This window comes from Camellia sinensis, chromosome 8 (assembly GCF_055761805.1).
Source record: "Camellia sinensis isolate YWXY chromosome 8, ASM5576180v1, whole genome shotgun sequence".
In the NCBI taxonomy this organism is placed as follows: domain Eukaryota; kingdom Viridiplantae; phylum Streptophyta; class Magnoliopsida; order Ericales; family Theaceae; genus Camellia; species Camellia sinensis.
In genome coordinates, this window is record NC_138968.1 from 86,548,707 (window position 1) to 86,620,795 (window position 72,089).

The 72,089-nt window shown below is 35.0% G+C and overlaps 1 protein-coding gene across 16 annotated transcripts; it reads right to left on the reverse strand.

Annotated features, from left to right (window-relative positions):
* Positions 1-10,373: 10,373 nt before the first annotated feature.
* Positions 10,374-36,521, reverse strand: LOC114258381 (protein neprosin-like). 16 transcript variants are annotated; one of them, XM_082882977.1, is made up of 10 exons: positions 36,341-36,487; positions 36,186-36,249; positions 31,149-31,228; positions 15,341-15,507; positions 14,210-14,302; positions 13,194-13,391; positions 11,470-11,622; positions 11,292-11,345; positions 11,060-11,197; positions 10,374-10,843 (listed from the first exon to the last, which is right to left on the reverse strand). In XM_082882977.1, the coding sequence occupies exons 4-10, from the start codon at positions 15,497-15,499 to the stop codon at positions 10,484-10,486; spliced, it is 1,155 nt and encodes a 384-aa protein (XP_082739103.1). In that variant the 5' UTR covers positions 15,500-15,507; positions 31,149-31,228; positions 36,186-36,249; positions 36,341-36,487; the 3' UTR covers positions 10,374-10,483. The 16 variants fall into 16 exon arrangements, 4 of the variants coding, with proteins under 4 accessions (XP_082739103.1, XP_082739104.1, XP_082739105.1 ...); XM_082882978.1 differs by having other exon boundaries at positions 36,186-36,241; positions 36,341-36,480; XM_082882979.1 differs by having other exon boundaries at positions 31,149-31,258; positions 36,186-36,241; positions 36,341-36,480.
* Positions 36,522-72,089: the final 35,568 nt, after the last annotated feature.

Genomic DNA, 72,089 nt, shown 5'->3' on the forward strand with positions numbered 1-72,089 from the left:
ATTTGAGTCTAGAGATGAGATTATTGGTGTTGTTGATAACATTTGGTCCTTTGGGTCAATATTGAGCTTAAAGGGAAAAATGCTATGTTCGGGTCATTAGTGTAATTAATGACATTTGTTATGGAATTATGAAATTGAGATGGGAATAATGAAATTGGATCATTATGAGATAAAATGGTGGAGTTGGATTTATTAATCGCTCATTTTTGAAAATGTCAATTATACATATGTTGAGGCATTTATTATCTATTTAGAAATAACTACTTTGGGCTATCGGTGGAGGATAGTTTTGATTGTTGTAGACACTGCATGATGATTAGGTGAATTAAAACTAATCAAGTTGTGTATTTGAATACATAGGTGCTGGATCCCGCAAATGAAATTTCCGTAAAATGGCCATTTGAAAATAATTACACATGGGTGCCGAATCCCGCGGATGCAATATCCGTAAAATGGCAATTCGAATATAATTATACATGGGTGCCGAATCCCACGAATACAATTTCCGTAAAATGGCAATCTAAAAATATCTATACATGGGTGCCGAGTTCCGCGGGTGAAATATCCGTAAAATGGCCATAAGGGAATAAAAACGCATGGGTGCCGAATCCCGCGGACGCAATTTCCGTAAAATGGCAGTTTGAAGTATTGTTGGCATGAGATGTAGTCTCACTTAAGTTGTTTGGCCAGGTTCTGAGCCATGTTTATCAATTGAGTTTTGTTAAGTGAAGGATTATGAAACTGGTTGTACTGTATGTTGGTTTATATGAGTTAAACATTTATCAAGTGCTAATGTTTTAGTTATTGCTCATATTATGTTTAGCATATCTCTACTGGGCCTATATGGGACATCATTTTCAGGTACAGGCAGCATGCCACCTCCAAGGACGTAGCTTGAGAGGCTTAGTGGCTGGGACATCTTTTGTGGTTGCATTTTTGTATTACATATGTATCAAGCCAAGGGCTTATTATCTGTTTGAGTTAGTACTCACTCTTTTTCTAACCAAGTGTTGGCTTGGAAAGTTGTAAGTCCATAGGGCATTTACTTTAGTTGTCAACATGTAATACATTTTGTAATGAGAACTCTGATGAAATGTAATTATACTTTATTCTCTTATGTCAAGAATATATGATTGATGGGTTTATTTTGAGGGCGTTACAAAAGCTGGTAGTTGTTGCCGGAAATCAAGGGTTACACAGTGACGTTACACAAATGGCGAGAGCAGCAGAGACGAATAGAAGAAAAGCGAGAAAAGAAAATGAAAGTTGAGGGGAAAGAGAGAGAGTCGAAAGGGTTAACTAGTTGCCCAGGTTTCCATTTTCCACAATTAAACAATTGAATAGTCCTGATCATTTCTTTATAATCCAAGGGTTAATACTCAAGGTGCATATGGTGTGCAGCCTTAAGGGGGTTGCACACTTAAACAGAACCCTTGAAAAAAAAATACATTTACCCTCACCCTTTTTATATAACTTCATCAAAAAGAAACAAGGACTAACTTATAAAGATGAAATGCTTACATGTCTAAGAAAGGGTTGTAGAGCACATAGTAGAAGAAGAAAACTCAAATCAAAATAGGCAACATTAACATTTACAACCCTATCTATAAATATACACCTTTTTGCTGTAACAACTGAGCCTTATAGAAGTAATAAAACACTTGGCCCATGATATTCGACTGGTATATTGACAAAGCCCCCGATTTACTGTCTATATATAGGGTTTGGATTAAGAGTGTTTACGTTTGGTGGACTTTGAGACTCGTTTTGGTGATTAAAACTGTTCACTTTTTAGGATTTATTAAGTAAAATATTCATATAAAAATCAAGATAATCAAATATCGATAGATATATGTTTGAATCAGGGGTAGGTCCACTCTTTGACTCACTCAAACTCTGTTCACTGCTATCATATATTGCTATTTTATATATATATGTGTGTGTGTGTGTGTGTGTGTGTGTGTGTGTGTGTGTGTGTGTGTTTGTGTGTGTGCGCGTGTGTGTGTTCATCAAATCCTCCCATTATAATTTTGTACACCCTGTTACTCTAACTCAACCAAACAAGAAGTTTTTTGAATTTAAGAAACAAAAATCACCATAGTAGAGTTTTAAATGGTTTATTTTCATCAAGATTGAAAAAAAAAAATTAGTGTCAAATTGAATTTTCCGGTTTGGTTGGTCGAGAAATTGAAACTGACTTCATGCTATTGTTTAGTTTGGTCAATTTAATATAAACGAGAGATTTATATGAGACTTTATAGAATTTTATAGAAATTTGTAAGTATAGCGACCCCGGTCTTTTCCCATTTGATTACTGTATCCGGACTTAGGTTCCGTAGATTCTGTCATTATATAATTGTTGTTGTTGTCCCATATTTTCTTAGTTGGAGTTATAGGATGTGTTGGGCAGGTTTGTTTCAGGTTGGTTGGGTTTAGAAACCAAGTGTTCCTGTCCAGAATTTTGGATCTTCGCTCGAGCGAGGAGTTTGTCGCTCGAGCGAGCTGTTATTTTTGGTTCTTCGCTCGAGCCGGGGTTTGGTAGCTCGAGCGAGAGTTTGCGTCTGATTTGGACCTGTAGCTTTGCATTCTTGGCTCGAGCGAGCTTTTCTTCGCTCGAGCGAGTTAGTTCGTTCTTCGCTCGAGCGATAGTTCCTTCGCTCGAGCGTGTGTCTGGTTACAAACCTGAGGGTTTGAGTTCTTCGCTCGATCGAGTTTTCTTTCGCTCGAGCGAGCTTTTGGGTTGTTGGCTCGAGCAAGGCTTCCTTGGCTCGAGCGTAGCTTCTCTGTGTCTGGTCTCTCGAGCGACCAAGTCTTCGCTCGAGCGAGCCTGTCAGGTTTAAATAGGCAGCAGCGTGTTTTAGATCTGTTTTTCATACACTTTCATATTCCAAAACCCTAGTTACGAGTTTTCTCTCCCTATACACACCTTCTCTCTTAGGATTGATCTACTTAGGGTGTGTTTCTACCCTAGATCCTTCATTAAAAAGAGTGTGTGAGTCGAGGGCTTCGTTTTAATCTGAATTGTTGGTTGTTTGGAGCACATTGGTATTTGGGCACTCATCTCTGTCTTCACCATTTGGGTTGTTTTCTTCGAGGTAGGGATTTCCTACTCCATTTTATAGGTTTTGTTCTAAGTTTTGGTATTTTGATATGTTGGGGATACTTTGAAAAATTTTGGGGAAAACCCTAGTTGTATTATTAAATTAATTTGTATAATTAATTCATGGAATTGGGAAAAGATGGTTAAATTCATGGAATTGGGGAATTCATTGATTAAATGGCGTAGTTGGATAATTTGAATCATTTGTCTATTGAATTGTTGACATAGTTATTTTCAGTTTAGAAATAACTGTTTTGGGCTATCGGTGGAGGATAGTCGTGATTGTTGTAGACATTGCATGTGGATTAGGAATAACTGAAACTAATCACATTGGTTAAGTCATTAATTTTGACTATTGCATTGATACAGAAAATACGTGTATTGATTGAGCATTGCATTTGCATACATTGTTTTGTGTGGGAGGAGATAGGGGATGTACTCCACGGTTTAGGGGAAGATAGGGGATGGACCTCTAAACCGGATTTTGTTTGGGAGGAGATAGGGGATGGACTCCATTAGCATCACTTTTATGTGTGCTTATTTATATAGAAGTGTTTTTATTGATACAGCACTAAAATGTGTATCAATCTGGAAGTATGAAGTGTTTTGATTTGAGCTTGAGTCTCATTTGTTTGTTGATATTGGAAGGATGTGAATATGATATATATATATATATATATAATTCACTGTTGTAAGTTTGGCCAGGTTCTGAGCCATGTTGATAAGGTTGGAAAGTAAAACGTATCTTAGACAATAATGTCATGAGACTGTAAAATGAAGTAATTGATCATCTTGGTTAACCATCTGTTGAATGCTATTGCTTTATTCATTGCTTATATGTGGTTTAGTATATTTCTACTGGGCTGTGGCTCACCCTTTATGGGAACATCATTTTCAGGTCCAGGTGATAAGCTACCTCCCAGGACTTAGCATGGAAGGATTTGAAATTTGAAGACTATCTTTAGTTGTTTGTTTTTATTTGATAAATAATCAAGCCTAGGGCTTTAATTGTATTTGAGTTAGAACTCATTATTTGTGTCCAAGTGTTGGCTTGGAAAGATGTAAGCCCATAGGGCATTTAATTTGATGTTACATGTAATGTTTTTATTTAGTAATACTCTGATGAATGAGTTAATAGATTGTTATCTTTAAATAATGCATGTTGATGATATACATATATTGGGTTTATTTTGAGGGCGTTACAGTAAGATCTCAATTGGAAATAAATGAAGAAAATTTGTGAAATATATGATATAATTTATAAAATTTAAGTTTTGAAATGTCTAATAAATAATTTTAGAGTCACCACTGGTTTGAATCATATTTGTTTTAAAAAATGAGCAATAAATATAATTTTAAAAATAGAAATTCATTTTTTATAATATAAATGTGATTCAAACGTGTGATTATCAATGTCTAATTATCTTGATTTTTTTTCATAAGTATTTTGGTCAATGAATCTTAAAAAATGAACGGTTCGGTTCATTGAGATCGGCCCCAAAATGGGCCACCAAATCCAAACACTCTCTCAAATTAAGATGACCAACTTGAAAGAATCTAAACTCATATATATATATATATATATATATATATATATATATATATTATCAATATCTATCAAGCTACTTCTGATATTATTTTAAAACTTTTCACAAAATATTAAGGGAAAATTGACTTTCAGTGAAATAGTGGATAAATAATTTCATTTTTTGGTGGTACAAGTTTTTTGTGTGTCTAGTGTAACTCCATTCTTGTGTTTGGTACAAATATTATCTGTGTCTTAAGTTGCACCCAAAAAAGAATTTAAAAAAAAAATGAAGGGGGACTTATGTGTACGTCTTAATAAGTGGAGTTATTGTCCAATAGGTCATATGATAATTAATGGTGTTTTTCATCAATCATTATTAAAAAATTGTCACTAATTGTTAATTTTCAGCGACAATTTGAAAATTGTCACAAAAAATGCCACTAATTATAAGTTTTACCGACAGTTTAAAAAAATATCACAAAAAAAGTCACTAATTTTCAACTTTCAACGATAGTTTAAAAAACTCATCACAGAAAAAGTCACTAATTTTAAGTTTTAGCGACAATTTATAAAAACAGTGATAAAAAAAAATCACTAATTTTTAATTTTTAGCGACATGCAAAAAATCGTCACAAAATTTTTTTTTAGCGACGATTTTACTAGGTCTTATTTTCAATAGGAGTTGATAGAAATTAAGTCCTACTATTAGGACCTATTGGTAGTTTACCCAAAAAGAAATATATATTGCAATTATTTTATAAGTATCCCATTGAATTATAATTTTTCCAAACATTAACTGCTCTGATTTTTAATGGAGGATTTGGTCAAAGTCCTCTTATAATAAAACTTTAATGCATTAATGACAAGCTCAAAAAGTTTTTCTTGAAAGATCCAGTATATACAACTATTATTAAAATATTAAACTTTAAAATAATATAACTTTTGATCAAAATGTTGACTTTTAATAAAATTAGAATTTTTATAATACTCTCATCAATATCTATCAAATACGATCCATGTTAACTATGAAATTCTTAAAACAAAATAATATATTATTACCATTAAAATTGATGTAAACAGTAACCTGTAACATGTTATTTTGTTTCATAAGAACATGTTATTTTGATTCATAACAATATGTTATTTTGATTCGCATCCAAGGAAAAAAATGATATTTTTATTTTTCCCTTTCATCAATTATATACCTTCTTCTAAGGAGATTTATGAAGTAAGATAAATTGGACTGTTATTTTTATCAAATAAGGATCCAATAGAAGGGTTTGGACTAAATTTCACATTTTTTGGGGAATGCCCACGTCTGCCATAATTTTTCTTCATGTTGTCTAATGTTAGTTTACAGCCTCACTCAAATGGAAAGCCCAAGCGAAAGTCGAAGCCCCCCTCCCCCCCCCCCCCCCCCCCAAAACCAAAAAAATAAATAAAAATAATAATAATTCAACTAGTTACCAAACAATAGAAAAAGAGATTAATGTTTAATTACTAATTGGGTAAATCTATTTTGTAGTTAACTAAATTATTCATTGAAAATGATATCAAAGACAAAATTGATTATATAAGCTTAACAAATAATTTTGTAGTTAAAAATGTAAGAAAAGTAATATTGAAGTGATATTTTGTTACATTTAGATTAATCTGTACTGATTTATGGCTTTATTTTTTATTTGGTATCCCCCCCCCCCCTTTTGTTTTATACTGAGTCTTGCTAAGCCATGAAATAACAAAATCAAATTATTTAATTTTTATCTTTTTAAGTTCTTGTAATGATTTGTTAAGATCTTAATCAATGTAAGCAAATTTTGAGTTCTTAGTGAGACAGTTTCAAACACTCATTTTGAATTGTAAATAAGAAGGAAACCGAACTTAAAACACCTACATATTTGAAGTTGTCTAACAAATATTACAATTATTGATCCACATTGGGGGGGGGGGGGAAATGAATTTTACAATAATCAATGATTATTTTATTGATTACCTGAAAAATTCAAAACTTTTCTTATGTGATCTCCTCCCCTTTCCCTTTTATTTTAATTTTTTAATTTTTTAATTTTATTTTAAAGAAGGATAAACAAAGAAATTGAGCTACAATTGCAAATTAGCATCACTAAGGACCACAGAGGCTAAAAGAGGCAGCACCTCTTCCATCCAAACTTTCAACCCAGACCAAGCCTTTGACAAACGAGCAAGAGAGTGTGCTGCCTACCAGCCCTTGGAGTATGAGAAACGCACAAGTTTCTGCAGCCCAGGCTTGCCTCCACAATCTCTTGCACAATATGGAAAAAATCTGATAGTAGATACTCGCTCCCTTGAATAGCCTTGACAATGGACAACGCATAAGTTTCTTTTGTTTCTAATACTGTTTCTTTGATAGTTCTCCAAAGAATGTATTTTCTGGTAGATTAATATACAAATAGAATTTTTTTTACATAATTATTATATATAACGATATAAATTTATGTGATCATTTTATTTTTACGCAAAACATCCATTATTATAATTATAGTTTTGAAAATGTTATGAATACATTATTCAAAGCTATTTCTATTTAAATTTTCTAATTGCAAATCATTTATCATGGTATCACTAGCCAATTAAATCTTGTAAATATATTTAGGATTAAGTAAACAATTATTGTCTCTCTCGCTTACTGAACTATATAATCTTTGGAACTGCGATGTAAGAACTCTCACATTATTTAGTGGTACCATCACATGATTTCACTGTTATATTTATACGCAATCATTAAAAAAGTTTTAAATAAAGTTTATCCACTTTTAATTGACAGCATGAAAAGCCTAACATAACTTGCACAATTATGGCCAAATCTGATACCAATGTGTTTTGCAGGTGATGATGCTGACTGATGGGACACATACAATATTTGGACTTCAGTTTGCTTTGGCAAGGGCAGAGAAATATCTTTCCCACCAGATGAAGCATACTCTCAGTTTGAATATGTGTGAGTGACAATCTATTTCTAAGTGACCGAAAATCTCTCAAGACAACTCTTCTTGCTTAAATAGAAATAAGCCTCAAATATAGAGCTTCCTCCTTTTCAAGTGAGACAAAGTTGCTAGATAAATTGGGGGAGAGGAGGGTGTTGAATTTTGATAGTGAGATCAATTGAATAATTTTTTTCACATTATATTTCATTCAATGGAAAGCCTATTGTTAATTGTAGATTTTATGATTGATGATAATGAGAAAGGAAGGAAGTTGAGTATGATAACAATTGGTGACCAAATGATAGCCTATAGTTTGAAGACAAAACAGCCTCGTTACATTCTTTTTCTTTTCTTTCTTTCTTTTTTTTTTTATTTTTTTTTAGTTCATTATTTCAATTTTTTTTCCTCTCTAGGCCATTTCTTCTTAAGTATGGCCTTGATAAATAGGTTAGATTAGATCAACTATTTAACACTTAAGTATTGGCTTTATTGCAATGGAAGGACTGGGTTTATTTTAGTCATGGGAATGACACCGTTTTTTAAATCATATTTGTAGATAGCAGAATTTTGATTGCACTCCTTAATTTGTCATATTTGGATGGAAAGTCCTGTTATATGTATGCAGAACAAGTTGTTGGACCAACGAAGGTTGGCCTGAGTTGAAGGAGCTCTGGTTCGAGTCCTTGTCGATGAAGAAAACCTTCTTGGGAGAGGTCCCTGCCTTGGCGCCGAACCGTACCTCAAAGGATTAGTCCTACGTGAAGCCTGGGGATACCTTGGGAAACCAAAACAAATAAGTCGTTGGAATCCTCATTGTCAATCGTGGTCTATTTTTGTTCTGCTTTGTACATTTATATTCATTTGTTTGTATGGACTTTTCTATGCTTGATATTTTGTTATTCAATCATATAGCCTGATTACCCTGTCTGGAGCCAAAACAACAGAAGCATCCAATATCATGAGCTGAGATTTTATCCTGCATGCAAGCCAACCAAGAAAGGTACTCCATAGGAGTGAAAGAACCTTCTTTGTTTTCATCTGTCCTATACATTCTTCAATTTTCAAATTTTCATTTGCAACTTATTTTCATTTTTGTTCTAATTTTTTTCCCCTATTAGTTCTAACAAAGACTGAGCAAAGGAATGAATTAAGGAGCTACGGAGCTAATTACTACGGTTGCCTAAATCCTTGATTTCTATTTCCAGGTATGCCCTTCAATCTAACAATTACATACTTATTCCCAAATTTTCTTTCTTCATTCACCCAAATTTTCATTATAGGGCCTCATGTCATTTCCTTCTCTCTTCCTTATATATCTCGTGACATTTGTTCATATATATATATATATATATTATTCATGGTTATTTTCAAGTGTATGGATTTTGTTCATTTTTGTTTTTTAATCATTCTATTGGGTATATTTTTTTGGAAGTTAAAATAAATTATTGGTAGACTATTTGGCATTGAAAAGATTCAGACTCCTAAAAAAGTTGTTCTAATTTAATCATAGTGACATGATAGATTATCTCACAATTTTTCTTTTTGTTACAATTCAACCATTCCCACCTTTGTGTTGATCCTCTCCTTTTTGAGACTCCTTTTTGTGCTATTTCCCAATTTACAGAATGTATAAAATGAATACTAGAAGATGGTAAATATTGGCCCTGGGGTAGGAAATTTGCATATGGCATGTAGAGGATTATGGTTGAAAAATTCATATCTATTCATGAAGAACTATATTTTCCCCTGTATTCTTTTCTTATTTTTTAATGTTATTTTTGATATGTCAATAAAAGGAATAATATAATTTTGTCCAAAATTTTGTTGTTGTAATGAAAAATTTTGTTATTTTTATTTGTGTGTTGTTGCACAAATATATATATATATATATATATATATATATATATATATATATATATATATATATATATATATATATTGTAATTATTTTATAATTATCCCACTGAATTATAATTTTCACAATTATTAATTGCTCTAATTTTAAATTCCCACGTGATGGAAAGCTCAAACCACAGTCAAAGCCCCGCAAAAAATAATTCAACTAGTTACCAAACAATAGAAAAAAGATGTTGATGTTTAATTATTAATTGGACAAATCTATATTGGAGTTAATAAATTATTTATTGAAAATGATATGATAGATAAATTTGATTATAAAAAGCCTACTTAGTAATTTTTTTGTTAAAAATCTTAGAAAAGTAATTTTTAAGTGATATTTTGTTGTACTTAGATTAATTTGGATTGATTTATGGCTTTATTTTTTGTTTGGTATTTTTTTTCCTCCTTGTTGTACATTGAGTCTTGCTAAGCCATGAAACAACAAAATGAAATTATTTTATTTTATTTTTATCTTTTTGAGTTCTTATAATGATTTGCCAAGATCTTAATCTATGCAAGCAAATTTTTGTAATCATATTCAAACAATCTCTGTGTGGGTACTAATAAATAAATAATTGTGGGTAATTCCTATTATATTGACAAACTCACCCTCTCTCTCTCTCTATATATATATATATATATATATTATAGTATAAATATGTATAAAGCCCCAACTTGAGAGTTGGCTTAGCACCCCTAAATGTTCAAAACAGGTCCTGTATGAATAACCCAATTTTTATTATTATTATTATTATTATTATTATTATTATTATTATTATTATTGATGACATTGCAATCAAGAAGATTAAAATTTGCAAAGCTAAAAGGATTGGATTGTGCATCACCCCAACCATAAACAATAGCACTTGAGCCTTAATAAAAGTTTTGCAAAACACATACAATTATATATATATAGAAGGACAAGGGGTGGTCAGCTTTACATTATTAATCCATGCCAAAATGAAGTTTTAAAAGTACCAAATTTGTGTTCTTCTAGGAACCTGCAGGGCCCCCATATACTACCAGATGCCCAAAGTAAGCCCCCTTGTTTTCTTCATCTTTCACATCATATAGTTTTCTACTGTTTGTAAACTCGTATGTATGAGGATTTATATCCCCTCCACTTGGACTCTTAAGTGCAATACTCCTGAAGTATGCATCATATCGGGTGCTCCCAATTAGAAATTGACCTCCCCCCATTGCGGGTTTAGGGATGCCCGGTGGGCTAAATACCTCTCCTCCCCATTCAGCATGTGAAGCTAAGTTTGCTAATCCGCTGCCAAGTATGCTCTTCGGCCAAAATCCAACATTGGTATTCGCAACTCCAAGCCACCAGTTTCCATTAACTAGGTCCTATATATTTTTACATGGATATCAAAATTAAATAATTGAACAGAAGAATGCAAACTCTATTTCTTTACCACTAATTACTTAATTATGATTTTTGTTTCATAATTATTGGTGTAATAATTATTTGACACAATAGTAGCATGACTTGGGAACTTGTGATCTGCCAATACAGTGGTCTAGGTGTGGACTTCATGTATATTAAGAGTTTTCAAATTTTACCTGCAAGATGTGGATTTCCAACTCAATTGGTGTCTCTCCAGGTATAGAGACCTCTTCAATTACTGAACCAAGAGGTATATCTGTGTCCACAATCACAAATCCAGGACAATTTGTATTGAAACAATGAGATTGACCTGCCTGTTTGGTAGACAAACATATAAGAATATATTGTAAGAGCTACTAAGAAATATGGTCAATTAAGTAATATGCACTCAAAAGCAATGATACTTACATTCGTATATATGAATAGTCGACTACTTGAGTCACCAAACAGAGTTGGATCCACCTGAGACAAACCAAAAACATAATAAAAACAAATGCTTTTGTCTATGTGAAGCTAGTTTTTACTTCTGAAAATTGTTTGTAAAAGAAGTAAGAAGTTAAATTTACAAGCAAGAAGATCAACTTACCCTCCACCCAACTTGTAAGCTATCAGGCCCATTTTGAATCATCATTCGCCCTGCACTATATTGTTTACCCCTGGCACCTGGTTGGTGTACACTAAGCACTGCTGACGCTCCACTGTATTTGTTTGGACCATCTATTGTCTCAACTATGGCATACTGGGTAATAAAAGTCCAAAACATGTGTTACTTTTATATTTTCCCTTTAACCTTTTCCACTCTCAAAATCTGTACATATCCATATTGTTGGGAGAAAACCAAAGGCCAATTCGAAATACCCAAATCTAGCACAAAATAGTAGAAGTAATTTTTTTCCCTCTTTGTGTGAATCTATTAGGAAACAATTTGAATAAAGCACAATATATATATAATCTGAAAATAAAAAATCTTAAAATCACACAACAAGGCAAGAGCAATTTGCTGATCAAAAAAAAAAAAAAAAGCAAGAGCAATTTTTACGTGGAAAACCTTCCCACTGTGAGAAAGAAAAAACTGCGGAACTGTAGTCCACCAAATATCTCCACTATCAAAGAATAATGGGTGTACAAGAGTTCTCTCTAGTTAGAACTAGTGGCAAACAATGAAGAACTACAAATAAGTTTTCCTGGCAACCAAAGAACTAGTTACAAAGTTTAGGAAAGATCTCCAAAAACAGGGTACTGTTCACAAGCTAGAAAACCAAATTCAGAGTGCTCCAAATCTGATCTCCACTGTTCAGATCTACCAAATTTCAGCTCAATCAGACCATGAATGCTTGCCGATCGAACTATTTGATCAAAGCTGGATAGAGTTTATCAAAAAACTGCTTGGCTCCCTTTTTCCTCTTTGTTTGGTGGTTGCACTCTACTCTCTCTCTCTCTAGGGTAGTAGAGAGGGTTTTTGTCTCATCACACGCATGGACCAAAAACCAAACAAAAAACATTATCTGTTGGTTTAATTTTAGGATTATAATTTGAGTATAGAGTTTTGAGTTTTTGAATCGTGATTTGAAAAGAGAAAATTTGTTTTAGTTATGAGTTTTGAAAATAGTTTCGAAATGATTTGTAATTTTTTTTTCTTTTAGATTGATTGATGTATAGAATGTGCAAGGAGAGATGAGAGAGAAAAAATGATTGATTGATTAATAATAAAAATAAAAATAAAAAGGAGTTTTGAAAGTAATTTTGAGTTTTATTTTAAAAATATGTTTGGTTAACAAGTTGTATTCAAATCATGGTTGAGTTTTGAAAAATAAACCAAACGCTACCATAATCTCTCCATGTAGGCTTGAGACTCACATGGGCTTTACTGACTATTTAGGCCATCATCCACATACGAGGGAAACCCAACCCAACACAAGTATATATATGCATGCGCTTACTTTTTTTTGTTGATTTTTTCCCCCTCTTTTCATTCAAATAACGCATTGTGCCCTAACTGTAAGATTTAATGTTTAGTGTTTTTGGTTGTGCAGATTCAAGCCATGTAAACAATCACATCTACAAGTAAAATTATTATCAAAAGTTTGCCTAAAACTTTCAACAAGATGAGGCTAAACATTGCTTCAAAAAATGAGGACTAAAATCAATTTATAGGATCAAAAAATGTGGCTAGAGTGTTCTATGTGTGTGTTGACAGCTCATTCAAGAAGGTGATTCATAGAAACAAATAAAACCAAATATAGAAAACAAGCAATAGTGCAAAACTAGTATTGTGAAGCTATATAATCTTGATTGACTAGGATAACTTACATCAGCACCACCAATGCCATCTGCAAGAGTCATTATTTTTGAAGCAAGTTTCTCTCTAATGAGATTTTCTTTAGTAGTTCTTCTAATTGGAACTGTTCCAACCGGGCAACCTCCACCCTTTAGTCCTACATGTAGAGGTTTGCTATCTTTTGAGGAAACTTGATGTCTTGATCCATTGGGTGATGAAATGGGCTTCATCTGCAATTCAACTCGATTCGAAAAAGGTAAAGGAGACTTGCACATAAATTGATCACATAATGGATTACAAAAAATTCAAAAGAGTTGGCTTCTATTGTTGGGTTCGTGCATGTCTTGTTTTCTATGAGCCTCATAAAGTTATTAGTGTCGGCTGTGTGTATCAAATTTGGTAAGATCCATACTGTATTTTGGGTTAGGTTGTGAAATCAAGAGTTCACTAGTAATTCAATGTGTAGGGTTTTATTAATTGTATGGGACTAACATTTCTATGGTTTGCCTATAAATATGAATCTTCTCTACAATCTCCTCTCTTTTATTGATGCTTGTCCCAAAATTATATTTTATCTATTGGATTTGATCAATACAATTATTCCCTTTGCCAATAAAAAGAAGTATTGTAGAGGTGTGAGATTGAGAGGTTTTGTAAAGATGTAGGGGACATGAAAAAATTCTGGAGACAACAATAATGAGTAAGTAAGCATGTGTAACTTCTAGAATCAGTTAATATTAAGTAGGGAAATGGGCAGAGTTTCAGGACTTCGGTATTGGTGTCAGATTTTAAAGGTTTTTGGTTTCATTGTTGTACTCGCTATGATTCATAGTATATTTCTCTTTTGTATGCAAATCTTTGTGATTTTTCCTCTTTAGTGTGTGCATATGGATGTGCTTCCATTTGAATTTAGGATGTGCAATAATCCCATCACCTATTGTGCGAACTATAGTGTTCTGTGATTTATTTTGTGCTCATAGAGTGTTGAATAAATAATTAAATAGCCTTCAATTATGTGTTGGAGATAAGATGATGTATGGAGACAAACCTGAAAATGAAAAGTGTGGTTCTTCAGTAAAGGATGATCAAATGCAGGCTGTTTGTAGAAATCCACGCAATCATATATATCTCCATAATTATTCTGTAAATGTTACAATCTTTCTGTTAATTTTTATATACAATTGTTCAATTCATGAAAGGTTGTTCAAAATTTTGTGCAAAAATAATAATACCATATTCTGTATTCTCAAGTTCAGAACATCAAATTAGATGTTGCAATTCAAGACATCCATGATATTAGGCCTAAGATGCTTATTAATCTCTGCCATTTGATTTTCATAGAAAATTTAACTAGACAGTATTGGAATTGAATGTCCTCGAAACTAGTCCCAGGACATCCTAGGAAACCGGCTCAACTTAAATTTTTATTTATTATATTTGAGACAATAGTTTGTTGATGTCAACAACTTTATGTTCCGATTTAAAATTGAAGAGATAGATTTTTTTAACCCAATAAATAACTTTTGATTTAAAAAATTAGTTTAATATTTTATTGTTAATTTGATATAAATTTAATTCATTCCACATTGGAGAGAAAAGGATCCCATGCCGTACATCGAGATTGTGTTTGTTTCGGATTGTCCCTATATATCCTCTATATGGTGATTATTAAGTTCCATAAGAGGTAGATACAAAATAAGATATTAGGTATGGGATATGACTGATTATTGATCTCTATAAGGTGATGAGATACAGATGAGAGATTAAGAAGGGTCTGCATTAGTAAAAACACCAAAATATTCTCCCATTATGGTGATTACACTATGTATGTATGTCTAGTGTGATTCCAGACAAACATGGGCTATGATAAGATTTTACCAATTTCCCAATCCAGGAACATTTCAAACTGGGATACAATATGCAATTGATAATATCAACATCAATTATGGCAAGTCTATTAATCAAATATAATTTATTCCCATGAAACAAACATAACAAAATTGAATTAAGACTGTGTTTGGATTTTAAATTTATATATGAGCTTGAAAAGGGAAATAGAAAACATGAGTGAAAAGTGAATCAAATGTAATTATACTTTACCTAACTATTCCATTTCTCTATCTAAATTAGTGATCCAAACGCAGTCTAAATGTTTCTAATAATAGTTGAGAATAAATACTTGTATAGTCTTGACTGCTGGCTTGTTGAGATGCTTAAGTTGCTCCTCCAACTCCAAATCTTCCTCTTTAGTTAAACTCCTCCAGTCTCCTTCAATTCCATTGTGTCCCACAAGGTGAGAGCATACACACAGAAATAACACAATAGCATGTAAGTCCATGGGATGATCTGGAAAATAATAAAAAAACAAGGTAGTTAGTGATAAAATATCACAACAATCATGCTATAATTATTTAAGGCAATTAATGAAATTACAGTCGTACTATATCTATACACATAAGGTTCACATATTTTATTTTTGAACAAAATATATTCATAGTCCTTAAAGTGTGCATTTATTGTCATTTTGGTTCTTCAAGTTTTAATTTTGTCAATTGCATCATTCAAATTTCAATTTGAGTCAATTTGTTCCAATTCTAAGTGTACTGTCTAAATAGCTAACAGAATGGTAATAAAATACACACATGTTCTTTAAAATTTGTGTTTCTTGTTACTCGTATCACTTTGGTCCTGGAAGTTTTTAATTTTGTCAATTTGGTCATGAAACATTAATGAAGAAAATAAAACATAACCATACAATATTAAAGGACGAAATCAATAAAATTGATACTTGAGAGACCAATATGACACAAAATATACATTTTTAGGACCATAGTAAAATTTATGATTATTTTTTCTTAACGATTTAAACATCCGTTTTGAAATTATATTAATCTGACTCAAATTGACAATTTTGAAGCAAAATGACAAAATTATTTATTTTTTGATCTACTAAAATCAGTTATTAGTTTTTAGATTAGCACATTTAGAAGTTAGCCTTCCCACCCTTTGTAAATTCAACTCTCCCTAAGAAGAGTTGAATAACCTCCCCCAGGTAAGAAAGTTATGGTGGTTAATTAGGTAAGGCCTAATTGATTGACAAAATTAAAAATTAAGGGACCAAAATGACAATGAATCTATATTTTACAGACTAAATTGTAGTTTATCCTTTATTTTTATTTTTTATGTAATGTGAAAAAAAACAAACGACACCCATGTTTGGCATTAAATTAGAATCGTATTGAAATCATGAAACTTTGAACAATGAATATCCTTGTACCTGAGACATACACTAGCCCTATTATCATTGCAATTGAAGTATTAGTGTGTATACACTTGCTATTAGGACGCACATTTCGTAAAATTAAATTAGGATGTTTAATCTAATAGTTGTATAGACGTCACTGGTTCAATTTTAATAGAGAAGTTGGGCTTGATAGATTGGTTGTAAATATCTCTCTTATATATTGACCCAAAAAAAAAATTAAAATTATAATAATTAAATTTATTTCCAATGAAGTAATTTATTTATGAATTAACGAATTAAAATCTCTTGCATTACTCCAATTTAATTTTAGTTGAAAACTGAAAATATCAATTTGACTGGATTGATGGCTAACCATTGGGTTTTTTATCGAGAAAAATTATACCAATGAGGTGATAAATTTATAATATAGGAAAATTCATTTTAAATTAGATAGTCTTATCAAAGTAACTTATTATTTTAAAATGTCATTATCATATTATTTTAATTAAATTATTTATGTAAAATTTGTTTTTGTAAATCAATTTCTTAAATTTGTTTTAATAAAAGTGCGAGAGAACATTATTATTTATTTATTTTTCATAACTTGGTAACCACCAATCTCACCGTTTACTAACAGATAGTCCAATTAAAGTATGGACTGACCCAAAAAATTGTTTGGGGCAAGAAGATTTTGAACTTAAGAGCATAGAGAGAGCACATCCCCATTTCCCCGACCTTGACCACCAAACCAACTCCTTAGGTAGTGTTTCATTCATTGGAATGATTAAAGTGGAATGAAATTATCATTCCATCAAAATACTCATTTATATGTTTGATTAAATTAAAAAATAATAATAACAAGCGCATATAAATAGAATTACATTTTACAATTTTAAATAAATAGTCATTCCATATGAAAGTCTATGGAATTACAATTCATTTTAATGAACCAAAAATAGAGCATAATGGTTAGCAATATTCTATTATGAAGAAAGTAAAAACGATAACTCAAACTGCTAAACCAAAGTAAACCAAATGACAATGAAAATGGACAGACAAATTAAACAGGAAATATTGAGTAAATTTACAAACCCACGTACAAAAATCAAGGCATAATTTGCTTAAAGTAATGATTGCCATATAAAAAAAATGCAAGTGGGAATAATGTATATTATTTGTAAGTAATTGAAGGAAAATACAATAAATTTTTATTTTTAATTTTAATTTTTTGAGTTTAGTCAAAATGGATTGAAATATACTAATTTTACAACTATTAAGCATGAATTAACACTGTTTTCTGTTAACAAAATATACTTATAGGGAGAGATGTGAAATGCAGCTTTGCTTGATTGAATGACAAACATTTATTTAATTTTTCACTCTCTAATTTGGAATTCAGACTAAAACATCTTTACATTTGAAGGAAGTTATAGAAATTTCTATTAAAAAATAACAAATTATTAACTAGGAAAAAATTATAATGCCATAAATCATAAACAAATACCTGAAAGACAATAGACTTCTGTCACAAGAATGATTTTGAGACCTCAATACACATGGGAATGGGAATGGGAATGTGTGTGGTTCGAATATATATACTAGTAAAAGAAGCGAATGTCTAGCAATGCTCATTATTATTATGGTTAATGCTAATAAATGTCTCTGGGGTATTTGATAAGATGTGGTTAAGAAAAATGCTAATAAATGTTTAGCAGTGTCCATTATTATTATGATCATTTGTTTGGTAAAAAATTTGATATTTCTAACATTACAATAGGTTAAATAGGGAATTCGGGTGCCTATTGTGCATCTAGCATGCGGGCACTATTGTGCACGCTTTGAGGCTCACTCCGAATCTTATATTGATAATTCGAACTATTTATTTTTTAGCGTATACCATGAAAAACATATCTATAAATAATTAAGTTGATCTGACAACAGTAACTCTTTCATCAAAACACATTTGTATCGATAAAAATGAATAGTAAGTGTTATTTTAAATATAATATTGATTATAAATATGTTTCAATTAAAGAGTTATCGTTATTCAATTAACTTATTTTTATAAATATATTGTACACGATATACTATAAAAAATAAATACTTTCAATCATTAAAATAAGAATCAGAGTGAGTCTCACTATGAGCACAAACAAGTAATGCTTGACATATACAATAGGCACCCTAATTTTTATTTTTTTCTTTATCAGGACAATAGGCACCCTAATTCTATTAAATAGGATAGTATTAATTTTTCTTGATTTTAGTAACGGTCTAATGTTAAATTATTATTGCGTATTTAATATTACATTAAATTTTCTTGAATTTAATAATTTTCTATTTTTATTAATTAAGGGTAAATTACACTCCGTAGTCATGTGCTTATTATATTATTATTTTTATTAAAGATTTATACAATAGAGTAATAAAAGGAAGATATTGACAATTGACTAAAAGTGCAGGAGTTGACTGCCACAATTTCATGTGTAAAGATCAAAGTGAAATTTGGTATAAAATACTAGGGTGCAAAGTGTAATTTATTCATTAATTAAATTAGATCCATGTAATAGTTTGGTATTCTTAACCTATTATTTAAAATTGAACAAATTTCAAGAATCATGAAATAAAGTATTATTGGTTGCTGCTTATCACGTGCCCGAGAAGCACTTGGTAATTGTGAAATAATCACAATTTTTTAATAATTTTTTTTTACTAAATAATTCATCTACAATGATTATTGGATTTGCAACAAATCAAAATTAACACATATGATACTATATCATTGTGAGTACATAAAATTTTATGTGAGTCTTAACATATTCTTTTACGAAAATAATCTATTCCCAACGGATCCATAATACACCATATCTGATGTTCAAATGCATCCTTTAATCTTCGTATGTTATGCTTATTGGAAAATAGATCTTGGGATTTGAATATTTGTTTTATAATATTGTTATTGTTTGCAGGCTGCCCAGTGTAACGTTGAAGCAAGTGAAAATGAAAAGAAAATGCAAACCTAATTTGGTGAACTTATCAACTTGTTTTGTTGTTTCATGGAGTGGATTAGGGTGGTTTTAATATGGAATTTCTGAATTCTCTTTTTTTTTTCTTTTTTTTTTTTTTTGAGCAGAATTTCTGAATTCTCTTTGAAAGGTTATAGTTGATCAATAATGGATTAATTTTTGTTACCTGTTAGAAAATTTGTTTGATTGAAGTTCTTCATTAGAACATGATTCAATGTAATGCCCAATTTTATTTTATTTTTTTGGGTGAGATATATTGAAACTAGACAAATAAATCATTAGGAATGTATTATAGTAGCTGTAGTGGCATCAAAAGGTTTCATGAAACCATTTTTCTGAAGAAAAAAAAAAAAAAAAAACCCAAAATTGATCACAATTTATTTTTGTAAACTGAAATTAATAATACCAGAAAAAAATTGTTCCATAGAAACAATCACAGTTCTATAGAAAAAATTAATAATACCCCTTCACGTGAACCCTCTGTTTGGATACAACTTTCAAAATTAATTCCACACCCGCGTTTGAAAACTCGTCTACCTGATCATCCCCCGGACTTCCGGCCGATTGACCGGAACAGTTGTTTTTCTTTTTTTAATTTTTTTTTTATATTTTAACTTTAAAAAAAATTCAAAATTTTTTTTAAAATTTTTTATGAGCTTTGAATATAATTTTGGATTGTGTGTTTGGTTATGAGTTGTAAATTTTTGAATCAAATATCATATGTCACATCAAAAATTCAATTCAAAACTCATAACCAAACAAATTTTCCACATTCAAATCATAATTTTAAAACTCACAAACTCAAAATACAACTCTATTCTCAAATCATAATTTTAAAATTCTACCAAACGCTACCTAAAAGTTTCTTAAACTCGTACAATTTGGCTTAGATTGGACCAGTTTGAGATTTTTATGATTTTTGTGGTTAGCTCTAGCTTAGGCTTTTAAGTTGAGAAAGGGCTTAAAAAAAAGCTTCTTATATGATCTTGCAAACCCTCTTCCGCTTATATTTCTATCATGCCATCATCTTATTAGAACAATAAATTTGGGAGTAATTACACAAAATAAAATAAAATAAAATTCCAACGTTTAATTCTTATAATAAAATAAATCTTGAACTTTCAATTTTGTTAATTTAAGTTTTAATCTTTTAATTTATTTTTTCAATCTAAACCATTAGTTTACTTAAGTTAAGTAAAATCAACCGAAAAAATATATTTTAGTCTTTAAACTCAATATAGGTATACTTAAAGTGTCTAAAATATATTCTGTAGTTGAATTTAATGATTAAAATATCATTTTTTAATTTGTTTTACTGAACAAAAATAGACAAATAATTTAGTTTGAAAACAAATTAAAAGTATACGATTTAAATTACCGAAATAAAAAATTCAAGACTTATTTTATTATAAGAGTGAAATGTTGGGATTTTTATTTTTTCTTTTTTTATAATTACCCCATAACTTTTTTCCTTGTTTTTTCAAGAACAAATATTGCTTCCTAGAACTTGATTTTTTCAAAACTATCACTTTTTCTTAATATTTAAATGCTATGAAATTCATATTTCATTATTTTTAGAATGACCAACTAATACATTATTTTTATTAACAAAATAAACAAATATTATAAGTGATTAATTCATTTTTTCATTCTTTGCATGGGCTAAGTAATCATTTTCTAGAGGTGTGCTTCTGTTAAAGTCTCAAGTTCAAAACTTCTTAAGTGTAAATAATTTTTTCGAGTCAATCCATATGGGCTTTATCTCGACTTTAATTGGGACCCCTGCTAGTGGATGGTGAAACTGGTATTCTAAATTAGTTGGTCTAATGAACCGACTATAGAATTATAAATAAATAAATAAATCATTTCATAAAAATTTTGACCTAGGTTCTAAAATGAAATAACATTAAATTTGAGGGGAGTAAAGAAAGAAAGCCTTGGGAGATTTTTCAGCAATATTGGCAGTTTTTTCCGAAGTAGATAATTTCAACTATAAAAGTAAAAGTAAATGAAGATGAAACTCTTGTATCTCCATAAAAAATAAAAATAAAAGTAGAGTGATGCTATTTCTCCCTATTTTGGTCATTATGTTTAAGTTTGTCCTTTTGGGCGAAGTACAAAAACGCTTGGACTTTTGATCGAACAAAATTGAGACTTTGATTTATGGAGCGAGTGTCCAATTAAATATAAATTAAGAAATAAGAGTGAGGATAAGTTCAAAAAATTTGAAGTCAGTGGCAGTGAGGGGTGGAGCAGTGCATGTACAGAGTTGTTAAAAAAAAGGGGACAATTACCTACTTCATTTTCCGGCGAATGTTGCGAGGCCATTTTACTGAGATTCTAGATGGCTTTTCTGGGTTTTGATTATGATGATTTGAAAGTACAATTTCTGAAGCGAAATTGAGAGGCAATTTTGTGGGTTTTCGTGATTTCTCTAAGATTTTCGATGGTTTTCCTAGTTTTGATTTTGTTGTTGATTGGTTCCGATTGGGAGACATGCGATGATCATGATAAAGAGGAAGAGATGTTAAGGAAGGTTTGAAGAGAATGGGCCGAGATCAAGGAGGAGTTTGAAGGAGGCCAGCCAGGTGATGAAGAAGGCGGTAACGGAGCTGGTGAAGGCAAAGGAGAGTGAAAAGAGAGCATATTGGGAAGAGAGAGAAACAGAGAGGGGCTGTGACTGAGTAATTTGAGAGGATAGTAGTTAGGGTTGTGCGTAGTGTAGTTCGAGCCGTTTGAGAGTAAATTACAAATTGAATGGCGGATTGACAAATCATGATTTAGGCGATTTTGGGTAGATTTTTAATCAATTATCAAACATTTACATAATATACTACTAAAAGCTGAACTTTTTGCGACGGTCTCAAACGTCGCAAAAGGTCCATATATCGTCACAAAAGACTTTTTGCGATGTAGTAGTAACGGGAAATGAGGGGTGGCGGAAGGGGCCGTGACAAAAAGAATTTGCAATGGTTACAAACCGTCACTTTCTTGTAGCGACGGCTAATTAATTGTTTTTGCGACGGTTTCACCTGACACAGAAAAAGGGAAAAAACTTCACTTTTAGTGACAATGTTGGTTGCCATCGCCAAAACTTTTTTAGCGACGGTCGAAAATGTCTCAAAAAAAGAAGAATTAAATTAATATTGTATTTGCAACAGTTTAAATCGTCGCGAAAAATATTATTGGCAACGGTCTAATACTTCGCAAAAAAGGTGAATTAAATTAATACCATGTTTGCGACAATTTAAACTGCCGCTAAAGATTTGAACTAATATGTATATGCAACAGGTTAACCCGTCGCTAATAAAATGTAAGGAAATAATGATTACATTAGCAACGGTGATTATTGTCACAATAAAATTATTTTCATAAAATCAATATATATTGTAAAATTTATGTATTATTGATTGATGTTTATTGATTGATTTTTGCCTATTACAAATGGTTCCTTATATAGATGTAGGTGTAGTGGATGGTGATAGTGGTGTAGTGGGTTAGGTTTAGTGGAGTAGGTGAGGTGGTAGTGGTGGTAGGTGATGTTAAATTCTAACAGCCCCCCGCAAACTCAAGGAGGATAGAAACTAACCAACTTGAGTTTGAAGAGAGGAACAAAACAAGAAAATACATAAAAAAAAAAGGATAGGAGACACTGTATGGTCGTGTCAGACCGTTGGTGAAGACACTGTATGGTGGTGTCATAACGTTGTAGAGGACACTGTATGGTGGTGTCATAACGTTGTAGAGGACACTGTATGGCGGTGTCAGACCGATGTAAAAGACAGTTTATGGGGTCATGTCGGACCGTTGTAGCAGACAATGTTGTGATAGTTGTTGTGACAGTTTACGGAGTCTTGCTGGACCCTTGTAGAAACTAACCGAAATCAATGTCGGGACAGTTTACAGAGTCTTGTCGGACCCATGAAGGAGCTAACTGGAATCAATGTCGGGACAGTTTACAGAGTCTTGTCGGACCCTTGAAGGAGCTAACCGGAATCAATGTCGGGACAGTTTACAGAGTCTTGTCGGACCCATGAAGGAGCTAACCGGAATCAATGTCGGGACAGTTTACAGAGTCTTGTCGGACCCTTGTAAAAGTTGCACCTTCAAAAGGTGTGCCCAATTTTGTCAAAAGGCGTGCCATCAAAAGGCGTGCCCAATTCATCAAAAGACGAGCCATCAAAAGGCGCGCCAGACACGCGGTGATGCACGTGATCGACAGTGCGCGTGTCAGCCTCTTCGTCATGTTCTATATAAATCAATGCGGAGGCTGAGGCAGAAAACCTGCTAAAATCTTCTGAAAAACTCTTCCTTGCCTGAGAGAGAAACTCTGTAATACTCTGTAACCAACCCGTCTCTGAAACACTCAGCAACATGGCCTCTTCTTCCCATCCAGCTACCCAAAACATGGCCTCCTCTTCCCGTGGTCTGCTCACGCTCTTTCCAGAACTGAACGAGCCCACAAGAGAGATAACTGGTGCGGTGGCTAGTGAACCTCAACCAAACACCTCTGGTTTTGCTCCGTTGAACTTTCCGATGCGGTTGGTGGAGCAAAAAATGGCGGTGCAAACTGATATTGAGGCCAATCAGTATACTCTGAAGTCATGTGTGGAAACCATGACTGCGGTCACAAACTTGTCGCACCGGCTGCAGAGCAGGACAAATGAGGTGCAACAGTTAAACTCCCAGCTGGCTCTGCTCCAACGCATGTATAAGGATGCGCGAGCAGAGATAAGTGTGCTAAAGGCAGAAAACAAGGAGCTGAAGCGGAAGGCCACCGTGATGTTCCGATTCGGAGGTCCGCCATATGCTGCAGTGGAGGAGCAGGGAATAGTGATCGTGCCCAGTGGAGTGGGAAACACGGAGGCAACACCGTCAAGGACCACCCAGGACGGAGGCAAGAAGAAAAGACCGGCGGCTGAGTAGAGAAGAAAAATCCCACTGTGGGTGTGGTAGTTTTGTTTTTGTTTTTTTTTTTTTTTTTTTGATGTAAAAGTGTGATCGGGGTTGATCCCCTGATATGAATAAAATGACAAGGTTGTGGAATGTTGTTGGTGTTCTTTTGGGGTGTTGTTTTGTTTAATAAGAAAAATAAAATAAAAGAAAATAATGGATAAAGAAAATAGAGAAAAATATTTGTGGATGGGTGATAAGAAAAACAGTAGTGTTTTTTTTTTTTTTCAATAAAAAAGAAAGATAAAATAAAATAAAGAAAGTGGACCAACGGGAGTGGACAGCTGGTGATTGTGTAATGTGGCTTTATTAACCGTGGGCCTAAGAAAATAACCACCGGCTAAACACACTTTACACCAAAAAAATTAGCTTCCCTTCAAGCTATAAAAACCAAGGTGCACCCACGTGAGCCCCATAAAAAATCAAAGGGGTCCCACAATCCACTCTTTACAAAACCACCAATATAATCAGCAGCTTCTTCAACAAAGCTAACTTGTGGGCCCCAAAACCAACTTAAACAACATATATTAAAATGTACACAAACCTCAGCCATGTGAACCCACGTTAAGCATCTTCAAATGGAGGGCCCCACCTAAAAATGATAAGGAACTTCAGGCGGGAACAAATCCACTCAAACACGCCAAACAACTGTCACGAAATTCAGCCCACAGTTTTTCAAAACAAATGCCAAATCAGTGGTATACAACTACACGGTATTGCACTACCACATGTTCTGCAGACCACACATGAACCAAAGCCCAACACGCTTGGTGCGCATGAGATTGCCTTCCTCTTCTTGACCAGGAACGACTGTCAGCCACACAACCACAACGCTGGTGAAAAACAAGTCGTGCTCTCTGTAGCAATGACCCCAACCAATCGAACCAGTTCAGCCCAAAAAACTTCTCTGACTGCCCTCACAGAGACGATAGCAACGGTAAACGTACCATCGCCAAGAACATGCTGCCAGCACCATAAAACAGTGCCAGAAATAACTAGCAAAATTCTGGCGAGGCTACACCAAGACAGAACCTTCACTAGAACCTCATTGTCAACTTTCTCTCTCTAGGACTGGAGAAAGAGAGGCTCTGTAAATACTCAGTGATGATACAAAACACGGTGGGTTTGTTACATGCTGCAACAAATAATTGATCCACCAACTGTGCAAGCATCATCAGCATCGCCAAGAGGATTTTGTGTGGGAAGGTCGGGAAAGTGAAGGTATGTGTAGAAAATTCCAGCGGGCAGCGAAGGCAAGGTTGCCGGCCGGCTGCCCGCCGGTGAGAAAACAAAATACGGGCCTAAATCTTATAGCTCTGATACCATGTAAAATTTATGTATTATTGATTGATGTTTATTGATTGATTTCTGTCTATTACAAATGGTTCCTTATATAGATGTAGGTGTAGTGGATGGTGTGTAGTGGATGGTGATAGTGGTGTAGTGGGTTAGGTTTAGTGGAGTAGGTGAGGTGGTAGTGGTGGTAGGTGATGGTAAATTCTAACATATATTTTATTAATTTATTCCCTGTACATGTAACAACCCCCACTTTGTCTTAGACATGCTCACGTGCATTTGCATGAGCTTCGTCTTGCTTAAACTTGCATTTTTCGGACCTTGATTTGTTTTGTCAGAGTGTTACTTGCATGCTTTGTTTCTTGCTTGGTGTGTGTTAAGCCGAGGTCATCTTAAGCCTAGGTCACGCCTTCGTACCTCTTACACCTAGGACCATCTTGAAACCACTTTGGTTGACCTCCACCTTCACCCTGGCATATTGGCCGAGATGTATATCATCTAGGCCGAGATGTTATCATCTAGACATCCTAGATCTTTGACCCTTACACCTAGTGATCTTGTTCCTGGACTGGTATGACCTAGACAGAGGTGTGGCACAGCTGGGCCGTTACTTGCCGAGATCATTGAGACGTTACTTGCCGAAGCTTATGTCTCGATCTGAGGTCATTGCCTTGTTAGAGTACCCATGTCACATTACTTGTTGTATACACTTTGTCATGCTCTTGTCTTGTCAGTCAGTCACCTTTTTGAGAAGAGCCAACCAGCCGTTGCCACGTGTCCTAGCAGAGAGTTAAGTCAGTCGGCAGTAAAGAAAACATATCATTTGTTATATCTTTGTCCTAGGAAGAGAGAGAAGCTCTAGGAAGAGAGGAAGAAGAGTTCTTAGAGTGAGAATAGATTTCCAAGCTTGATCTTCACACCTTGAGCCGTTAGATCCGTGTTTTGAGGTTAGAATCTTGATATACTCTTGTTGTTCTCCATGTTCATCTAATCACATTGCATGATCTAGCATTTTCATGAGCCATGCATTGATTTAAAGCTTGTTTTGGAAAGAGAAAATTATGTTCTTGTGTTCTTGAAATAAAACCATGTTTAGATCCGAAAGTTTGTATCAAGATTCATGTTTTTGTGTTTATTTTCATAAGATCTTCAAGTATGGGTGCATAAGTTCATGTCTTCGAACTCATCTCATGAAATCTCAAATTTTGAATAAAGAAGTTATGATTTTTAGCATTCATGTTCTTCATGTACATGTTCTTCAAAAAGAAACCTAGAATTTCCAGACTCCATTTGCCTGAATGTGGTCATCGGGACCACACCACGGCCAAGAGGTGTGGGACCTCGGCCAAGACCTGGTTGGTACCCAGCATGTTTTCCCAAGATGAGAAACAGTGTTTTAACTCCCAGCACACGTCTTACTTTGTCTTGACTTAGTTTTGAAAGAAATGCCCAGATCATTTACACTCATGAAAAGCTTGTTTTAAGAATGCATTTCATACCCATCTTTGAGCATCTCTTCTTGTCTTCTTGAAGTGCATTCAGTGGACTTTGCCATGTATTTGTAGGTCTTAGATTCTTGCCTTAATCCCTACACCCGAAGAGCTATGTGAGTGGTATTTTTAATAAAGCTATGTTATAAAGTTTGATAAAGCTTTGCTTTGTTTTGAGAAAATATTTGACCAAGCATGAATGATTATCCCTAGTTTTTGTATCAAGTATTATTGTGTTGATGACATTCTTGGAAAGTCGTTAGTACTACGGGACTATAATGCAACTAGCACGTTTGTCTTGGAAAGTCTTTAGTGCTAAGGGACTATAATGCAACTAGCGCGTTTGTTTGAGATATCTCCTTTGTCTTGCCACCGACGGTTTACCGCGCGGGTTTGTCCGGAATTCCCTTGTATTATATTGATGTTAGTAAGCATCCCTTGAAATTTTGAAAGATTTGACAGATGAACTTGGTTCATTCCTTGGATTTGTGCAAGATATGCTATGTATTGTTTGATAAAGATCTCGGACATCATTCATTTAAACCTTTATTACTAATATCATTCACTGAGTATCCAAGCTCACCCTCTCTATATATATATGTAGGTGACGAGCAAGAAAGTGGTGACACCTAGATGATTATTTGCAAGATGTTTTGGTTTATGTTTTTGGCTAGCATCTTGAAGGCGGTGACGCCTAGATGATTATTTGCAAGATGTTTTGGTTTATATTTTTGGCTAGCATCTTGAAAATTATGCTTCTTAGCTTTTGATCAGGATGTTTATGTTTCATATTTTTTGTATATGTCGGCTTGAGAAGCCTTTTGATCAAGATGTAACACGTACCTTGTTTTATTATTATTCAAGTTGTAAACCATGTTGGTATGTATGTCATTTCATTTGACCTATGCACAGCTCTTATGGACCATTTAGATTTAAATTTATTGCTTCCGCACATGTAAGCCCCATATGTATACTCTGATTGTGTGTGAATCTTTATAAGTTGGCCTTTGGTAATCTCAGATTACTGGCCATCACAACACCATTCTACTAGGGGCGGAATGGGGTCGTGACAGTACAAGTTATTAATATTTTCTAAAATAAAATATATAGACATCCACATCCACATCCACATTCACAAAATCATACGTATGTATATCTATATACCTTATTTTATTATTATTCAAGTTGTAAACCATGTTGGTATGTATGTCATTTCATTTTACCTATGCACAGCTCTTATGGACCACTTAGATTTAAATTTATTGCTTCCGCACATGTAAGCCCCATATGTATACTCTAATTGTGTGTGAATCTTTATAAGTTGGCCTTTGGTAATCTCGGATTACTGGCTATCACAACACCATTCTACTAGGGGCGGAATGGGGTCGTGACAGTACAAGTTACTAATATTTTCTAAAATAAAATATATCGACATCCACATCCACATTCACAAAATCATACGTATGTATATCTATATACCTTGTACAATTGTCAACCAAACATTCTTTACAAAAATATATGAAACATCTTCCAACAATACTAATAATTTTTTATATTCAAGAACTTAATTTTTTGTATCTAAAGCAAAACAAAAGTATCGACAATACAAATAAAAAAAAAAAACTTATATATCATAGTTTGTTTTAATATCAACAATAAGCTTCAATATTGATACGCGAAAATATCATCACCTACTCAAAAGAAGTTGCATCTGCCAAAAAAAAAAAATACAAAAAAAAATATCATTTACAATATAATTAATTTTAAGCTTACAGAAAATGTAAAAATTTGATATTTATTTCAAAAAATAAATAAATACAAAAAAGATTGTAAGTTACAATATCAACATGCAAAAATATCATCTCGTACTCAAAAGGGTTGTATCTGCAAAAAAAAATAAATAAATAAATAAATAAATAAATTAACAATATAATTAATTTTAAGCTTACAAAAAATGCAAAACATTGGATATTTATTTCAATAAATAAATAAATACATAAATAAGAGTGTAAGTTCCAATATCGATATGTGAAAATATCATCATGTACTTAAAAGGGTTGCATCTGCAAAAAGAAAACCAAAAAAAAATCATTTACAATATAATTAATTACATCAGAGAAGAGAGATGTGAATAATTTAGAGATTGACCTGCCTACTAATTTCCTTCACCAATTTAGAAGCCTTCTTGATCGAGAAATGGACAGAATCCAACTCATTAACAATTCTACTCATTTGTTCAGTCTAAACATAAAAGAAGTATGATGCTTCAATTCTCACACCTAAATTTTAGAAGCTGTCAACTTTCTTTCTCAAATTAGTCTAACAATGTAACTATGCCTTCAGAGCTGCTGCCGTATCGGTTCCAACATTAATTGTGTCATGGACAACCTATTACAAAAAACAAGCTTTTGAAGATTTACAAGTAATTTCGCCACCGCCTCCCCCTCTTTCTCTCTTGGTAGGGCACATTTGGGAGAGTCACTAATTTACATATATTAAACAAAATGTGCATAGTTTGGTCATGTTGCTTCACATCGGTAACACCAGAAAAATCTTTATCAGGATTCAGGTTCAAGTTATTGGATAGAAAAACCATCATCATTTATTTATTTCTTTTTAATTCCACACCAAATTGCTTCCAAGACCCAAAACCAAATGAGATTGACAGGAAGATGTTGCTAGCACTACCAAACAAATATGTGCCAAACAAATTTAAAAACTGGAGGTACATTAGCAGGTATATGATGTGGCATAGAAAAAAAAAATGTAAACTAGAACAATTGTTATCCATGAGCACCTCTAACCACAGACAAGTTCATCGCACAAGTTGAGAAAATTTTAGTCTTCAGATAGGTCAGCTACAATTATTCGCTACATAACTTTCTTTTTTATCATTTTTAATTGTAACTTAGAATATCAAGACAGAGATAACAAATGCATACTTTTAGATACGTGCTAGCTTTCTGGGCATTGCCAAATGTAGGTGTTTCAACAATATGTAGCAAAAGTTAACTAACTCTGGTTAACTTGCCAGCCTATCATCAAAAGTTAAAAAGGAAAGGCAGCTAATTATATCAATAATAAAGAAAGGAGGGGGCTAATCCAAAGCCTTCTCTCACATGTGTCACTGTGAGACACATGGGCGAAGGAGGGCTACCAATGCAATTTTTTGACTGCAGAATAACAGTCTCCCTAAGTAAATAAAAAAGATAAAACTAAATGTCCAATGATTCCTATACCACTCGAAGACAGATAACTGAACCTCACTGAGTTAGCCAAAATTGATACAAGCAAACCAGCAAAAGATCAAATGATTGTTTCTGAAGGAAAGCACCAAGCTGTAGTAGTAGTAACGGCAACAGGTGCCATTAGTGATACAAGAGGGGTTTCAGAAAACCCATCCCATGCCCGTAGAGGGGGAAGAGGGTTGTGGGTAACCAAAAAGCCAACATAAAACTTAAAATCAAATTATGTTAGTAGTGACACAGATTGAAGATAAAGTGGGGGAATGCCATTTGAGATGGCTTTGCCCTTGTGCATTGTAGGTTAACTAATGCATGTGACTCGAATCAAATTGAAGGCTCCAAAACAATTACATGTGGGTCAAGCCAAGTTTGGACTTTTTAAGTCTTTAGGCCTCGTTTGGGAACAGGCTAATTTAGTAACTTTTTGGCTATTTGGCTAAAAAGGTAGGTAAAAAAAACTTGTATGTTTGGGATGACTTTTTGACTAATTACGAAAAGACGTGCAAAAAGTAGAGAGAAAAAAGAATCTTTGACTTTTTTGTATGAGTTGTTGGTTTTTTGGCTAATTTAGTAACTTTTTAACTAATTGGCTAAAAAAGTAAGTCTCCAAACGGGGCCTTAATCAATATATAGTTTTACATAGAGTTAGCTGGAGAAGATAGACATACGAAGCAACCAAAGGCAATTGGCATAAGGCTTGTTGAGTTGACTGGAGCAGAATAGATATACTAACCTTTTTTGACCTATCAATGGCTTGATCAGCCTCATCCATCATCCGATTTCCATTATCTATTAACTCTTGATTCGTCATAGCTGCATTTGGTTACTTTTCAAATCAGAAATCTTACAAAAAAGAATACGCATCAGTAAAATGAAATTTACACGAACATAATGTAGGCTTACACTTCCATAACATTCAAGAATTAAAAACCATGCAAAAGAATTTTTAACCATGAAGCAGGTTTTACTAGTTCATAATAATGACAGTTAGGCCCCTCAAGATGATCCATAAAACAGGCCATTCCCAGTTCTAGGTGAACTAATCATAGACCTATCCTTTAGCATTAATTGCAGAGTGCCTACCCAGCTGCACTTGTACTCAAACCCTTGTTCTCACTCTTAGTGCCAAGCTTTTACCATTTTACTAATTTTTTAGAGGGGTTTTGTTGACAAGTGGCACTAGTTAGAATGTATTAAATGAAGCCAACTACCTCCACTTGCATAGAAATCAAAACAAGTAATGAATGTTTGCTTGGCATGAATTTAATTCTTTTGTGATAAGACCAAAATATTCTCTTTCTTTTTTAGTTTAAAAAAAAAAATAAAAAATTATCTATGTACTTATTTAGGTCCATTTTTCGACTATACAATTTTAAAAATTAGAAAAATTTAGTCAAAACTTTTACAAGTGAAGGAAGAATCAATCAACTCATGGGAGATTCTAAGGGCATGTCTCATATTGATTCTTGAGTTGGAGGTAAGCTATAGGATTATGACCAAATTCTGGAGCAGCTCGCAGAAATTGCACTCACCCAGACTATGATCATACAGTCAATTTGCTTGGCCATTATAGCAAGTTCCACAACTCTTATTCAGCAGCAGCATACTGGTTGCCAACATTTGTAAATTTATCCCCTTAAAAATAAGCCTCATCTTTGGAAGGGAAAGGAGACTCATATGTTTATATTAGGTGAGGTTCAACTGTCCAATGCAGAAAGAAAAATAGCATGCAGCTGAAATGTTCCCAAATGGGAACTCAGAAAAATGGAGAACTTAGTGCAGTTTGAAGTTGCAATTAAGAAAATCCACTACCTTGAATTAAAAGCTGTGGCCTTGGTATGTCATATGTGATATCAGTTATTAGTTGAAGTGTTAGTTCACCCAAAGAAATCAGAGTACTGACCTCTACAAGGGCCACATTCTACATATTCTTGGTGAAAGCTAGAATATGAACCAAAACCTGATTGGCTTGTTTTGGCTCTGTTCATCAGTGCTTCTGTTTTGCTCCCAGTTCAAAGTTTGACTTCAAAAAAAAAAAAAAAAGGCTGTTTGGCTATGGATTGCAGGGTCAGTTTACTGAAGGTCCCAAACCAAACTGAATATACACGCACACACACATATATCTTACTCAAGTAAAGAAGGTACAATCTATACAGAAGTAGAGCTTCTTCAAAATAAGTGGAACAGAATCCAACCAAGGCCAACAAAAGACTTGAAGAGGACAGCAGCATGTTGTCTTGCATCATTCATGAGAAATAGCCTTTATTCCTGAATTGAATAGGCCTGGATAGGCACTATGCAAGTCTTCTACAATTGGCCCAACTAAGCTGTGTCTAGCTTTAGTAACTATTTTGTTAGTTTTTGCTCCTCAAACAATTGTAAAAGTATAGAATAAGGTCTTTTATTAAAGCTGTTACAGCTGCATGGATAGAAAGAGACAGAAGGGCTAAGAGAATAGTTGATAGTATTAAAGAACACATTTATTGTGCTATAGAATTGTACTCAAGACAAAAGGCTTTATTATTTGCTATGGTATGCAATTATTCAATACAGAATGTGTTGGAAATTGCATGTTTGCTATAGCTATGGAATGCGTGAACGTTGCCGGAGTTGAAGAAGTATCATTATCGAAACACTAACCGCTATTATAACATCTGCAAATTTGAATTGTTTTCAAATCCAGTAGTTTGGTGATAACATTGCATCATTGCTAGTGGAACATATCTCAACTAGGTTGACACACTAAATGTTGGCAAGACACCAACAGAAAACAATAAAAAGAAAATAGCACCAGCATTAACAGAACAAAACAGCAACCAACACTCCCACTGCTGCCTCAGTTTTATGATTCAGTTGCCAATTCTCACTTGATAAAGATTGACACGAATATCATTAATTGAGTAATCTTTCAACTTAAAATTGTTCTTAACCCATATGTTATCATCTGTTCCCTCATGTATGTAATTCATTGCAACTAATTGGTTCTGCAAGAAATTGTCAATAAAATACTAATAAGAAAAAAACTGTTAAATGAACCCAACAAGCAAGAAAAAGAGAATTATTTTAGCAAATTTCTCAGGACGAACTGTAATTACAAATATAAATTTGTGAAGATAAGCTGTTAGATATATATATGATTGTTTTATAATTATCTATCTGTATTATAGATGTATCTCATCTCTTTTTCTATAATTATCTCTGATGTATCTTTATCTCATTTTCTATACTTATCTACGTTTCTTCTCAGCCTATAAATACATGCTTCTTGTATTTCATTATTCAATTCAATATATACTGTCTCTTTTCTCTTCTCTTTCTACTTTCATAACATAAGCAAAGTTGTTCATAATTTGAGATGCATTGAAAAGAGAAAAATTACTTAATTTTTCATTAAAAATTAGAAGTTTCAAGAAACTAAAAGATCTATATTGTGAGCTTATGTGGCAGCTTATGTGGCTCATGGAATTTGGGAGCTTATGTGGCTCTAGGTTTAGTTGAAAGATCTATATTCTGATCATGGTAAACCAGGCGCAATCTTGTGATCTGAAGGATTTGGTCCAGAAGTTTATTCCTGAATCAATTGATAGGGAGATTGAGAAGACAACTTCAAGCATCTACCCTCTGCAGAATGTCTTCATTCCCAAAGTCAAGAACTTGAAAGCTCCCAAGTTTGATCTTGGCAAGTTGATGGAGGTCCACGGTGACTACTCTACGGAGGATGTTGGAGTGAAAATGGAAAGGCCTGCTGAGGAGCCTGTTGAGGCAGCAGCTGAGGTAATTGGAGCTTAAATGAAGCTTTATGGGTTTCTTTTGTTTCTTGAATGTCGTTTATGGTTTTTCAAAATAAGGTTCCATCAACATTGCTCATAATATAGTTCAACATGATAGAACCAAGAATATTGAAGTTGACAGACAATTTATTAAGAAAAAGTTGAGCAAGGTTTTGATTTGTATGTCAGTTAGAAGATATATTCACGAAAAGGCTTGGTAGTAAGAATTTTCACCCCATTATTTGCAAGTTGAGCATGATAAGTATTACGTGTTATGTAAACTTGGAAGTGTATTTGTAGTTACCAATTTAGGGCTGGTTTGGGATACCTCAAAAAAGCCAAAAAGTAAATAAAAAAGTTAAAAAGTTATCACTATTCACCAAAAAAAATAAAATAAAAAAAATAATTTTACCAAAAAAAAGTACAACTCACATGTCATGTGAGTTGTACTTTAGCTGCCCACCGTTTGTACAAAAGGAGCAGGCGACGAAGCAAACAAGACGGTGTTGTTCGATCCGTGGGGGCCCATCACGAGTCTCGTTTTGATAATCTGAACCGTTCAATATGTAGAACTCCTCGAGTAATATATGCCTGTAAAAAATCAGGTTGATCGGATGTCGCTAACTACATGATCAAATCCGTTTTGTATAAAAAATGGATGGTGTTAGAGTTAACGGCTGACAAAAAACTACACTGATCAGATAGATATCGATATCCGATTAACCTGATTGTTTACAAGCATATAGTACTCAACGAGTTTTATACATTAAACGGTTCTAATTAGCAAAACGGGACCCGTGGTGGGCCCCCACAGGCCAAACAGCATCGTCCAATTCAATGCCCGAAAAGGAGACAAGCTTCTCCTATACACTACTTTGCCCACCGTACTGCCTACTCTGCCCAAGCTTCTCATATACACTAATTTATACAATTTTTTAATACACATTTTTTCGTAAAAGGTCAAAAAGTTATCCCAAACAACCATCTTTTTTTCCTCAACTTTTTAGTCCAAAAAGTCAAAAAGTGTACTTATTGAGAACACCCTAAACAACCCCTTAATATTAATACAAGAGGATGATGGAGAGAATCCTAATTCACTCTCTCTCTTCCCATCCCAGTATACAATTTCTCTTTTATTCTCTATTCTTCTTCTTATTGTTAAATCTAACTAAATTTAACAATAATTCAAGGAACCACAAATTTTGTAATTAAATACTTACTATGTTTTGTTTCCTCTAGAAAATTTAGCATTAACTCAGTGAAAAAGATTATTGATTGTCATCTTCTCCCAAGTTCTCAATTTTGATATAGACATAAAATTCCTAGTTAGTAAATTCCTATTTTAAAAGCATAAAGTATTTCTTCATTGCATCATCTCAATTCACTAGGCCAAAACTATTTGGCTAAATTCTAATAACTTCCCACAAAATCACATTTCAAATGAAATTTTCATGTAAGACAAACGGCAAGGAGTTAACATTCAGATTACAAGAAAAATATTCAACAGTACCTGGCCTAACTAGAGAACTGGCATTGGAACACCAATTCTAAGTGTTGAATGATTCAGCATTGGAGTTTCAGGTAGAATATTCGCTGAATTTCCCCCACTCCAAGAGGGGCATGTTTTTATTTTATTATTTTTTTGTTATTAAGTCATCAATTTATTTTAACAGTGTTTGTTACATGTTTCAGAGTTTTGATTTTTGTTAAGTATTAAACTGCTTATATTTCAGAAAAATATGTGAAGCTTTAGCTTCCATGAGGCTTTGTCTAATTAAAATGTATACTTGCAGAGATTGGGGTAGGCGCTTTATGAGGTTATATCCACAGTACACTTCATGGGAAAATCCAAAAGATCCAGAACGATCACTTGTTTCCCTCTTTTAATTGAGATCAAAACCTAATTTTTTTAAAATTGGTGTTTAGGGTTAAAATCCAATGAAGGCAAAAGAAGAGAAAAAGAGGAGTGAACAACAGAGGCAAGCAGAGGAGAGATATACCTGGATGCCGGATGGAGAACCCGTGGGAAGTCGCTGCCGCCGCTGCTACAGACAGTCTGTGAGGCTAACTCGAGAGCGAAAGCAAGAGAGAGAGATTGTGAGAGTTGGTGCGAGCGAGTGTGAGAGGGAAGAAAAGGAGAGGAGAGGAGGGTTACCTCTTCCCACGCGGGTGCTGTTGGGGCTGTGATGACTGGGAGCTCTAGTTAGACAGAGAATGGCGACTAGAGAAGACAGACGGTTTTTTTTTCACTTTTTTTACTTGATTTGAGAAGAGCATACTGAAAGGGGATGGAAGATAGGGCAAAGAGGAAGGCGCGGGAAGCAAAAATAAAAGTTAATGGCATCACAAAACAAAACAAACAATTGCAAAAAAAAAAAAAAAAAAAAAAAAAGAAAAAAAAAAAAGAAAGACGATGGGGGAGAAATCGTCATGTAAAATACTATTTTTTGCCATGGTCTTGAAGTTTTCATGGCAAAAAAATTTATTTGATGACGGCGCCATTTACAGTCACAAAAACATAGTTTTTGCAATGATTTTTAAACCATCGCAAAACGTTCCGTGTCCAATACTTCCTTTTCTAGTAGTGGTGCAGTGCGACACTGGACTCTGTCAAATAAATATAGTTGTTTATTAGTATTGGGGAAATTATCCGTAGGTCCTGTTTGAAATATGTGTACGCTATTTAATTCAATAACTTTTTAAGTAGATCCAAAAATTCTACATGTTTTACTCTCTCTCTCTCTCTCTCCTTCTTGTCTCATTCTTTACGTTTTTCTCTCTCTACTTTTTGCGTTTTCCTCTCTTTCTCTTTATCATATCCGACGACCGATGATCACACCTTCCTTATTCTCTTTCTCTTTCTAATATATAGTCACTGGTGACTAACGACCACCATTGATTAGGGTTCACCAGGAACCACCAACCACTGACATCAACTCGTGACTTCATCCTCACCGACGACGAAGAAAATGAGATGTACATCAGATTTGAGTAGATTTACATGAGATCCAACTAGATCTAAATAAAAAATGGTTGCTAGAATACAATATTCTTTCTATATTTATTCTTTCCTTTGATTTCTCAATTTTTCTACCTTTTCTCCGTTACACACGTCCATTTTTCTATTTTAATGGAGAAAAATTTCAAATTCTGAATAAGTTGTTTTTAAGTTTTAGTTACAGGCGGTGAAAAACAATAAAATTTTACAGTTTTAGCTTTTTGGTGCTGAAATGAATCATACTTTAAAATTACAAAATTTTACAATTTCATAACATTCTTTAGAACTGTAAAATTTTACAGTTGCATAACATGTTTTCCAGCTTAATGGAATAATGCTTTGAAACTGTAACATTTTATAGTTTCAAAGCTTACTTTTTAGTTTGATCAATATTACGGATTATTTGTTTAAACCCTACAAAAATTGAAAAACAATATATACTTTTTCCCATTGATGTTTGTTGTTGTTATGTTTTTTTAATCATAATTTCTCCATTTATTCTTTTTTTTTCGGGCAATATTCTGAATATTCCGATGAGTCTCCGATGATATTCTTGACATTTTTCAGTGACGCTCAAAACACTCCGGCGAACTTCTGACGATGCTCAGAACACTCTGGCGAACTTCCGACGATGCTCAGAACACTCCGGCGAACTTCCGACGATGCTCAAAACACTCCGGCAAACTTTCCAGTGATGTTGAATATTCTAACGAGTCTTCGGTGAGTCTGACGGAAGTCATTGGATGTAGTAGCATTTTTTAAGTTATAAAAATAAAAATAAAAATAAAAATAAAGAGTTTTTGGTAACAATTAAAAATATATAGGACTAATTGGTGTAAGTATTTTGTTTTGAAATTAAATGAATTTTGAACTTTGTGTATGGGATTTATTGATAAGTGCCCCTTATTATTTGGTCATTCGGGATGACAACATCAACCCATATCCATTCAAGCAAACACAAAAGAACACGTATGCTATGAGATCATCAAAACTAATTATGCAAATTACATTATTAGTCCTTCTAGTTTGAGCAAAAATTTCACTTTGATTCTTGTAATTTTAATTTGAACTATTTGGTCTTGTAATGTGTTCCCTCTGTCATACATTGTCAAGATTTTGAACAGCAAAAACCACATGCAAACTTAAGGGCGCCAAACAAATTATAAAACCCACCTGTGTAATGAATATATCCCTATAATTCGTTTTGAATTTTACTTCAGTTCCTCGAATTTTATACAAAGTCATTTTCCGTTTTAAATTTTAGTGGTAAGTGACGTAGGGACCACATTGCAATAAAATTAAAAATGTAAGAAAAAAATTATTCAAATTAAAAACTATATAGATTAAAGTAATACTTTAAATTACAAAAATTAATGATACAATATAATTTACCCAAACTAATTAGTTTACTTCTTTAATGCATTCGCATTCAAACTCGGTTACTTTTGTCTAGGGTTTGACAAAGATGCAACATTATACAAAATGGTTATTAGTAATTATCTAACTTTCTAATCAACTACGAAAAAATCAACTAACATGAGAAAAAGAAATATATATATATATATTATAGATCCCTTTATGTTTTTATTTAGAAAGTAAGTTGTCTCTAGTGGACAATCCACTTGTGGTTAATTCATAATAGTGACTTACATAATCGTCTCAGATATTATTCATCACACACATAACTTGCTAATAATTTAGTAACTTGAAAAAGTAAGTTTATACTTTTTTTTGAACATTTAAACATGAGTCAAATACTTAAACACCTTAAACTTCCTCCATTTTATAGAGAAACTTTTTTAACATATTTTGATTGTGCAAAATGTCCAACACTACTACGTTATTAACATATTATTCTCACTAACTGTTTTGACAAGTTATGATGTATAAATTATTGCATTTATTCACCAATTGTTTTGACATGTTATCATGTATAAAATTTTTCTTTATTGCATTTATTCATAAATTCCTTTTCATTTATTTATATTTCACTTGATCTAAATTATTTTCTTAAATCAATAAATTGCATGGGTGACATAATTACCAAAATACTCCTAATAATAATAAGGTAAAGCACGCATTAATGTTCACATTGATAGTGTGAATATTTTATAATTTGAACATTCACACTGTCAATTTGAATATTCACATTGTCAACGTGAACATTCATAGTATCAAATTTATTTAATGTAAATATTCACATAGCCAAATTGGTAAGAGTTCAAAAAATATTTGTAAAGATAGAATTATTTATAAAATACCTTAAATATGATAATTAGGATTTAGTGTATTAAAAGTCCAAAATAATAAGATTTATTAAAATATAAGGATGTTTTATGAACTAATTAGAATACAAGTTGTAGACCGCCCGAAACTCCGCTCCACGCTCGAGGGCGCGAATTGTAGTTCTAGCTACTACAGTTCGGACTCCTGTCACGGTTCTGAATCTAATCTCACGAAGTGCAATGTGAGACTGATAAATCACCAAAGAGTCCAAATCTGGCAAATCGTTTTGGAAAATCGATTTTAAACAAAAAGTGCAAAACATAGACTGCTTTGCCAGATTTCAGGGTCGCCACCTAAATATTTTGTTTTTGGAAAATTTAGGAAACCCTGACTCGTGCCTAAGGGCATGTGTCCGTCATCACCAAAGTTGCCTCGACTCGGGAACTTGGGTACGAGAGGGGAAGGTCATGCAATGAGCACCCCCGCTCACCCGATCAAAGATCGGCCTTTACTAACATGATATGTTGTTTTTGAAAACACATGTGTTCTTATTTTGATTTATTAGCTAGCTTACTATGTGATGCGCACAGCATACAAGTATAGACTAAATCACTCAAGTTGGAACAAAACATCTCATATTTGTTTTTGAAAATGGTTTACTACTCGCAAGTAGGCTAAGTCTCGGTTTTGCCACCCTCAAGTGGGCTTAGGAAAACATGATTTTGCCACTCTCAAGTGGGATTAAAATTCGCATTTCGATGAATTGTTCCAATTCAAGCAATGAAGCCTTCATCCACAGGCATTCATGCAGTTATATCAATTAAGTAGATAGCCTCATGTCAAGCATGCTATCATGGCAACACTTACACTCATGCAAGGATGCTAAAGCGTTAAAGCTTACCTAGTACTCCGAGCCAAAAAAGAAGCTAGTTAGAAATGCATGATCCTAACTATGTTTAAGATGCCTAATGCAACACATGCAAAAATGCAACTAAAATAGGCTTGGCTATTCTAAGATGTCATGTGAATGCAACTTGATAACATGTATTCAAATTGGTATTGAAATACAATGCAGTTTGTATGATGTGCTGAGCCCGGTGCATGCAAGATGGACGAATGAATGCAAACATGCTAACATAAGGATGCTAATTGAAACATGCCCTAAAACTAACCATCGAAAGCTGATAAGTAAAAGGGAGAAAGAAATGGGGGTTAGAAGACATGTATCACACACACGCACCTTATTACAACATTGTGCCCTCTCGACGGAGGGTCCGAATGAATACGCTAAGCTAATCAACTAATCTAATAATCTAATTAGACTAATTATTATACAACCAAATTGAATAACTAGCTATAACTAATTATTACAAAACTTTAACTAATTAATGAATGAATTAATTAAATTACAAATTCATGCTAAGCATTAAAGTGTGTAAACTAGGCCGCCTCAGCTTTGCCTTGAAGAAGTTGAAGATGCATGCTCGATTCTTGTCCCGAAAAAGCTCTCCAAATGCTCTTTAGAGGCTCTGTCTGCAGGGTGTCCTTGAGAACTAGCTGCTGGATCTTACCAAAACAGTGCTGAGGAGTGCACCAGTGGCCTGCCGCCCATGAGGAGCTTCTACCGACCCCCTTGCCGACCAGGAGTGCACACTGCCGACCAAGGAAGAAGGGCTGCCGGCCAACAATAAAAGGGTGCCGGCCACTGGTGTGCTGTGACACCAAGCTGCAGCAGAGCACAAAATAGAGAAAATGGAGGGTCTCCCAAGGGTATGTATGCACCATGCCACTCCATATCACTTCAAAACATCAATGGAGGGGGCATCATTGGATCCAAGACCATCAATCACGCATCTCGATGCATGATGGCCAAAGATCCAACATGTGCAAATTCAATAAATGCATGACAAACAAGACACCAAGACCATCTCCTTATCATGAGAAATCAAAGGCAATGGAGACCAAGGGAGAATGGCTCATTTTATCACTTCAAGTATGAAATGAGCTAATCCACCTTGTGTTCAAACACAACACCGGGTTGAACACAATGCAATGCACGCAAACAACATGACATGCAAAACTCTCATGCTAATCTTGACATGTTAAGATGGCATGCAAGACTCTATCATGCAAACACTCATGCACAACATGTTAAGGGGCCAAGAACACCAAGGCTAGTGAAGAGGATAACACTATAAGCATGCATCACAATGCTCAAACATCCAAACCAGCTCAAAACAAAGTTATATCATACCCAAAACAGTGGCAAAACATGCTGAAATGGAGACTCGAAGGACTAGACAAGCATGCATACATGTTAGTGCAAGATTAAGGCACAAGACACAACTCTCCAAAGGCATTGAAAGAGTGAAACATGGAGTACTGACATATGTTCCAGCACTGAAATGTCATGTTAAATGACTTAAAATCATGCAAATAACCCATGTAATGCATGTTGCAAGGCTTAAGCATCAAAACCAGTGAAGTGTATTACACTAGAGGCATGCAAGACAATGCTCAACTGGCTGCACCAGCCCCAAATAGACCTTATGCAGGCCAAAACAGTAGCCAAAATGGACTGAGATGATGGCTTGAAAGGCAAGAAAATGAGGCTCATGCAATGGTTCACAAATAAGGCATAAAGGTACAACTCTCAAAAGCACTTAAACAGTGAAAAACATGGAAGTGTAACAATACTATATGCTCTGAAATATCATTCCAAATGATACCAAAACATGCAAATACCTCAAAACAAGCATGCAAGATACCTCAAACTCAAAGCTAGTCAAAGCTATTGCACTACATGCATGCATAACAAGCATCATTCGACCAAGAAGCCTCAAAATAGAGCTAAAACATGTTAAAACATGAGTGAAAACTTGCTGGAATTGAGCCAAAACATGCTAGAATAATGGGCCAAAACACCAAGCATGTAAGGCTAGCAAAGAGGATTTACACTACAAGTGCAATAAGCATGCAAGGGGTGACCAAGACAGCCAAAAATAGAGTTATGGCAGGTCTAAAAAGTCACAAAAATCAGCCTAAACAAAGCCACAAAGAAGTAAAACACATGCTCATTTGGTTGGCCATCAACACTAGCAAGCAAGACAAGAGGAGAGTGGTACAAGTTTTCCACTACCGAAATTCCTTTGGAATTCAGTGGTTTTAAGGCCAAAACAAGATGAATTCAAAGGCTTTAAAAGAAGGCAAAAAGCTTAGCAAATAAGCCACCAAAAAGGGTGAAACACCCTTAACTCCAAAAACAATTTAAACTACCATTTTTAACACTCAAAAACAAAGGTTTTCATAGTTGAAAGCTAGGCCAAAATTAGTATGCAAGGTGGCCAAGATTGTGTACAAAAATAAGCTTAAAGAGGGAAAACACTCACCCTTAAAGCATAGCAGCAAACAACCAACAAACAGCCACTTTTCTTGAACCAAAACCACCTTTAGCAACCCAAAACAAGTTCCAAGGGACCTCAGCCCAATGGTGATCAAGTCTTCTAAAGGGTTGATAGGTTGAAGATGGTTGTATGCAAGCCTTCTAGCACAAGAGGGCAAGAGAGAGTGAACTCTAGAGAGAGAGACAGAGATTGAGTTTTGAAAATTGTAGAGAGAGAGAGAGGGATTTTAGTGTGAGAAGCTCCAAAATTTTCTAACCCTTGAATATGAGATACAAGGCTTCATTATATAGCAAAATACAAGCTTTCCACTGAAAATATCTCAAGAGAGATAGCTGGAGCGAAATATCTGTCCAAAACTGATCTTTTCATCAATGGCCGGCACCTTTACCATTGTTGGCCGGAAGCACACCATTGTTTGCCAGTAGGGGTCACTCTTGGACGGCATTGGCCATTCATGGCCGGCACACTCCCATAGAGGCCGGCAGTAAAAATCAGTCCTAGTCCCCGACTTGAAGCAAGCCTGACTCCTTCATCTGGATGCCTTTTCAGGTCATTCTTATGTGAAAATTGAAGCCCCGGAAGTAAGATTTCCAATGGTGGAAGCCTCACATCAAAATTATAACTGTGCTAAGAGATATCCCTCTTTTAGTGTAGACTGCTCAGTTTTGGTCCAACCAGATTGATGCCCTACTTCAACCAGCCATATCTCCCTCATTTGGCCTCGGCTTGAGGAGATTCTCGAGTGCAAAATAAAGCCCCAGAAATCTTATTTTCAATGGTGGTGGCCTCATAGATTAAATCCAAGTGTGCAAATGAACAGGTTTGATTCAGCGAGGGCTGCTCGACTCTCTCTCTCTTAACGGTTCATGCCCATTTTCTCCCCCAACTTGTTTTCTTCTCTCCTCTCTTCTTTTCTTCAAATCCAAACCCCCAACAAGATGTTTTGAAAGATTTTTCAAAAGAGTTCATCTGTCTTTCATTCATTTCCACTTTGTCCTTGCTCGATTTACCGAAAAGCGCGACATTTAACAAAATGCGAGTGTCGGAACATCGTGGGAACTTTTTTTCAAAAATGTTTTGAAAGAGAGGGTTTTAAGGTCTAAAATCTTTGGTCAACATAGCTTTGGTCCAAAATGGGGTGTGAGGTTAGGATTTGACTCTCCTCTTGTCAAAGAATTTGAACCCTTGCACTGCACAACTTTCATCACCAAGTAAACCATCAGTAGCGCTCAAGTCTTGAGGGCGGTCAAAAATAGGGTGTTTATACAAGTATTTAAAAGATGATTTTTTCTTAATAAATTTCCCTTTATTGTTTAGAAATATGTCAAAATAAGTAATATTTTTTTTCTTTTGAAATGATGATGTGTGTAGACACACAAGAAATATGAATTTTTGTTTGTAATTTGCAGTGTTGGGATTTATATCATTGAAAATATCAACAGTGAATGCTTTGCCACTATTTGAGTGTGAATTTGTTTACACATTGTAAACAATATATGTGGAGGGATAAAATGCTGGCAGAAGTTCAAAAGGTAATTAAATAAAGTGGCCCAAAGGAAAGGCCTAGATAGATTACTAAGGGGCCCATTAGAGACAACTGGCGAAACAATGGCATATGACTGAGTGTATGAGGAGCAAAGAGATCAGCAGAATGTTAAAGGATCATTGGATTCATCTTCATCTAATGGTGAAGATATCAAGCAGCAAATACAAAAACATAGGTCAAGTCTACTAAACAACACAGTCGTCCGATCAGCTTGATTGGACAACCATAGCACTTGGCAAGTTGCCCACTAACATCTAACGCAATCTAAGCCGTCTGGGAGATGGTGATTCAATGATTAAAGATAAAAGCAACATGGCCACTTGCTTGACTAGACCCAGAAACAAGCAGAATTCTCGAATCAAACATTAATCCAACGAATGGGATTTAAGTCAAGAATATTATAAAAGGCGAAGCGGGTGAAGCAAAGAAGACAGACTGGAGGTAATCCATACTGATCCCGATTTTAACCCGACCTTTGTTGCATTCCGAACTCGAGTTTCGTGGTTTAATATTGTATCCATGTCTTATTTTCCTCCTTTAACTCTTTGAATTTGAGCTTTGGAACATGTTCGACGTGTTTGGAACAGGTTTGGTTGTTAGTTGGTCTAGATTGTTGTTGCCTAGATTTTGGCTTCTTCACTCGAGTGAGGCTTCTTACGCTCGAGCAAAAATTGAGAGTCCTCAGGCTTCTTTCCTAGACGCAAAATTTCTAGGAATGTGAAGGTCTTTGCTCGAGCGAGGCTTCTTGTGCTCGAGCGATCGTGTGCATCTGTAAAACTTCTGAAGCTTTGCATTCTACACTCGATTGATGATTTTTGCGCTCGAGCGAGGTCACTTGTTGTGTTTGGTCGCTCGAGCGACAACTCCTTCGCTCGAGTGAGGGTCGCGTATATCAGTTCGCAGCTGAGTCATTTTACATCACTTTTTGATTTCCTTTTTCTAAAAACCCTAATCTGGCACCCTCTCTCTCTCTCTCTCTCTCTCTCTCTCTACAAATACTCCAAGATCCAAGCATCTCTACCCTACTTCCTTTGAGAAAAAGGTGGAGCATCTTGTGGGCTTCCATTTCATCAGAACCAAACTTGGTTTTGTGCACTTTTGAGGTTCTTCTTCATCTCCTTTGATCTTTTACACTTAAGGTAGGGACATTCTACACCTTAATATGAGTTTTAACATAGGTATTTGTTGTTTTGTATAAATGATGAGATTTAGGGGTGATTTGGGTAAACTAGGGTATGGGCTCAAATTAAAAAGAGGGGTTTTCTATGTTAGGTTCCATAAATGAGTATTGGGTATTGGATATGAGGTTACCTTAGGTTAAAATGGTGAAGTTTGGCCTTGGGGTTGATATTTGGAAAAGGGAGAAAATTGCTCTAATTTGTGTTAAATAATTATTTTGTATAAATAATGAAATTGATATGGGAAATATGAAATTGGGAAGATGTGTGAATGGATGGTGGAGTTGGATTTGATTAATCACTCATCTATGGAAATTTGATAAATTATCTGCTATATGATTGTATATCTGTTTAGAAATATCTGTTTTTGGGCTATCAGTGGATGATAGCTATGATTGTTGTAGAAATTGCATGAGGACTAGGTAAATTGAAACCTGTCATTTAAATTATGTCATTGAATATGACGGTATGATTGAAACATTTAAAATGTGTTGTGGATAGTCATTGTATATGACGATGTTTTAATACATTGTATATGTATAATTGTTTGAGAGGAGAAAGGGGATGTACTCCATTGTTTGGAAGGAGATAGGGGATGGACTCCATTTAAAATTAAGTTGGCCGGAGTGTCCAGGGTGAAAGTCCCAAAATCCTGTGTATATATGGGTGCCGATTCCCTCGGATGAGAACTCCATAAAATGGCAAAATAGAAGTGTTGGAGTGATGAATGTATTGAAATGTGAACCATTGAGTTGTAGCCTCATTTTGGTTGATTAGATAATAATGAAATTGGTTAATAAATTAACCTGAAATGAATAAATGGAAATGGATTGAGGTATGGCTATCTATATTGAAGGGCCATGGAAAGAATATAAGTTGATTATGAATATTGAACATTTATCTGACACTTATATCTTAGTTAAACTTCATAAATTGTGTTAGTTTATCTCTATTGGGCTTTGACTCACCCTACTTGGGAAACCATTTTCAAGTACAGATGATATGCTTCTTCCAAGGACATAGCTTGGGAGGACTTAGGAGCTGAAGGCTCTATTTTGTTATTTTTTTGTATTTAAATGTTTATTCAAGCCTAGGGCTTTAAATGTATAGAGCTTATGACTCTCTTTTGTTGTAACCAAGTCCTATCTTGGAAAGATGTAAGCCCATAGGGCATTTATTTTGTTGTCAGCAGCTTGTATTACATGTTGTAGATTCAGAATGAACGTTTATGAATGTATAATGCATGTAACACCTCTTGTAATATAAACTTTGATGAATAAAAGTATATCATTTTCATTATGCTCATAGATCTTATGAATGGATTATTCTTATTATATTTTGGGGGTGTTACATAATCTAAGAACCCTCATTTAAACATAAATTTCCTATGGCCAAACAGTGTTCTAACTTGACCGTCGGAGGGTCCTCCTGACCAATCTTGGTTGGGGATATCATTGACGTTTTTTGGTTTCTCTTGGCAAAGAAAAGGAAGGGACATGTCATCTCACTTTCCCTGTGAAGAAGAATTCTACCTTCCACAATATATAATAGAGTAATTCTATTTATACACCACCAAATCTCTTAGTATACACCATTTTCTCAATGTACACCATATACATTTTCAATTTGTTTGATTTCTTCTCACTTCACAGCATCAATTTTTATTATTTTTATTTTTTTTTAAAAAATCCTAAATTACCCTCAGCTTCTTTAATTCTCTATCCCAAATCCTTACATAAACCTAACCACCACTGTTGCCAGCCGTCACCTCCTTCAATCGTTGCCTTTTCCCTCATGTGCTTCGCTTCCTCTCGTCGTCACCCCTACCTTCTCTAGCCTTCATCATTTTTCTTCTACACTCTCTAGCCTTTATCATTATCTTTCTTCTCCTCTCGTCGCCGCCCCTACCCTCGCGATTTCTAACGGCAATGAGGAGAGTTGTAGCGTTGGTAAGAAAGGGAGGCAACACCATCGCTCCCATTCTCTTCTCCTCTTCCTCATCATCATCATCATCATCTTCTTCTTCTTCTTCTTCTTTTTCTTCTTCTTCTTCTCCCAAAACCCTAACTGTAGATCTAGATATACCACTGTCGCAAACCCACATCACTGTCCACTAGCCACCGCTGCTGTCATCACCCACTGTCGCCTCCTTCTCTCCTCTTCATTCTCTTATTCTCTTGAAACTTTAAATCCACCATCGTCACTGTGGCAACCCCACCAAGTATAATATTTGGCATTTAATTAATTAAGGAGATTCATATTTTAATTAGTCATTATTCTGATTTAATTTGGAAATTATGGAAATTATTCAGTCTGATTTGTATATGATTTGATTAAGGATTTATTTTGGAATTAGAGATTGAAAGCCTAATGGCTTAAGAAGGTGAACTTGATGAGTTGAATCGATTTAATTTTGAGTATTAGACCATATGAGATTTTAATTAAATATTTGATTCAGTTTAGTGAAATTAAAGATTTGATTAATTGGGTCCGAATTGAAATTAATTAAGTTATGAGGATTGGGAATTAAGATTATTATGAATTAAATTTATTTATGAGGTGTTCAATCTGAGTATGTAATTTATTGATGGAGATTTTGAGTTTTATCTGAAATTGAAGGCCTTAAAGATTTGAAAAACCAAAATTGATGATGTAAATAAGTTTAATTTGATATTTGAAACCTTTTGGGAGTTTGATTAAAATTCTGATTCATAATGATAAAATTAAATATAATTGATTGTGCCCTAAAGGAAGTCAAATTAGACTTAAATTAAGTGGGACTTGTGATTAGTTATGATTAATTTAATTATGTGTTAATTAAAATTTATTAAGACTATGTGTTGCTTAATTAAATTAATCTTGATCATAAATCAATTTGTAAAATGGTCTAGAAGTTGGGACTGTGTGTGGATATGGGTGTGAGTGTGCTGAGAAATTCTGTGGGTATATAGAGAAGGCTGTGTATACATAACACATTGTACTCCTCCTATTCATTCTTTAACATTCAAGGAAAGGGAGATTGAGCCAAAAGAGAGATTGAGCCGAGAGAGAGAGAGAGAGAGTTGCTGGAACAAAAAGAGAAGAAGAGAATTGAGCTCAAGGAAGAATCAAAGAAGGAAAGTGTAGAAATGAAGGGAAAATTGAGGAAATCATCAAGGAACTCATCAATTGAATAACTTTAAGTAAGATATCTCCATCTTTTTCGTGTCTTGATCTTGTTTTGCATGGATTCACATACTAGAGCTTGTGTTTTGGGTTTTGTAGAGAAGTTCATGGAATTTTGCAGTCTAGGGTTTGAGATTGATGAGTTTATGCATCTATCTTGTGTTTCATCCTTGTATTCACGTATTTTTCATGATTTTATGAGAGAAATTGTGTATCAATCTTGTTTTGTAAGATCAATTGCATGTGTATTTGAAGATTCAAGAAAGTTTCATCATATTTAAAATAGCGAATGAAAGATTTTGAAAATTTGTTTTTGTTTTTAATCTTAAATAAAGCTTTCAATTGATATTATCTAACATGTTTTTAGAACCTTATGACTCATTTTATGAAAGGAATTTGAGGTTTATTGATGATTTTAAAAAATGAGTTTTCATGTTAAATTTACGAATCAGAAAACTTGGAGATTGTTTTGAATCTTGAATTATTCTCTCAATTGAAGTTATTTTACTTATTTTTGAAGCTTTGGGACTCTATTGAGGTTGGTTAATTTGAGTTTGAGGAGATTATTTTGAAGATGAGTTTTATATTCAAATTTACGAAGCAAAAATCATTAAATTAGGATTGATTCATGGATTAAGTTTTCAATTGTCATGTTTTTCATGTTTTCTTACATATGGGACCCCTCGGGACATCTAGAACTTGCATTTTAGCACTCTAAGAACATGTTAGCAATGTTTTGAGCTAGGCGTAAGGTTGAAGTTTTGCATTGTTTATGTTCCAAGTCTTCAAGTACATGCTATGTGTGATATGTAGGTCATGCACTGAGTGTTGAGCTGTCTGTTTAGAGGTTTTCTCATCTTTTCTTCTTTTGAGATAGGGATTTCCAGTTCTTTTGCAATACTTTCATCCATAGATAGATTTGTGGTATTTTCCTTATACAAACTTTATCTTTTATGCATTTTGTGATAAGTTATGAGATTGGGAGTTTGGGTTTGACGTTCTGGGGCTTACCATTTTGGGTTGGGTTATGATTTTGGGTGAATGATGAATAAAAGAGTTGGAATAAAAAGTATTTTTGTGAAAAGCTTCAATTTCTTCCAAAATCCTAGTTTGACTCATAAAGATGGTTGATGATTTTACTTAAATTTAAAGTGGCATCATGAAGTTGAGATATTAAATTGCACATATCCATGTTTAATTGAATTTTGAAAATGTTTGGAATAATCCTTGTAACAAATTGCAATTGAACTTTTGTTGTTGATATTCTAAGTTGTGCTATGAGATGAGATTGATTTTGGGGATTTTAATTTGTGAATTGTATTGATGATATGAGATTTGTGATAAAATGATAAAGTGGAGATTTAGGAAATGCGTTGGGTTGAGTTGAGTTGAGTTGTGTTGGGCTGTGTTGTGTTGTAATTGGTACTTGCGCGGGGAGTCAAGGTGCCAAATTGCCCTGTTTGTGCATATCATCGGACAAATGTGGGAAAATATTTTTGGGTGTCCACAATCGCGCCGTTTCAAGAGTCGGCAAATGTGGAAAAATGGTTTTTGGGTGTCCACAATCCCGCTGTTTCATGAGTCAGCAAATGTGGAAAAATATAATTTTGAAAAATGGTTTTTGGGTGTCCACGTCCCCGTCATTTCAAGAATCGACAAATGTGGAAGGGAAAAATATTTTTGGGTGCCCATCACCCTGCCATTTTTGGAGCAGTCAAATGTGGAAAAACATGAATGTCAGGCGCCCACTATCCCGCCATATCAAGCCGGCAAAAGGTGGAAGGTGTTATGAGTTAGATGCCCGCTATCCCGCCGTATCAAGCTAGCAAAAAGTGGAAGTGTTGAGAAATGTGTTGAGTCAGCGATGATGTGTATGACTCGTAATGAACTTATGAAATTACAATTTGTTGTGTGCTTTTGTATTGAGGAGAAATCCATATAGAAATTACTTGAAAGAAATGAAACATGAAATGGTAATTGGGTAAGGGGTTGATGATGATGAACTCACCGGGTTGTTTTGTGACCATAAGTGAAGATTATGAGTTTTATTTTGTGAACAATAGTAATCTCAATGTGAGTTACGGATTATGGACTTATGGTAATCGTGGTATAATTGGGTTGGAAGTTTAAGTAAAAAGGAAGAATCTTATGTGAATTTGTGAAGAATGATTTTATGAGGGATGGATTCTCTAATCTTATAAATGATGAGTCTTCTAAAAAAATCCTAGATTCAAAATTTTGGTCTAAAGTGGGTTTTCAATTAGGTTGAGGATTTATTTCATAAATTGAAGATGAATGTTTATTTGAAAGATGGATTTGAAATCAATTGTAAATATTTGAGAAATAGAATTGAAAGGGTTTATTATTCTTGTGTTATGTTGAATTATTATTGATAATGCAAATGTTGATGTAATGTAACGGATAGACATGTGGGAATAAAGTGTATGATGGTTGTTTTTGAATATAAGGGGAACTTGGACTTTAATGTTATAGAATTATAGTATTTGTGAATTGTAAAAATGGAAATGAAATGAGGAACATCTTGGAATTGGATTAATAAATTTAAAATGATGTTGTTTCTCAAGTATACTTGTTTTCAAAGAAGACTTATGATTTTTCTGATGATGAAAGATAATATTTATGGCAGAAAGTTTTCTTGAATGTTCAAATGAATTTTTTTGAAAATGATAACTCTATGTATAATATTTTGGGCATACAAAACGTCACCTTACTATATGATATCACCTTGCATGCATGATCATTTCTGTCTATGTGTTATTAATTGTTTTAGAATTATGAGATTCCTACTGGCATTAGTGCTCATCCCACATTGATGAACTTCACAGTTAACTGAAGATTTCAAATATCAAGACATGAAATTTCCTTCTTGTGCAGTCTTATGATTTTATTTTGAAGTTGTAAGATATACTTGTAGTTCAGAGATTAGTATTTTTTCCCCCCTTGTATGTAATATGGATATAAGTCTCAAGCCATTTCTTTTATTTGTAAATGACATTATTGTGTAACGAGAGGAAACATGTATATTTATATATTCATCAATTCATCAAAAGATGACTTGTCATTTATAAATGGACTTAATTAATGAATATTGGTAATGTTATCCGTGTAATAAAATACGAGGCGTTACAGTCGCCAAATCGCAACCCACCTCCATTGCCTTCACCTCCCACCATTGTCGACAAATCTTAACCTGCCACCACTCTCTGAAAACGCTAGATCTAGGAAATAATAATAATAATAATAATAATAATAATAATAATAATAATAATAATAATAATAATAATAATAATGATAATTGAAAAATCTAAGTGATTCATGATTAGATTAAGATTTAATTATTCCAATTCCCAATAAAATAAAACTTACAATCTAAATCATCAAGCACTTACAAAAGTGATTTAGATTGTTGTTTTGAAAAAAAACAATAAATCGACACAAACCATTTTTACGTGGAAAAATCACAATTGAAGCACCTTCAATTGTGATAAAAACCACAGGCAAAATGCCACTAATCAATCCACTGCTGAAGAAAGAAAGATTACAAAGATAACAAACAAATTACCCAAAATGCTTCCAATTTGTCTTCAAATCTGCTGTATATCTTTCACCACAACCTTCGTCTCAGAATTGATTAGATTGAAGTTGAATGCACAACTTCTATTGTCGAATCAATGACCACGCTTAATATCAAACTCCTTTGATATTCCACGCTTGAATCTCAGGATTCCACCGAAGAACAACACTCTTGAATATGAACAATCAACCTCCTTGATGTGTGCTTATCAAAACATGAGTTTAATACTCAATCAAATCATTAAGGAAAACTAGTAAACAATCTCAAAAGAAAACTCTAAAAACCTAAAAGTGGATCTCTAAAACCTAATCCTAGTTTGGGACTAAAACAATTACTTATAGAAAACTAGGGCAGCGAAGCTCACTCGAGCGAGGAACCAAAAACGTGTGTTTTCCTTAGGTGGCTTCGCTCGAGCCACGCTACTAGCGCTCGAGTGTACAATCATCCTTCTCAAGTTTTTTACAGATGCAGCCTTCGCTCGAGCGAGAACTCCTTTGCTCGAGTGAGCAAGACAAAAAAACCTAGAAAAATTACAACTCGATAAAAACATGTTTGTTCACGGGATTGACAAGACTAAGGGACCTAACAATCTCTCCCTTTGTCAATTCCCGGCAAAACATTCTAACAATTTCCTAGACACCACATGAGCTAAAGAAAACAACCAACCTAGCTTAACAAAACAACCTAAACTAAATATCTGCAAAACTAGAAACCTGAACCAAATATTTGCAAAACTAGAAAATCATCACCAAGAAAAAGAATGAGAAAACATATTAAGACATAACACAACTAGATCATAAAGTAAGCAAAAAACTAGTCCAGTAGTATGTCCAGGCTGCCTGCAAAATCCACAATGAGTATACAAGACATAATGCAAGATATAACAAGCTATATCCCATATATCCCATCTATACCCCCCAAAAATTAATGAACCAATACTCTGCCTTTTTGTCCGGGAGAGACAAAAGAAATAGTATATACAGGCCATAATAAAAGAAAACAAAAAGCAACTATCTATACAACACACAGTCCAAACACTGTAAAAAACTAGGAGTCTGGTGGAGGTGGCTGTTGCATCTGGAGCAAGGAAAGAATTTGGGCTACCATCATGCTCTGCTGATCAAGACGACCATCAAGTGAATCCAACCGAGCATCCAACTGATCATGACGATGTGTGACCGACTGCTCGAACTACTGTAACTGGCAACGAAATGAACGTGGACGCATCTCAGGCATCTCAGGTGCACCAGTAGTGGCTGCATTAAACTCCACCTCCTCAGCAAGTGGATCATCACCTGTATCAGACACCCTAACTCCTGACGAACCCCCCCGAATATGAGCCTGGACTTTGAGACGCGATCAACTTGGTAATGGGTTTAACAGGAGAAGCAAACTCATCATCATCAAGAGTGGGAACACCAAGAGAAGTAAGAAAACGAGTGAGAAGGCACCCATATGGAAGACCCAAAGATTTGCGACCCTCAAATACCACAATCATTTTAGAGACTATCATTGCCGGCAGGTCAATGGGAAGGCAATGGTCAATATAATATAACACGTACCCCTGATCTTAGGTAATGTGAGAAGAATGAGTAGTCACATAAATGTTGGCACAAACAATGAGGTTAAGAAGTCGAAAACAAGGAAGAAGCTCATTTTGCTAAATGAGCGCTCCGGCAATCCAAGACTGGGAAATAACACAAAGTTCAGTGGCAACATGATCAAAATCAACACCACTGCGAGTAAGGAAAGGAAAATGAAAATTCCAAACTTCCGAAAGACCAAGAAACAACCGAAAAACATCGTCAGTGATGACCAAAGATTTCTTCCTAACCCAGGTGCTAAATGAGGAAGGAATTTCATTATGGATAGAATGCATATTACAATAAAATTCACGGACCAGACTGAGATTTTGAGGCCTTGAGAAAAGTAGAACTTGATCACCCCCTAAAGAATCAAACAAGGAATGGATAGGGAACAACTCAAATGCACTAGGAAGGACATTTCGTGCGAGGTGAACTTTACTAGAGGCATAGAACTCCCTGAACAGATTGGATTTTTCCTTGGATTCAAATTTTTCAGTGTTGAAATTTCGACGGGACAAAGTGGTTTTACGACATTTTGAAGGCTCACTCATGACTGACCACTGAAGAAATGAAGACACCCACAAGACCACAACCCAACAAAACATAACCAGAAAAAAACACCCAAGGTCCATTAGAAACCCAAAAACAATTTAAAGCCCCCAAAAGCAAACAAAGGATCACATGAAATTTTATTAGTCCAACAGGGTTAGAAAAATAATAAAAATAGAACCATAGCCAAACATCAATAATATGAAGAACAGAGCTAGGTTAACATTCCAACATAAACCAATTGCAGTAATATGATAGATATGGAAACAGTAGAGCATGAAAAACCAACAGTTATACAATGTACTAAGGCAACCATAAAACAAAACTAGAAACAAAGGACAACAATTAAGATAAGAAAAAAACAAGCCCTAATAACAAAAATTCCATAATGAGCCCTAGTAACAATGTACCAAATCACCCCAAACCAAGATGCAATTGAGGGACAGTAAAACAAAATGAGAAGACCAAAACCAACAATGAAAAACTCTAGACACCATAGTCGAAAGCAAAGCAGACACAAAGACAAACTGAGAATGAGAAAGAAAATAGAGAAAAGAAAAGAAAACTTACCAAGTAATGACAATGCAAGATGGATGAAAGAGAGATGCCCCCCAAATCGAGAAGGACAACCAAGGAGGTACCAGCAATGGGGGTAAAGGAAACCCTAGGGGAGAGATCTTGAAGAAAGAGAGAAAAAAAATGAAGTGAAAAGACGCAGTAACAGAATTTAAACCACGACAGGTCGCTCGAGCGAAGACTCTCTCAATCGAGCTAAGATACGTATGCGCACCGGGTCGCTCGAGCGAAGATCTTGTCGCTCGAGCCTAAAAAGAACACTCAGATCTAAGCCATCTGCAGAAGCACGCTCGAGCAAACACTCCCTCACTCGAGCGAAGAGGAAAAATAACAAAGCAAAAGTTTTTAAGCAAAAACACAATACTCACACTATAAAGTGGAACCTGCAACACAAGTGAGCACAATGACATGAAGTTGATACTGAGATGAAATAATCTACAAACAATGAAGCCCACAAACTTGCAAAGAGAACAATATGAAGGATATAATAATGAGCAAATCAGATAAAATTTTAATCAATGATCATGAGAATGCATAACTCAAAAACCAACATGAGAGCTCACAAAATGAATGTATGTGTGTGCAATCCTTGAGAGGCCACAGAGCTAGAGTTAATTCTCGTAGTGATCGGATGGCTAGAGCTCCGGCAAGAGTAACTAAACATCACAGAGAAAAGTCAAACCACTAGGAATCATGGGTATTTGTTGAGTAAACGCGGAGGCTCCCTCTCAAACAATGAGTTCCTTTTTATTATTATTATTATTATTTTCAACTTTTCTTTCTTGTACTCACTGGTGGCATGCACGCTCAAGAGTGTGGAGACCAAACCAGAGAAGTATGAAATAAAAAAGGATAGCCTGGTTGGTGCCTCTGAGGTAGCCTTTTCCTAATGCCCGGACTTTAATGAATTGAGGGAGAAACCATGGAAGTGAAAAAATGATGCTAGATGGTTAAAAGACTCAACATCACCCATGATATACTAGTATAGGTCAATTCCTCTGAAAAAAAGTACAAGAAACACTGTTAGTGGTCCATAGAGAACTTTGATCACTTGTGCGGAAACCCCTGCAACAGTTTATCTCAAGGATGTGTACAGAATGAGATCATGAAGTCAATGAGCATGGGCATTCAGAATGAGCTATGAACAAAGAAGAATGAGATCTTGTAAGCAGCATGAGCAGTGTTCATATAAATTTAGATGCAAAGATGATAGAAATCAATGACAATGAGATTATAGCATCCAAGCACACATAAAACCAAACACTCACACCCACTCAAGGAACAAGTAAAACCCTAGTGACTGAGCACTACACCCAAGGTCTTTCTATGGAACTCAAACCGAAGAAGATCAAGAGGTTTTGTAAAAATATCAGCTTTTTGATGCTCAGTGGGTACATGTTCAAGAACAACAAGGCCCTCTTTCACTAACTCTCGAATAAAATGATGACGAATGTCTATGTGTTTGGTGTGAGAGCGTTGGATAGGATTTTTTGAAATGTTTATGGCAATTGTGTTATCAAATAAAAGAGTAAGAGTGTTCTGAACTATCCCAAAATCATGAAGCATTTGCTTCATCCACATCATTTGAGCACAACAACTCCCTCCAGCAATGTTGTCAGCCTCAGCTGTCGAAAGAGAGATGGCATTTTGCTTTTTGCTATGCCAGGCAACCAAGTTATTCCTAAGGCAAAAACACCCCCCAGATGTACTCTTCCTATCATCAGCACACCCTGCCCAGTCGGCATCGGAAAAACTAGCAATTTCAGCTGCAGTATCAGTAAAAAACCAAACCCCATACCCTAGTGTCCCATTAACATATTTAATGATGCGTTTGACTGTAAGAAGGTGAGACTCTTTAGGACTGGCTTGGTAACGGGCACAGACACCTACACTAAATGCAATGTCAGGATGACTAGCTGTGAGGTAAAGAAGACTCCCTATCATACTCCTATAAAGGGTAAGATCAACATCAGTACCAGAGGAATCTTTGGAAAGGTGAAGACGGGTGCTCATAAGAGTGCATGCATGTTTGGCAGACTCAAGACCAAACTTTGACACAAGATTTTTGGCATACTTAGTCTAAGAAACAAACATACCCGTAGGAGACTGTTTAAAGACCCAAGAAATAAGACAACTCTCCTATCATGCTCATCTCAAACTCATATGTCATGCAATCCGAAAAATATTTCACAAGATGATCAGCAGTGGATCCAAACGCAATATCATCAACATAAATCTGAGCAACAAGAATATGAGACTTAGTATGTTTCACAAATAAAGCCTTATCCACACTACCCCTTTGAAAGTCATTATCAAGAAGAAAGGAAGTAAGTCTATCATACCAAGCTCGAGGGGCTTGTTTCAATCCATACAAAGCCTTGTCTAACTTGTGGACATGGTTTGGACATTTAGGGTCCTCAAACCCTTTTGGTTGCTCAACATAAGCCTCTTCTTTCAAGTACCCATTCAGAAAGGCACTTTTCACATCCATTTGATACAATTTGAAACCAAGAAAACATGCAATACAAAGTAAAATATGAATAGATTCGAGATGTGCAACTGGGGCAAACGTCTCATCATAGTCAACACCTTCTACTTGTGTGTAGCCTTGAGCAACCAACCTGGCTTTACTTCTAACCACAATACCATTCTCATCAGATTTATTCTTAAAGATCCACTTGGTACCTATCACATTCATGTCTCTTGGTCTGGGAACTAGAGTCCAAACATTGTTACGTTCAAATTGACCTAATTCTTCATGCATAGCATTGACCCAACTATCACCTGGTATGGCATCTTTTATATTCTTAGGTTCAATTAATGAGACATAACACATATGAGATACCTAATCCCGAATTTGTCTTTGGGTTTTCATTCAATCCGATATACTTCCAATCACCTGTTGAGCTAGATGATTCAGTTTCACCCTTGCTGATGGTTTGAACTCAGGACTTGTGGTGACAGAAGAATCAGAAGTGGTGTCTCTCTGTGCACTCTTTGGACTCTGACTTACCTGAGAAGTTGGTGTTGTCTCAACTTCTTGTGCTTGGATCACAATTTCTCTTTGACTTTGTGGTTTAGTATCCAGGATTGGAGACTCACAATTTTCTTCCTCATTTGTTGCTGGAGTAGGAGAACTTGTGTCATCTATAACCACATTGATCGATTCCATTAAAGATCAAGTTTGCAAGTTGTATACTCGAAAAGCCCTAATAGTGGTTGAATACCCTAGAAAAATGCCTTCATCACTTCGGGTGTCAAATTTTCCCAAAGGCTCTCTATCTTTGAAAATGTAACACTTACTCCCAAAAGTTTCAAAGTATTTTACATTAGGTTTCAATCCCTCCCACAATTCATATGGAGTTTGTAAGGTGTCATGCCTTAAATACACGCGATTTATGACATAAATAGCAGTATTTAGGGCTTCAGCCCAAAACTTTGGAGGAACTTTCTTACTAAAGAGCATGACCCTAGCCATCTCTTGAATAACCTTGTTCTTCCTCTTAACCACTCCATTTTGTTGTGGAGTAATGAGTGCAGAAAATTCATGCTTAATTCCATGCATATCATAAAAATCTGAAAACGAACTATTTTCAAACTCACAACCATGATCAGTTCGGATTTTTATGATACGCGCAATGGAAACACCCTGTTCATTTTGGATTTTAAGGACTAAAGCCTGGAAAGCATCAAACGTATCAGATTTTTCTCTTAAAAAATTTACCCATGAAAAACGAGTAAAGTCATCAACAGTTAAAAATATGTATCTTTTACCTCCAATGCTTTCAGTGCGAGTAGGTCCCATTAAATCCATGTGAACCAATTCAAGATGACGTTTGATTGTAAAACTGTTCACCTTTTTATGAGGGGCATGAGTTTGCTTTCCAAGTTGACATGGTCCACACACATGGTTCAGATTCTTACCCAGCTTAGGTACGCCTCTCACAAGCTCTTTGTTAGCTATCTTAGTTTGGTCTTTGAAATTCATGTGACCTAATCTTTGATGCCATAGATCAATGTTACTTATGATGGCTGAGTGGCAAGTGAGATCAATAGTAGTAACAATCCTGTAACAGTTATCAGATGTTCGAACCCCATGCATGACAATATTTCCCTTTTTATCCGAAATTTCACATTTATTTTTTGAAAACAATACTTGAGGGTGGGAATCGCACATTTGACTGATGCTCAAAAGATTTGCTTGAAGGCCATCAACAAGTAATGCATTTTCAAGCTTGGGAAGACCAGCCACACTTATAGAGCCCTTACCAATGACTCTAGAAGTGCCACCATCTCCAAAGGTAACAATTCCACCTTCATATTTTTCAAGGGAGGTGAAGTAGGATTTGTCACCTGACATGTGACGAGAGCACCCACTGTCAAGATACCACATGTGTGAGTCACGTGCTTTTAGAGTAGTGTGAACAACTAAACAAGTCAAGTTATCTTTTCTCACCCAAATCTTTTTGGTCTTAACAAAATCAGGATTAGCAGTCTTGGTAAATGTCTTAGCGTTGTGAACACTGTCATGTATCTTGGTGTTCTGCCTAGACATGTAAGGTTGTCTCCTAACCCAAAAAGTATTAGAATTTCTACCCTTTTGAGACACCTTACCAAACAATTCAAAGCAATAAGGACGAATGTGGCCATACCTACCACAATGGTGACAAATAAAAATAGGTTTTACCTCCCTTTTGTTGATCTTACCCCCGTTAGGTAGATGAAGAGAGGAATCACCCTGGTGCACCTTCAGCTTTCCCTTCGCTTGAGTCTTCATATCATGAGATGCAGAGGCTTGTCCCTTGTGAGCTGTCGCATTACCATAGCCTAGCCCACTTTTGTCACAACCCATTTGTTGAGACCCGAGGATGTCTTCTAATGATTTGGAACCTTTGTTCCACATGGCAGTTGTAGCTCTAGCAATTCTGAGTTATTTATCTTTATGAAAAACCATATCTTCCAATGTAGCTTGTGACATCTCAAGGCTTTCAATCTTCTCTTCATATGTGGAATATACTTTCAGGAGTTCATTCCTTTCAGTCTCACAAGATAGAAGTTTCCCACATAGGTCTTACCTGTCATTAGAGATCTTGATGACATTCTGCTTTGCTGTTACAAGTTCTCCTTTTAGCTTGACATTCTCGCTTTCACATGCTTTGAGCTTGAGAGTGAGTTTGTCATTGATCTTGGACAAATTCAGAGATTCATTGTAAAGCTTTTCATAAGCTTGTTGTAGATCATCACCATCAATCTCATCATTGTCTTCTGATGTTTCATCATCTTTTTCTTTGCTCCTCTTTCTCCTGGACATCATCCAGTCGAGCAACTAAGGCAAGAAAGGTAATAGATGGTGGTGAAGATGACTTTCCTCCTTCATGAAATTGGCTCAGAATGTCCCATGCATTTTTGGGCTTTGTGCAGTGAGCAATCCGTTGCTGTTCTCCATCAGAAATTGCTTCACAAATAGTAATCAGAACTCTCTGATTGCTCAGATTGTCAGCACTTTCAACAACCTCTTCAATGGCTTGCCAGCCTTTCAGGTCGAAAGCTCTCAGAAATGCCCTCATTCTGATATTCCAATACAAGTAATTACTCACATCAAAGGTGGGAGCACGGTGCAGATTCTGACCACGAGCAAATTCCACTGGCTTCGGAAGAGGTTGAGTGAACGTGGACCAGAATGCCATGAAAGCACTATCCCCGTCTTCACCAGATTCAGTTTCTTCGGGTTCTTGCTCCGACCTGGTTTCATCATCCCAAGTCACTGTATAAACTTTCTTGTCACTGTATAAAATTTCTTCCAATTCTTTTTCAATGGACATTCAAGAACAATATGTCCAACCTTTGACATTCATAACACATAATCCCTTGCCCCTTCACAATCTTCTTTTCAGTCTTTGGAGCAAGTTTTGGTGAAAAAGTTTTGGGTTTATCATTACTCTTATCCTTTGAAATGGGGTCTCTGAAATTAGGTTTCTCTTTCTTTAAATTTTTTTTGAACTGTTTAGTAAACATAGTCGTCATCTCAGACTCTAGATCAAAATCAATTTCAAGAGTTTTTACAGTCTCATGAGCAATAGTGAAAGCCACACTATCTTTTTGTTTTTTCTTAGAAATCTGGTGGGCTTCATAAGTCTACAAGTTTCCAACCAACTGATCAAGCATGAGGGTATCAACATTCTGAGCCTCCTCAATAGCTGTCACTTTTGATTAGAACCTCTCGGGTAAAGACCTCAAAATTTTTCCAACAATCTTAGCTTCAGGGATCTTTTCACCGAGTGTGAACTAGGAATTCATGATGTCACTAAGTTTAGCATAGAAATCATCAAACGTCTCATCATTACGCATAAAAAGAGTTTCAAAGGCAGAGGTGAGACATTGAAGTTTTGACCTTTTAACAGAAGTAGTACCCTCGTGAATTGTTTCAAGAATGTCCCAAGCCTCTTTTGCTACCTCACACGTGCAAATACGACGAAACTCTTTAGGTGTGATAGAGCAAAAGAGGGAATTGAGAGCCTTACTATTCCAACTCGAGTTTTGATAATCGAATGCATCCCATTTATTAAGGGGTTTGGGAATATCAACACCATCAATGGGGACAATAGGTTCACTCCACCCATAGATCACACAGTGCCAAACTTTCTCATCGATAGATTTTAAAAATGCTCTCATACGAGATTTCCAATAAGAATAGTTTGTACCATCAAGTAACGGAGGTCTATGGGTCGAGTTACCTTCACGAATTGAATCCATATCACCAATCACACAAAATCACACTCCTATAGTTTTGATAAAAACAAAGAGTGACCCGCTCTGATACCAATTGAAAAACCTAAGTGATTCATGATTAGATTAAGATTTAATTATTCCAATTCCCAATCAAATAAAACTCACAATCTAAATCATCAAGCACTTACGAAAGTAATTTAGATTGTTGTTTTCAAAAAAATAATAAATCGACATAAACGATTTTTACGTGGAAAAATCACAATTGAAGCACCTTCAATTGTGATAAAAACCACGGGCGAAACGCCACTAATCAATCCACTACTGAAGAAAGAAAGATTACAAAGATAACAAACAAATAACCCAAAACGCTTCCAATTTGTCTTCAAAACTTCTGTATATCTTTCACCACAACCTTCGTCTCGGAATTGATTAGATTGAAGTTGAATCCACAACTTCTATTGTCGAATCAACGTCCACGCTCAATATCAAACTCCCTTGATACTCCACGCTTGAATCTCCGGATTCCATCGAAGAACAACACTCTTGAATATGAACAATTAACCTCCTTGATGTGTGCTTATCAAATCATGAGTTTAATACTCGATCAAATTATCAAGGAAAACTAGTAAACAATCCCAAAACAAAACTCTAAAAACCTTAAAGTGGATCTCTAAAACCTAATCCTAGTTTGGGACTAAAACAATTACTTATAGAAAACTAGGGCAGCGAAGCTCACTCAAGCGAAGACTCTCTCGCTCGAGCGAGGAACCAAAAATGCATGTTTTCCTTAAATGGCTTCGCTCGAGCCACGCTACCTGCGCTCAAGCGTACAATCATCCTTCTCAAGTTTTTTACAGACGCAACCTTCGTTCGAGCGAGAACTCCTTCGCTCGATCGGGCAAGACAAAAAACCTAGAAAAATTACAACTTGATAAAAACATGTTTGTTGACGGGATTAACAAGACTAAGAGATCTAATAATAATAATAATGATGATGATGATGATGATGAGAAGAAGAAGAAGAAGAATAAAAAGAAGAAGAGAGATAGAGAGAGAGAGAGAGAGAGAGAGAGAGAGAGAGAGACGCAAAGAAGAAAAGAAAATAGGGACTAGGGAGGTGACCAGCGAGGATGGTCGTGATGGTGGGTGCCTGTGACGATGGCTGGAGAAGGAAAGTAGGCGGAGGCTAGTGGTAGATGGTGGAGTCCAAAATAGTAATTTTATATAGGAAGAGAAAGGGAGAGATGTGAAGAAGAAAAGTAAACAGGGACTAGGGAGGCGACCAGCGAGGATGGTCGTGATGGAGGGTGCCCGCGACGGTGGCTGAAGAAGGAAAGTAGGTGGAGGCTGGTGGTAGATGGTGGAGTCCAAAATAGTAATTTTATAAGGGATATAAGTGTAATGAGAAAAAAAATATGAAAATGGTGTGTATTGAGAAGTTTAGTGGACGGTGGCCGGAGAAGGAAAGTAGGCGGAGGCTGGTGGTAGAAGGTGGAGTCCAAAATAGTAATTTTATAAGGGATATAAGTGTAATAAGAAAAAAAATTATAAAAATGGTGTGTATTGAGAAGTTTGGTGGTGCGTAAATAGAATTTTCGTACACAATATTTAATTGACTAATTTGAGCTTTTGGTAGAATAACCCTATTGGTTCAACCAATGAGGTGTTGTATATTTTTCAGGTATGTGTGAATAAATTTACACTTATCCTTTGAAAGCCCATTTTGGGTCTGTATTTTGGTAATTTGTATCATTCGAATTTTAGTATTTCTCAATATTTTTGTAAAAAATTAAATTAATTAGATTTTAATATTCTCAAGTTTGGATCATATTAATCCTAAAAGAATAAACATTCTATTCTCGATATTATACTTGTTCATTTAAAAATAAATAAATAAATATAATTCAAACATATTGTTACTAATATCCAATTAATCTAATTTTTTTACATAAATAATCTTTTTTTTTTGTTTGGTTTAGAATGTTCAAAAATAACTTTTTTGAGTTTTCAATCTTTTTTTTTTAAAAAAAAATAGTAACTTTTTAAATATTTTAATAATTTTAAAATCTAAATACACCCAATAAAATAATATAAATACACTTAAAACCAAACAAAATAACTAAAATTTAAACGATTGAAATCACTAACACAAAATCAAAATGGGCTTTCAAAAGACTAAACTGGGCTCTTTCAGTTGGACCGAAGGTATGCCCCCTAAGAATTGAACCTCACTGCAGCTGACTCCTATTCCTTCATATTCCTATTCTGATTGGGTAGATTGTGGGATTATAAATAAACAAACTCCTGCCCTGTCTTCTTTTCTTCTTTGTCATGGAAAATTGGGCAGAACTTGACTTTTTTCTAAAATAAAATAAAAAATTATTTTCTATATTCAGTTTTACTCTCGTGGATGTTATTTTCTATATTTAATTTTACTCTTGTGGATTGTTTTTGATAGTTATGTAAACAATTTTTATTATCATAGTTTCTTTAACTTGTTTGCTTGCAATTGAGTTCTATTTTTATTTTAATACTGTGGACTTGATTTATGATTGTACAATGCTACATAGCATGAACTCTGGAAGTCTTTCCTAAACCATTGCATCCTATTTGTGATATTGGATTTCTATTGTTCCCTCTTGAACTCATGAGGGAAGTGTAGGCTCTCTCAGCTGCCTCCTCTGAGAGATAGACTTAATTCTAACTCTGATGGTTGCTCTTATGAAGGTGTAAAACCATATTTTCTTTCTTGGGTATAAATGTGGGGGATTGGGGCAAGGCTGGTGCATGCAAAAGGACTATGATCTTGATCTACTTTCATGTGGAATCTCACCACAAACAAAGTAGGGTATGAAAAGTCTAGTTCAAATACTGCAGTCATTCCTCTGTTGTGCTGAGATGAGCTTCATCACATTGTGTTTTATGTAATTCCTTTTGTTTCGATTTTTAACCTGTTTTGTTTCTTGTGAGTGGTTAGTTAGTTTTTTTTTTAAAGTAACATTTTATTAATTCTAATAAAACATTTAAAAGAGGAATTACATAAAAATCATGACATCTTCAATTTTAGGAGCTCCATTCCAAACTACATTCTCATGGTTATTCTGGGAGCGCTAGCTGCCAAGCACCTCTATTTTTGGAAGTCCGAGAAAGGAAAACAATAGAACATAGCAGAGTGAAAAGGTCCAATCCATAGCAACAACCACACCACACCCCATCCAATCCCAAAACTGACAACCAAAAAGAGGTAGAAACATGATAACATGAACAAAGAAGCAGCCAATGTAGATCAATGCTCCAACAACTCTTTCAGACTGCAAAAATATGAACCTCCCCCAGCAGAGCAGTATAAGAGCAGCTACAACCATATCACAAATACTCCATTACAGGGTGTAATCAAAATACAAAATCAGTGATATTGATCGATTTGCATAAATCCTTCCCTTTTGCCTAAAGTAAAATTCTGAATTTGATATTTTCCACCACCTCTTCCCAGATAGGCTACAGACCCAGTCCATATACTCCATATGATCAACCTTTTTCCTTAATTTTTCCATCATCTCCACCAATCACTCAGTGATTTAATTGAGATAGGAGTCGCCCATGACAAATGCCACCATCTTAGGATAGATGCCCAAACTTTTCAAACAGCATGGCAATCAATTAGGGGATAGTCTGATGTTTCAGGCTTGCCAAAAGACATAACCCAGGATTCGAAGCTATAGAGACACCTATCCATAGGAGCCATTATGAGGTTCTAACTCTTCAAAGCCAAGCTAGCCATCCAAAACATTGGACTTTAAAAAAGGAAACAATTGACCTCCATTCAATTCACCTAGGGAATAGAGGGAGCGAACTAAATATTTTATGGAGGGTTCTGCCATCTAGTGCGTCAAGTCCTTTTTTTAATTATCGGTTGAGAGAAGTTGGATAGAAGGCAATAAAAGGCACCATCTTTTTATTTTTTTGCTCGTTCAAAGACAACATTTTTTTTTGAGGGGGAGGGGTTCTAAGTTAACGACACAATAGCAATTTAATTGAAAATGGCATAGAAGAAGATGTTAGGTTGAACTAGTGTGTAGTTGTCTTTGTAAAATAATTAGATATATATGTATATATATAATTTGTATAGCATTAGTCAACTACTAAGCTTAAGATTGACTGTAGGGTGGAGACAAAACTTGACACAAAATTCAACAACCAAACAGGAGGGATGATACCTTCCCTTCTCCACTAGAGAGAGAGAGTCCCAAGATTGTCTCTATATGCTATTGATGTGTCTTTCTTGGCAGAGTGTTATTTGTGATCATTCATTTTCCTAGTGCATTGGTTTAGATGATTTTTATTAGAGGCATACACCTGTACTGTGGCTGCAGCCCTTGGATGAGTTGTTTGGGCTTTAGCGGCTATGGCTGCAGCTGGTGCTGCAGTTGTGTTTTCTGTTGGTGTTTCAACTATGATTGTTGTGTTTTCATGACACTTGGACACACACTTGAATGCATAGACTTGATACTCTTATCAGTTTTGTTAATATAAATTTTATTGGTGGCACTGACTAACAATTGCAAACACAAATGAAGGAGCTCAGAGCACAATCCAGTGCTACAGATGAGGAGATCTTCACACTGGTTTTAGGGCCTGATCGACCTGGTTGTGTTCAAACATATGGATTGGGTCCTTCTCCGACAAATGTCTTTGGAGGTGGATATAGGCAGTCATAAGAGCAGCTCATCTCATCCAGATGCGAGTACAAGAGCAACTTAACCAATATAAAGTACAAATGGAGATACAAGTGAAGGAGATGACGGATTCTATGTGTAGTCAGATGCAAGGTACAATCCAAGCTTAACAAGCACGAATAGAGTAGTTGGAGTCTCAACAGGCCATGGGTGGGCCTATTGCACCAGCTGCTACACATGTGCATTCACAACAAGAATCCCATGCATACACCTCATCGTTTAATTACCATCATTCATCCTAGGAAGTGAGTAAATAGTTAATTATGAAATTTTCAATATGGCATTTTATTCATGTTATTTGTTCTTGTCAAATGCAGGTTCAAATATCAAAGGAAGAAGAAGAAGAAGTAGATAGGACAAACTCAATGTCGAAGGGACTCTTTTTTGTAGTAAGCTTTCTTATCTGTCTACTTGGCTATTTATTTACTAATATTGATACTAATATCTTCTGTATAATTGCATAAGGTTTAGTCGCTAGAATTATGGTTTAATAGTAGCATCGGTACTGATCATAGGGTTCTTACTGTTTGCTAGTTTAAAAGTAGTAACTCAAGAACATTACTTCATGTTTCATTTTTATCTATTATCAGTTTAGTTCAATAATATATTTGCCTTCTTAATTTGGACACGTATAGGCTATATGTATATTAGTCACATAGATAGGGTGAGTAATCTTAACTATGTAGATGAAGGCCTCTGGATGTCCAAAAATCTAAATGCTCCAAAGGCTTGTTTTTGCACAGTCATTTTTTTGGAGTAACTGTCTAGGTAGTTGGTTAATAATGCTCATCATGAATTCTCTTGCTGGAACCTTATTTAATTTCTAGTGTTCATGTAACATAGCCCATCTTTATCTCAAGTATATGCAATATAAATAGGCTAATCACAGTTATGATGCATCATAGCTTAAAATAAAGGTTAAATTCATAAGCAACAAGTAGAAAGGTGAATATGTGAGCTGATCACATCAGACAAGCATAGTTAACTTAGAACTTCATATCCTAAAGTAGTGACGAGGAATAATTGGAAACTTTGATCATAAATATAAAGATTGGAGATTGAAAGCCTACTTTCAACCTAGGACATATAGGAACAATGAAATTTGGGGATGCTGCACAATTTTTTAAGTTTCTAAATCAGGTAACTTCAGAATTTTTTAAGGATCCAAATCCTAGGGTTTGGATTGTTCATTGTTGAAAGTTCTATCTTTATTGAATTGGATTAGTAGAATTAGTAGTTTTTTCATATTAGAGAGGTTAGGTAATTTTTTTTTTTTTGTGACTTCAAATTTTATTCCACACAAAACACAAAGAAAACAACAAACAACGACCTACCCCTCCACACATAGAAACAAAAAAAAACACATATCAACACCAAAACAAAACAACAAAACAAAAGAAAGCTAGAAAATCTATTTATCAGGTCTATAGAATGGAACAAGGTAGCCCCCAATCCATACAGATTTGCCAATTTTGCAAAGAATTCTTAACTCTCTTGAAAAAACAAGCTCTAGCTCTAACTTCCTTAACTATTCCAGCCACTATCACTTCCTTGTGACTAACAAATTGAGTAAAAATTCTCCTATTCCTCTCCAACCATACATGATATAAAGTGCAAGCCAAAGGAAGTTTGAATATAGTATTTCCTAGTAAAAGGACAAGAGCAGAACAAATGCTCATGAGATTCATTTACAGATCAACACAAACTGCACGCAGGATCCACCTCTATTCCCCAATGAAATAATCTATCATTGGTAACTAATTTTTATAAACAAATTAGCCAATGCACAAAAGCCCATTTAGGCACATTTCCTTTAAACCAAACAATCGAACACCATGGGACCACTGCTCTAGATGGCCTTAGAGCTTCCTAAGCAGATTTAGAGGAGTAGTTACCTGTAGACACCCCATTTTTGACCGACCTTAAGACTTAGTCATCATCACTTGTGGACTCGATGATTATGATTGCATTTGTTCGCTTTGAGTGCCCGAAGTCCTCGGTGGAACGCCCTGTCTTTAAGCCTTTTAAGCTTGTCCATTTTGTGCTTTGTTTTGGACCAAAACCCTGTTGTTTCAAGCCTGGAACTTGTGGTGACCTATCGGCCACCACCATAGGCTATCGGCCATGGTTCATGGTTGTCGGTCATTGGTGTGGCCGGTCGGCCACTAGTGTCTTTTTCTAGATATTTGTTGACAACTGTGCCAGCTATTGGCACATTTAGCTGCATCTCCCTACACATGTATAGTGGGATGTTTCTAAGCTCAAGGCTTGTTTTTCTATATATAGGGGGGTTCCTCCCCCATATTTGAGGGTTAGAAATTTTGGAACAAAATTCATTCTCTCTCTCTCTCTCTAGCAATTTTATGCAAGTTGCTTAGATACACTCCACTTTTGTTTATCAATCCTTAACAAGAGTTGCTAGTCTTTGGGCTAAGGTAGCTTGGGACTTGTTTTGAGCTCTAGAAGGAGGTTTTGGCTTAGATTGTTGGCCAAATTGTGTCTTGTCTTCAAGAGGTATAACATTCTCCTTTTATACTTGTTTTGCACACTTGCTTTGCCATATTTTCAAACTGTTTTGGGGCTGGTTTTGAACTGTCAATAACTCTATTTTTGTGGCCTAAAAGTGTTGGTTTGAGGCCATTTTCAATAAAGGGGTGGTTCACCCTTCTTGCTTCTTTGTTTATACAGCTTTTGTATCTTTGTTCACCACTTTCAAACCAAATTTTTTGGGCCTTTTAACCACTGAATTTCAGAGGTATTTTAGTGGTAAAAAACTTATTTTGATGTCCAAAATTGGAGGGGTTAGCCTCTCCTCATGTCATGTTTGCATGCCTAGTTAGCCCCGTGTATTAGCTTAATGTTTTAGCTTTTTGTGGCTCAAGTCCAACATGTTTTAGCCTCTGAAATAGTCTGTTTTAACTCTATTTTTGGCTAGTTAAGTCATTTGAGTCTTGTATTACATAGTTGTAGTATAAGTCCTTTCACTAGCTTGGTGTTTTAAGGCTTTAACCACCATTGGTTTGAGTTTTTTTTTGGGTAAGTATCCATTGGTTTGAGTTGATTGCATGTTTCAGTGTTTTTTCTCACCTAATTTCGGCACTAATAATCTCTGTAATCTCCCTCATTTCTTCATTTTTTTCATTTGCTTTGAGGGTTGTTTCAACCTTAGGGTTGTTTAAGCTTGAGATTGAGGCTCATGCTTAATGGTTTAATCCTCCTTTGAGGATTCATTACCAACTGCATGTTACTTCTCTTATGCCTTAAACTATCACTTGGTTGACACTTCTTTCATCTTAGAAGACACTCACCAATGGACAAATCGATTAAAGAATGATTTGGTAACTAAAATGTGTAAACAAAATTGGCAAGTAAAAGAGGCAAGATAAGCATTGTTTTGTGTTGTATTGCATGTGTTCAAATTAGACGTTAATTTGAACACAAGGAAAATGGGGCATTTCATACTCAAAAGTGATTAAATGTGCCACTTTCCTAGGTCTCCATTGCCCTTGATCATGCATGATAGGGTGGTGGTCATTTTGGTCTCATTTTGCATTTATTAAAATTGCACGATTGGTTTCATATGCTATCGTGCAATGAAATTGCTTGATTGATGGTTTATGAACCAAATTTTGTCCCTCTTTTGATTTCCCCATGAAAATGAGAGGCAAAGTATGCAAACAACCCTTGAGAAATACATTGTTTTGCTTTACTTGCTCTTTGTTGCAACAAGGAAGTCCAGGTTATTAGTGGCCGACAGCCACCACCAATAGCCGACTGGCCCCTTGTCGGTCATCAGTGAAATTTGCACAGTGTGTTGGTAAGGTGGAGTAGAGGTGTTCTGGAAATAGGCAATTTGTTGGTGTTCAAATGTGCAAACAGAGGCTTATAGCAGCAAAACAGTGGCCTTTCGGGTAAAAAACCGAGCATGCATGCATCTCTCATTTCCCGAGGCCATTTGGTTAATTTGTTTAGTTAATTAGTTATAGCTAAATCATGCAAATATTGTAAATATTTAGCTTAGATAGTTAATTAGTTCACATTGTGTAATTAATTACTTAAATAGCTTAGTTTAATTGATTAATTAGTTAAGAGTGTTGTAATAATTAATTAACTTAGAGTAAGCTTTTTTTTTTATTTATTCAAAGCGTTGTAATAGTTAATTAAGTAGTGTAGCTTAGCTAGTTTTATTCGGACCCTCTTTCCCGAAGGCATAATGTTATAATAAGGTGTAGACGTCCCCGAACGTCCCGGGAAAAAACTCGTTTTGTTCATTGGGGCTTACTACAGTTCGGACTCAATGTCACGATCCTATATCTAATCTCGCAGAGTGCAATGCAAGACCAATGAATCATCAAAGAGTCCAAATCCGGCAAATCATTTTGAAAAATTGATTTTTAGAAAGAAGTGCCAAACATGGACTACTTTACCAGATACAGAGTCGCCACCTAAATATTTTATTTTGGGAAATTTAGGAAATCCTATGTCGTGCCTAAGGCCACGTGTCCGTCATCACCAAAGTTGTCTCGGCTCGGGAACTTGGGTATGATTGGGGAAGGTCACTTCGTGAGCACCCCCGCTCGCCTGATCAAAGATCGGCCCCTACTAACCATGATATCGAGTTTTGAAAACATTATGTGCTCTTATTCTAGTTATTAGCCTAGAATTACTATGTGATGCACACAACATACAAGTATAGACTGGATCATTTGAGTTTGAACAAAACATTTCATGTTTGTTTATTTGAAAGATGGTTTGATGGTGCTACTCGTAAGTAGGCTAAGACGTGGATTTGCCACCCTCAAGTGGGCTTAAAACTCTCAATTGGTGAATTGTTCCAATTCAAATAACCCAACCTTCACCCACAGGCATTCAGGCAGTTATATCACATAAGCAAATAGCCTCATGGTAAGCATGCTATCATGGCAGTCACTCACACGCATGCAAGGATGCTAAAGCATAAATACTTACCGAGTACTCTAAGCCAAAAAAAGAAGCTAATTAGAAATCATGCATGAATCCTAACTATGCTGAAATGCCTAATGCAACACATGCAAAAATGCAACTAAGATAGGCTCGACTATTCTAAACTAGCATATAAAATGCAACAACTGATACACGTATTCAACTCGGAATTGAAATACAATGCAGTTAGTATGATGCGCCGAGCCCAGTGCATGCAAGACAGATAAATGGATGCAAACATGCGAGCATAAGTATGCTAATTGAAATGTGCCCTAAACTAACCATCATAAGCTGGTAAATAAAAGGGAGAAAGATGTAGGGTTGGAATACATACATCACACACACACGCGCACACTTATTACAACATTGCCCTCCTCCGAGGGTCCGAATGAATAGTACAGAATAAACTAGCTAATCTAAGCTAATTAAACTAATTATTACACAACATTAATTAATTAACGAATTAAGTAAGTAAGTAAGGAAACTAGCATGCAAATTAAACAAAATGGACTGCCTCAGCTCTGTTCCGAATGATAGGGATGCATGCATGCTCAAGTCGCCTTGTCGGGAAATCCATCGCGATGCCCCAATTTGCCTCTGTTTGCAACTGGTCCCAGAACACTGTACAAAGCTCCAAAAGGCTGCTGACCAATT

What these genes read in the sequence shown, in the direction of transcription:
- LOC114258381 (XM_082882977.1), bottom strand. Translation starts at nt 15,499, where the DNA reads ATGGACTTACATGCTATTGTGTTATTTCTGTGTGTATGCTCTCACCTT. An exon ending in ATGGCATTGGTGGTGCTGAT is followed by an intron (nt 11,623 to 13,193) that starts GTAAGTTATCCT and finishes TTTATTACCCAG; the next exon opens with TATGCCATAGTTGAGACAAT. An exon ending in TGGAAATCCACATCTTGCAG is followed by an intron (nt 10,844 to 11,059) that starts GTAAAATTTGAA and finishes AAAAATATATAG; the next exon opens with GACCTAGTTAATGGAAACTG.